The sequence below is a fragment of the Heterocephalus glaber genome, unplaced genomic scaffold (genome assembly GCF_053883595.1).
Source record: "Heterocephalus glaber isolate CG9 unplaced genomic scaffold, H.glaber_assembly_v1.0 deba00000594, whole genome shotgun sequence".
NCBI lineage: Eukaryota > Metazoa > Chordata > Mammalia > Rodentia > Bathyergidae > Heterocephalus > Heterocephalus glaber.
In genome coordinates, this window is record NW_028258151.1 from 24293338 (window position 1) to 24354285 (window position 60948).

The 60948-nt window shown below is 42.5% G+C and overlaps 1 protein-coding gene across 1 annotated transcript; it reads left to right on the plus strand.

Moving 5' to 3' along the window:
- The first annotated feature begins 38829 nt into the window (after positions 1–38829).
- On the plus strand, positions 38830–41333 carry Fjx1 (four-jointed box kinase 1). Its single transcript, XM_004852035.4, has one exon. The coding sequence runs from the start codon at positions 39100–39102 to the stop codon at positions 40405–40407; it is 1308 nt and encodes a 435-aa protein (XP_004852092.1). The 5' UTR covers positions 38830–39099; the 3' UTR covers positions 40408–41333.
- Positions 41334–60948: the final 19615 nt, after the last annotated feature.

Consider the following 60948-nt stretch of genomic DNA (forward strand, 5'->3'; position numbering starts at 1 on the left):
ATCGCACTATGGTATGATAATATACAGAGGATGACTTCAATTCCTTTGCACTTACTTAAATATGTTCTATGTGTGAGTATGTGGTCTATTTTTGAGAATGACCCATGTGCAGCTGAGAAGAATGTGTATTCTGATTTTGTGGGGTGGAAGACTCTGTAAACATCTATGAAGTTCATTAGTTCAAGAGTTCAATTGAGTTCTAGTATTTCATTACTTATTTTTTGTCTAGTTGATCTATCTATTTGTGACAGTAGGGTATTGGGGTCCCCCACTACAATTGTATTAGTGCATATATGACTTTTCATGTCCATTAGTATTTGTTTTATATAGTTGGGCGCACTAGTGTTTGGTGCATAAATATTTATTATTGTCATCTCTTCCTCTTGGATTCTTCCCTTTACAAGGATGTAGTGTCCTTCTTCATCTCTCTTCATTAGTGTTGGTTTGAAATCTACTTGATCTGCAAAGAACATAGCTACTCCTGCTTTTTGGGGGATTCCCATCACATGGAGTATTGTTTTCCACCCTTTAACTTTCAGTCTATGAGTTTCCTTTTGAATGAAGTGTGTTTCCTGTATGCAGCATATTGTTGGATTTTGCTTCTTGACCCATTCTGCCAGTCTATTTCTTTTAATTGGTGAATTGAGACCATTAACATTGATGGTTATAACTGAAACGTATGGACTTGTCATTGTCATGACTTTTTCTTTTTGTTGGGTTCTCCCCCTTTCCATTTAATTTCTTGTCATGCCAGATGGGTTCATTCTGCTTTGCTTCCTGGGGTTGTGATCCTCAATGTCTGTTCCTAGGATATTGTGTAAAATTCTTTGGAATGCTGGCTTGGAATTCACGAAGTTCCTAACGTACTCTTTGTCATGAAAGTATCTTATTTCTCCATCCATTTTGAAAGATAGTTTTGCAGGGTACATCAATCTGGGTTGGAGGCTGTTTTCTTTCAGGGCTTGGTATATGTCACTCCAAGCTCTTCTTGCCTTGATGGTTTGTGTTGAGAAGTCTGCTGTGATTCTGATGGGCTTTCCTTTGTATGTGATTTGTTTCTTTTCTCTAACTACTTGTAGAACTTTGTTCTTCTGTTTTGTTTCTGGAATCTTAACAATTATATGCCTATGTGTAGATTTTTTTTGATCAAGGCTATTTGGAGTCCTATATGCCTCACTTATCTGTATGTCAAGCTCTTTTCCCCTGCTTGGGAAGTTTTCTGCCATTACTTCTATGAAGAGTTTTTTTATGTCATCTGCACTCTCTCCTCTTTCTTCATTGACTCCAATCAGTCTTATATTATTCTTCTTTGCATCGTCTAGCAGTTGCTGGATTGATTTCTCATGTTCCCTTATAATTTTGAAGGAATTTTTCTTTACCTGCTCATTAATTGCAATCTTATCTTCTATATCTGAAATTCTGTCCTCACATTGGTTCATTCTGCTGTGTAGACTTTCAATGGAGATTTTCATCTCCTAGAAATCTATTTGCATCTGTTTTATGGATTCCATTTGTTTCCTATGTTGGGATTCCATCATGTTCCTGAGCTCTTCTCTAGATTTATTAATCATGTGTTGCACTAGGAGCATAATTTCTCCTGTTATCTGAGAAATTATTTCTGATTTCATTTTTTCTAGATCCCCTTTTGTTGCCAGTTCAGTGGGTCCAGGTGGTTGAGTATCAGAGTGTTCCATCTCATTTCCCTTTGGGGTTGCTGTAGGTGATCTGGAAGTCTGGTTTTGAGACTTGTTTACATGTTTTCTCATTTCGGGTCATGGGGGTGCTATTGGCGCCCACGTGGATCACCTCCTCTGAGCTGGGAGAGGTGGGACAGGGACTGGGAGCAATGGTAGGGATGGTGGCCCAGAAGCCCCTTCCTCTGGGCTGGGAGTGGCAGGAGAGAAGGTGGCCCAGAAGCCCCTTCCTCTGGGCTTGGAGTCTTAATGCATTTTAAGAAGATAAGACCAAAAGACTTAAAAACCACTGATGTAGTTAGCGGACAACTATTTTTTTCACATGTATTATATGCCAAACAGTAGGCACTTTATTCCCACAGGTGGGACATAAAAGAGAAAAGAGAGGGTCTTTGTCCTTCTGGTCCTCACTCCTAGAGATGTAGAAATACCACTGCAGCAGTGGTAGATTTATTTGTCCCAGCACTCAAGTGAGTATGCACCAATGAGGCTACACAAGGGTGTCTCCAGGAACCCCGAGAAGGTGTATCTCTTCACTCAGATGCTGTGCCATTGTTTCTCTGAGACCTGCCCTGGCTCCCCAAGCTGAAGAAAATAGAATGACAAGGAATTGCTGTGGGAAACATGGCAGGAAATGGCATCCCAGGCCACGAAAAAGACATGTTCACATAACCCAAGGCAAGAGAGAGCTGCTATTCTCATAGAAAAATATGTACCTGTTTAACATGCTGCTGTGTGGTAAGTAGGAAGGCTAGTGTTCTTTAAAAACATAACAAAATAGGTCTGGGAGTTATAGCTTAGTTACTGAGTTAGATCCTCTGCCCTACGTATAAAAACAAAAACAAAATATGGAAAATCAACTGATGTTGCAAGACATTTCATTTTTTTCCTGCTGACAGATGATAATAATTAGCTTCCCCATGTCACAGAGGAAAAAAAAAAGCATCAATGACTCAGCAGAGATGACCCATCGAAAGAGAATTGGCCCTGTGAAATCTTAGGCTCTTCAAACTAAATCCACATGGTTCCTCAATTTGGAAAATCAATTTTTTTCCATGGTAAATAAATTTTAAACTTTTCTGATTCAAACAAATGCATATGTTATGGCCTAGAGTGCAAATTCATGTGTTATTTGGATACAAAGCAGAAAATTAAAAAAAGTTTTCCGTTTTCAACTGACTGCTTGGGCTCTGTGAGAACATTTATCATCTTCAGCATTTTGGTGGAGAGATTTGTCTGGTGCTGTTCAAAAGTGAGCCAATCGTGTCCTCCACAAAAGTCAGTAAAGCCCTGTGAAGGGCTATCTCCTTAGAGAGTAGTTTCATCTTCCCATTCTATATCATTATTCCAGTCTGCCCTCCAGTGGATTTTACATTTGTTTGGGCTTCATTTTTTTGTTTTGTGTGATGGGTGGCTTCTGAACTAGCCCCCAGATGTCCTTTCCTCTTAGTATTCATACCTTATGTGATCCCCTCACCTTGACAGTGAACTGTGCCTAATAACTTGCTTCTAATGAATAATATGGCAAAAGGCTGGGATTGTCAGATCCAAGGGTAGACTTCTATGGCATGAATGCTTATCCCCTCCCTGACATGGTTAGAAGTGGGAGGTGATGATGTTATGAGGAAGGAGCTCTTATGAAAGGGCTGGAGAGAGACCCCTTGTCCCTCCATCACGCAAAGACTCAGCAAGAAGGTGCTACCTATGAACAAGCAAACAGGACATGGACTCTTCCAGTGTCTTGATCTTGTACTTTCCAGCCTCCAGAACTGTAAGTAATAATTTTCTGTTGTTAAGAAACCACCTAGTTTATGGTATTTTTTATTGCACCCCAAAAAGACAAAGTTTTAAGACTCCCTTCAATCTTACCTCCTCTCTCCTTTGCTCTCTCACTTACTCCCTCTGATGAACTCCAAAGCCACCCACTGTGAGCTGCCCCATGGAGAATCTTGTATGACAGAAAACTGAGGGCAGCCTTCAGCCAAAGCCATGGAGAAACTGAGGCCCCCAGTGCTATAGTTAAGGAGACAAATCTCAGCAACAACCATGGGGGCATGGCCTTCCCCAGTTGAGTTTTGAGATGATAGCAGCCCAAGTCACATCTTGACTACAGTCTCTAAGGAACCTTCAACCAGAGGTCCTCAACCTCCTAACCCACAGAAAGTAGGAGACCAAAAAAGAACAGTTGCTGTTTTTAACCACTATATCTTTAATTCATGTGTTATAGAGCAATAGATAGTTAACTAATACATTTCTTGTTGTTATGTTACAAACAAATAAAATTATCTCATTTTAACTGATTAAAAAACTCAAAATAGAAATTGTATTTGATCCAACTCTACCTCTAATAGGTATCCTCTCAAATGGGTTTAAAACATCGTACTACAGTGATGCACATTTATGTTTATAGCAGCACAACTCATGATAACGAAATCTTGGAAGGAACCTATATGCCCAAAATACCAAACACAAGTTAAGAGAGGAAAGGTTTATTTAGCTGACAGTTTGTAGAGATTTTTAGTCATAATCGGCTGGCTCCAAGGCAGGGTGGCTTGGCAGAGGGGCATCACAGAGGAGAACGAGTTCATGGCAAGCAGAGAACAGCAAAAACAACAAGGGAGAAGACAAGTCTCTTTGTGTCCCTTATATTGTATCCAGGCTACCAGGATTAGGGCGGTGCCAAACCCATCAGTATACCGATTTAGTAATCACCCACCCTCAATCCCAGCATCACACACTAGATTCAGCCACCTCTGCAAAAGCACCACCTATGACCACATAAGGTTTTGAGGGAACATCTAGACCCAAACCATAACACCCACCAACAGATGAATGGATAAGAAAAATGTGGTATTTATACCCAATGGAGTACTATTCAGTCATATAGAAGGAAGAATTTGAGTCATGTTGTAGGAAAATGAGACAATAATGTTAAATGAAGTAAATCAGACACAAAATGTTAAATATCACATGGTTTCTCTTACAGGAGAAACTCAAATAGTTTAAAGAGCAAAATGAAAGATAATAGGAAACAGGGAAGTAGACTTTGTGGAGATGGGGAGGGGATTTGAGGATGGAGGGAGATGGGAGAGAGAGAAGGGGAAGTAAAAAGGATTAATTCTGTGTGTACCATTCTCTAAGATGAATGTGATTATATGCATCACACATTCTAATAAAAAAGTCATTTTCAAAAAAAGAAAGAAAAAGTGGCTGAGAGTGTTCTAGAAGATGTGGCAAATTGGCGTTGTGGAAATCCATTCCTCTGAAACAAATCTGCACACTCACTGTCTTTCTCCAAGGTATACTGTGAATCTAGTTTTTGACATGCTCTGTCCTATTACTTCCCACATGTGTAAAGCCAAGGAGGCTGTGTGTTGAAGTGCCTGCACTCTAAGGGCTGCTGCTATACACTTGAATTCTCCAATCTCTCCTCTTTTACTTTCAGAAATTCAATAATCATATTGCATGTCAAAGCTGACAGCCTCTGTTATGATGAGGAAGGCTCTAAGGCTCTGAACTCAAACGAGAGTTTTATGTCTGTTTTTCCTATTCAACTTCCTATCTTTCTGCTATTTACTCTTCCTGTCAGTACCAGTTATCTAGAGTAAGGACTAACAAATAGCATTTGCTTTATAACTGCTTTTATGTTAGGGTTTTCAATTTGGGGCTGGATCTAGGAAATAGAAGGCAACCCGAATGGAGGCCCTGGGGGAGCAGACACTGGATTCAAAATAGGATGGTTTTCAGAGTGAATCAGTTTCAGGGTAAACCTGGTTGCCATGAGGTTCCTCCACAATGCCCTTCCATCATGATGTTTCTGCCTCATCACAGAGCTAAAAGCAAAGGACCCAATCAACAGCCTAAAGCCTCTGAAACATTTCCTCCTGTAAACCAGGTATTCCGTCCCACCCATGGAAGGCTGAGTAATGCAGTGTCCCAGGTGGCCACACAGTCCAGGGAAATAAGCCTCTCAACCAAAGTTGGCTATGGCAGGGAAAGGCCTGCCTCAGTATTCCTTCTGTATTAGTCTCTGGCTGGGAGGGACCGTAGGGAGATGGCTGCAGCACAGACCCAGCAATAGGTTCCATAGCACAGCAGCCGGGACCCTTGTCAATTTTATCCCCTAGAACAGAAATGTGCAAGAACATCCTTGATGTGGTTTGATTGTTCTTTGCCTCCCACTCCACTCCAAAGATTCATCTGATGGGAGCTTTTCCCCAGTATTAGGAGGTGATACCGAATCTTTAAGAAGTGGGTCCTAGCAGGAAGTCCTTCAGTCATCGGAAACACTGCTCTAGGAAGGGAATACTGGTCTCCTGGACTAAGTTCTCACAAGAGCAAGATGTAATAAAAAACCCGAGCTTGGCCTGAGTCTATCTATGGCTTCCTGTTTAGAGACGTGATGCTTCTCCCACCATGATGTGCCATTTGTTTTGAAGCCCTCACCAGAGCCAGTACTATGCTATTTGGACTTTAACTTCCACAAGCTGTGAGCTAAATAAACCTCTTTTCTCCAAAAGTAGCCTACCTCGGATATTTCATTATAATAATATAAAACTGACTAATATAATACTCATGGAAATAGGATAGGAGAGGTATTCTGGAGTGATAATATCTCTTTATGAGTGAACACCATAGTATTTCTTTGTCATTCTTTACACAATCTTTACACAGTCACTAAATAAGCAGAACGGTGTTCTGTTTCATGATTTATGTGGCTCATTTTCTGTTAGTGCATTTTTATTCATGTATTCATTCATTTCTTCTTTTATTCACTGAACAATACTTTTGAGAACCTAACTCTTCTGGTCACTAGAGAATCAGTGGTAAATAAGACAGACACAGAAATATCTTGTTTTAGGGAAATGGACAATAAAAGTGTAAACAAAAAAATGAAAAAGAAAATATCTTAAGAAAGTATCTGTCATACCATAAGGAAAATAAAACAGGATGGTGCAATGAAGAATGACTGAGTAGAACAAGAACTCTATTATGTTCAATCATGTTTCCTGCTGCTTTTGTTTCTTGTCTCTCAGACTCTGCTTTGGAACATTGAGGTGGACTCACCTAACTTGACTCAAATTGTTTTCTCTCCTGGCATAAACATTGGCTTCGACTATATAGTCTACCCCTGTCTTCCCCTAATAATGTCATTGCAGGCAAGACATATTGCTGAAATACTATGAGCTTCCTGTATATCCCTCTATGCCCAAGGGAGAGGGTTGGTCTTGCAGTGATGAATAAACCTTTCTTTTGGGTTAGTAACACCTCTCATTTATCAGTCTATCATTGTTTTTTTCCCTTCAAAAAATAAAAGCTCAAATAAACAAGGATCAACCAAACCATGTGAGAATAGAACCTACCAATTCTTCCACAACCAGTTGTAGTGGTTGGAGTATTAACCACACAGCCAAATGAGGAGGAAGCATAAATAGCACAACTATTGGCCCCGAGAGTGGAAGACCTATATTTGGCTCTAGAACTGCCATTAACTAAATGTGTAATCTCAAATTCTTTCCTCTCTAGCGCCTGACAGTTAAAACGTTCAAAATACTGAATGAATAAAACAGAATTGTAAGCTATCCCTTTCTGTATCAGCTAGAGATAGATAAGAGGCTGTAACAAAGAGGCCCCATGATATTGTGTTTTAAAAGACAGAAAGATTTTTTTTTTCAATACTGGGGACAGAACCCAGGGCCTTCATACTGAACTACATCCTCAGGCTTTTTTTTTTTTTTTTCAGACAGGATTTCACTGAGTCACTAAATTGCCCAGGATGGGCTAGAACTTGCAAGCCTGCTGCTTCCATCTCTCAGAGTGCTGGAATTACAGTGTGCATCAATCACCTGGCTCAACAGAAGGGTTTATGTCTCTCTGACATAAGTGATAAGAAGGGGAGTTCTGTTCTATGAGGCTATCCTGCCACCCAGGTTCCTTCTATTTCCTTCCCTAGGTCCTTTTATAGGGTGGTGCTGCATGGCTGATGCCGCTTCAGTAGTGCCACCACCAAGAACCAGCCATGGGGAAGAGGCAAACAGAATAGAAAGCAGACAATTTCCTTTTCAGGCAGTGGTGTTGGAAGATGTACACGTCTATTCCCAGTACATTACCAAGAATCTAATCACATGGCTGCAACAAGCTCAAGGGAAGCTGGGAAATGTGGCCTCCATCTGATTAGCCATCTTCCCTGAGAGCACCTATGAAGCTGAGGGAATTCTATCCTAATAAAATGGAAAAGGAGAGAACAGATACACTTGGACATTCAGCAGTCTCTGCCATGCCTGTAACAAGATGTCAAATTCAAGTCCACGATTCTATTAAGGAAGGATTTTTATTGTCATGCTACCTTTTCATCTTATTTTGTTTTTTTATGCCCAGGATTTTTCACTGCTATCAACTTGAAATTCAGTATTGGCCTAAACCTCGTTATTTAGAACATGTGTTTCAATATGAGATCTGTGGCTCTAGAAATTCCCAGGAGTTTCAAAAAAAAATTTATGAGGATTTTTAAATTGAGGATTTTCCTTTTGACAGTAGTCTTAAAATTGAATTTTACCATCTTTTGCATCGTTCTCATGACTCCACAGAATCAGACCATACCATGGGATTCCAGTTGGCTTTGCTTGTTCAAGTGGGCACAGATGCAGGCTTTGCATAGAAATATTAGGTTTGCCCAACTAAGGCTAAATAAATTAATTGGGTACTTCACAAAGGGAGTCTCCATGGCAGTCAAAATAGAGAGCAATTGTAGGAAACTGGGTCATTACATGGCACCTGTAGCATAAGCACGCCAAACTTAGAACTGATGAGGCCAAAGTCAATGCCATGTTCTCATTTGAGAGGTAATCTAGTTTCGGCAAAACAACGTCATCCTTCCCATTAAATTAATGTTGCTAAATTGAATCACACTGGCTTTATTGTTTTGTCTGAATTTAACTTTAACTGAATTGAATTTAACTTGTTTTGGATTTTATACATAGATCACAGCCATAAGGTTGTCTGAAAGCACCATTAGAATCAAATAATTGAAGTAAACACAAGGAGGAAAGTGGAAATTGCTTTTCTTTCCTTTCAAAGAGACCCATATGATTAAAATTTAAGGAGCAAGGTTATTGTGAATATTTCTAAAGTCTTGGGAACAATGTGATCCTTCCTTACACTGATCCCTTCTTAGTCTATGAATCTAGCAGTTCCTAAGCATATTGCCCCAGTAGCACTGGCTTTAATCCTGTCCTAGCTCTCACTCCACTCCATGACTGAACACATGCTGCCAAATTCAGAATTTATGTAGACTTCTTTAATATTCTCAGCATTTCATGAACCAAAGGAATTGTGCTCAGGAGAGCAGGTGGGTTACTCTCTGACTGCTGCTGAGTTCTCACTTGGAAGTTGATTTTTGTTGCCTGGAAGAACTCAGAAATATAAGATTCCTTTCTTTACCTCCTGCCTAATCTGTGCCTGCAGTTTCGAGGGTAACTATGTGACAGGACAGTAAACATGCCACTCCACCCTGAGGCAATGGCATAGAAAATGACATATATAAGAGCTAAGTAGTAGTGCATACATCAGTCTATCTGGCGCTTAGAGATCCTTTGGGATGAGAGGTGTTATATAACTGTAAGTTATAGAGACGCTTAATCAACTATTCTCCCACTGACTTGTGTTCTGTCTGTGATTTACCGGCACCTCTGTTTACCTACAGGATAATGGTCCTGGTGGAAGAGAATATAAGGAAATAAATGACTTGGTGGGTGATTAACTGTCCTAGTGCAGCACAGGGTCCCATACCGAGATCATTATTTCTATTGTGTGACAAGAAAGAAAGAAGGAACAGTGAAGCAGTGTGCATAAATAACAGGAGAAAGATCTCCTCACTGTGCAGGAAATAGCCACTGTCCGATGCTTTTCAGACTACCTGGAGGAACCCAGACCGTAGTCTGAGACCTCATCTCTCTCCTGAGCCTTCAAAACTGACCCTCAATAATCCATGTGGCAGGAAGCCAAGACAGTTTAGGGGAGAGCTCCCATCCCATTCACTACCAAACATACAGCAAGCACAGTATTGCAACCTTGCCCTTTCTGGAGCTTAGCAACACAAGCTCCCTCTTGGGAGATAGTTCTCAGCCCCAAGAATGAGGCAGCAGGGAAGAGCATAAAGTTGGATTGAATACAAACTATGAAAAGGGAAAAGAAATATGAAGGAAAGTTCAAGACACAAGGGCATCGGCGCTCGGCATTTTATTTTAATTAACTAAATCATTTATCCCAGTTGTTCTTAATCCCACTACATATTAGAAACACTTCAGCTGGGAGACTTTAAATATAATGGCAATGCCCAGGTCTCATCCCACACCAATTAAATGAGAAGCTCTGGGAAAGAGGTCAGTACCTTTTTAAATCACTGACAAAATGGAAACTGAATTCCTGAGCCTTGGAGGTAGCTCTCTGGGAGACTTGAGACATTGATTTCACCAGGGAATCCCTCATCAGTGTAAAAAGAACCTCAGGAAAGAACAAGGCATAAGCTGCTGGTGGATTGTTCCAGCTCCAACATTACAGCTTCCAAAAGGGGGAAATAAATCACTGAAGAAGGACTGGGCCGATTTTAACTAGCCTGGGCTTTAATAGCCCATCAGCTGTGGTTTAAATGCTTTTTGATAGCACTGAGCATTTGACCTTAAGCAAAGCACTTAGATTCAACCTTGACATTTACCATAATTAAACAAAGAAGATTTTGCTCATTAAATATTATTTTTGTTTCTTGGACCATGAACTGAATTGTCAATGAGATTCCATTTCAGGCAACGCAGTGGCATGACCCTCAGCTCTTCACAGCTGTGAACAGCTACAAGCCCCAATCTGCCCTTCTCTGAAGGAGCAGGAGGATGGCATTTCCCACGGGCTTCCTTTGCTCTGTCATCTACTGAGAAATGTCACAGAAGCTGGCATCCTGCAAAGGGAGGATGTGTAGAATGCTACAGAGATAGACTGCCCTACCCAGTTCTCATGGATGGGAACTTTAACTCCCTGGAGACCTCACCAACTGAGATGGAGGAGTAGATCATTTTTGGCAATCTCTACCCAGTTCATGGTGAAACCCTTAACCTCCTCTTCAGCTCAGTGAGCCCTTGACAGTAATTTTATAAAGTATTACATCAATTCTCTTTCATAATTGATTGGACCTGCGGTAAGCCATTCACCTAAGTTGAGTTGAACAAAATTCTCTCAGGAATTGGAAATGGAATCGAGAAAAAGACAGTATGACTTTGTTTGGATGACCAGAGTCGGGCAATAGATATAGTCCAGCCACCAGGTGAAGTACAGGAAAAAAGCTTCCAGGGAAGAATAGAGTGAAGCAGATGAGATCAGACTCAAAGGCCCACGATGAATATAGCTTATGTCCTGTTCTATGATCTTAGTCCTTTTCCAAGCTCCATTTTGTTTCTGTTATTGGCTTCTAAATGAAGCTCCTGTATAATAAATCCCCCCTTGACTCAAAGTGAGTATCTCCTGATTTGTTTGTTTCTTTATTAAGATTTTACCTTTTTAGAGTAGTTTCAAGTTCACAGCAAAATTGAAAGGAAGGCAAAGAAATCCCCGCTATGTTCCCCGACCTCATACATGCAAGCCTGCCCCATTATCAGCATCTTCAAGAGTAATACATTTGCTACAATGAATACAGCAGCAGACTCCTCGTTATCACCAAGAGACCAGAGTCCAGTCTTCACTCTCATGGAATCATACTTTTCATGGGTGTGGACAAGTGTATAATAGTGAGTATTTTCACTGACCTAAGAGTCCTCTGTGCCCTGCCCTCTCTGCTAACCTCTGGCAACCACTAATCTTTTTCACAGTTTTCATAGTTTTGTCTTTTGCAGGATGTCATATAGCTGGAATCATATAGTAAGTAGCCTTTTCAGATTGGCTTTGTCATTTAGGAATAGGCATTTCAGTTTCCTCCACGTTGAAGTGGATTTTGCTACTTATAAATATGAATGACTAAGCATAGCAGTGGGAAAGCATTGTTTCTCTGCTCCCTTCACCATAATTTACCTTCCCTCTTCTCTCAATCAAGTATCAGAGGCCAAGTTGACAATCTAAAATCCAAGCCAAGATATAATCTTCAACTTTCTGGAAACTTCACCTGCTGAGATGGCATAGTGGATCCTCTTAGCTTACAATGAAACCTCACAAATCCCTTGTAACAGCTAACTTTATGTCTCTTGGTCTGGTTATAATGACCATATATTTGGTACATTATTTTAGGTATTTCTGTGAAGGTGTTTTTGGATTTGATAGATTTTGAGTAAAGCATATTACCCTCCATAACGTGGAAGGACCTCCTCCAATCAGAGGAGCTCTGGCCGGACTGGAGGAAATGATGGAGGATATGGCCAAATATCAAAGAGCCAGTATTATCATCAAAATCTTGGATGGACTGAATTCACATTCTATGGGCTAGGAGAATATTTATCAGGTACCTTAGGCTTTTCCCTGATGCCACAAAGGCTATGACACCGGAAGCTGAGTCTCAGGACTCTATAGAGACAAAGGGCTCTTCCTTTCTCTCTAGGGGATGTACAAGATTCCCCAGTACTTCACTGAAGCTGCCATTTTTGGAAAATAGTAGAGAACAATTTCTTGAAAAGAGAAAAATAAACCTGATAGGAAACGGAACTTCAGTATATTCAGGAGACTATTTCAAACTGGGAGGGACTGAATTCTCTTTCACTAGCATCTGTTTTGTCTATGTTTTTCCTCCTATTCTTGTAGGGGCTTCAGAGAGAAAAAAAAACAAGAGATCAATTATTAAACTAAAAGAAATTCTTTCTGGTTATGCATACCTGAGCTGTAGTGTATAAAGGTTGGCCCCTCTGAGGCTGTGACACAGATCACAAAGGGGAAAACTTTCTTGCTTCAATGCCTTCAAAGAAGACATGCTCTTCCCCATCCTGGTTGGGAAAGAGAAAGTCATAATAACCCCAAGGACACCAGTCACTTTCAATATCTGGCACTGTCCCTAAGGAACCATCACTGGGATAACAAGGCAGCCAGAAATACAAGGATTGATTTTTAGAAAAATAGCATGAATCCTTCTCTCCTTCTAATGCTACAGCAGAATGCAGAAAGAAGGTGGGTGAGGATCAGGGGTCCTAGCTTATAGGTAAAAGAGCTAAGCTGGGCAGTGGCTTTTCCCAGCTATGATAGATCAGCTGAGGTGTGTGCCCTTGCTTCTGTTTTTGTTCATTTTCTTACTTGTTACACTATGTCTTAGCTACTTTCTGGTTGCTGAGACACAATACCCAACACTCACAACTTAAAAAGAGGAGAGGTTAGTTTTGGCTCACATTTTAGCCATGTTTTGCCATGTTTAGCCACATTTGGCTTGGCTCAGTCCTTGTATGTTAGGCTAGCTCTAGGCAGAAGTGGCATAGTGTCCAGGAAGCAGAGACAGTCAAGTGAAGGGATGGGAAGGGAGATACAACCTTCCCAGTCACATCCACAGTGACCTGCCTCTTCTGACCAGGCCCCACTTCCTAACAGCAAGTCAACAATAAACCCCCATAAGCCAGTCAGTCACCTTCCATAGGTCCTGTCTATGATTGCATAAGGCTTTAGGATTTAACACCCTAGAACATTCTAGCAGCTGATGTTTTCAGAAGAGGACCAGCCTTACCAAGCCATTGAGAAGAAAGAGTGGAAGGTAGCCAATGGGAACCCAAATTATGACTCTCCAATGGGTATGACACAGCTTACAATCAGCCTGTGCATGAACATCTCTAGGATGAAAACCACATCTCCATCATCCTAGCTATTTCTGTTCTTGTTAGCTACTACACAGATTCATGGAAGGATTGAATCACATTCCTGCTTGCCAATTCTGCAAGTTAGGTTTCCATATGGCCATCATACAAAGCAATAGGCAGACATCCCTGTGGCCTCTGCTATAGTCTTTCTCTATCTTGTGTCTCAGGGAGCCTCTGTGGGCAGGCTTCTCGTTTCTTAATTCTCAGCTACCTTCACCAACCCTGGAACTGGCCCCTGGGAATTCTCTACATCTTCTTTCTCTGCTGAAATCTAGAGAGACTTGAGGTGGGCTGGCATGTGGCCATCTCAGCCATCTGTCCAAGTACAGTTCAGCTCAGCTTATTCTGTGATCATCTTATGCTACATCGACTTTCCATTCTCTTAGCCCTGTCACTAACCTATGACTTTTCAGACTAGACCTGTTATTTCTCTAAGAATTACCTGAAAGTGATATGTTAGTTCTAATATTGTCTCTTATCACACAGTTGCTAAAAACTCATCTCTCAAAACGTGGCTTTCTTCAACCAAATCTCTGTCATCCTATCTATGGCTGTTCTTGTTAACTACTCCACAGATTCATAACTTAACTACTTAACTACTGCAAAGATTGAGTCACAATTCTCCTTACCAATTCTGCAAGTTCATTTCCCATTTGCCCATTATTATTCATTTACAAAGTGCCAAGCCCAGGAGTCAGTATTTGAAGTGAGAAACGTTTGTCATCCATTCTTACAACAGTCATGAGACAAGTATTATGAGCCCCACTTTACAGAAGAGATGGAGGTAAAGAAAGACAAACGAATATTCCCAAGGTTTCAAAGTGAGCAATTTGCAAATCCAGGAATCAAAATCCCAGGCCTACATTTAACCAAAGCCTGTGCTAATTCTGCTGTAGTGTACTACTTCCTCCCTGAAAGCTGCCTGTGGCCACACACAATGCATTCTCTCTATGCTACTGCTCCTACTGCTGCAAAATAAGAGCTTCCATATAACTCTCTGATTTTCCTGTCTTTTGTGAAAAGAGAAGGACTTCTGGATTCAGTGCTAACTGAAAAACTCTCATCCATCAGCAGATACCCTTCATTTCTTTTCATGTCCCATTATCAATTGTGACAACAATAGTGAAAATGTGTCTATGCATATATATGTTCAATATATATGCTTTTGGGTTATCTATGAAAAAGATGAACTAGAGAGAATGGAAGTGTCTGAATGCCTATATGCCAGTTTGTTTTATATCCCACTGCTGTCTCAGGAGAACTGTCCGAAAATCTGTGATGATGTGAAAATGGCACAAACAGAATGTAAATGCAAAAGCAGCAAATCCTTTCCAGGATACTGTCAGCATTTTTAAAACAATCTAATTGCTGGACATTCTATAGTTAGCCCACAAGGATAGTGAAAGCTGTTTTCATTGTGCGTCCCAGGTCCTCATTTACAATGGTAGGATTTATACCTTCACTTTTAGAACAATGCTTGGATTTGTCCTTACTGAACTTTCTCTACCTTATCATTGATTATTTCTCTATCGCCTTCAAGTAGTTATTGCTAAGTTCTTGAGGTATTCATTAATCATGTTTTTCTTCCTTCCACTTTCTGAAACAATTGAGAAATACCTAATAGAATCAGACAGAGACCCTCATATAGCTCTCCTGCTGGGTTATATGAACTGCCGAATGGGGATCAACCCTGCATCCTGAATGAGTTTTCTGCTCCTTTCTCTGGATTACACTTGATCTCTCTTTTATGGTCATAGCAGCTGGACGATTTCCTGCCTCTCCCCTCCAAAACAGAGCTTGGTGAACCCACCCCATAGAAGAGGCAGGGACAGAAGGCAGAGTGCATATTAGCTTCAGACCATCTAGCCCAAGAAAAAGAGCTTAAGAAATGGTGAAAAAGCTCAGCTACAAATTCTCCCATCCCTGCAATGTGGGTTGCCATTCCTCCCACCAAGGATGCTGTTTCTCTACTCTTTATTAAATCAGCATTTCCCTTGTGACTTGCCTTGGCCAATAGAAAGCAATGTAATGATGTCATGCAATTTCTGCACCAAGACTTAATCAAGAGACCTTTGCATTCTCCTTTTCAGAGCCACCTCCCCCAATGAGGAAGCCCAAAGTAGCTACACCAGCAGAAAGGCCATGTTGACAGAAACCACAGTGCCCCAGCTAAAACCTTACCCAACCACTGGGCCTGTGAATGCTGTCATACAAGATCAGCCAACACCCACCAATATTGCCACTGACCACAAATGCATAAGTGAACCCAATCAACACTCCATGGGACCAAAATGAACAACCACAGCTGAGTCCAACCCACAAAACCTTGAGCAAATAAATTAGTGAATGAAAAGCCCATTCCCAGTAATGTTATCCAGCCTTACCAATTGGGTAAGTCTTCATGGTATAAGGATAGATGGAAAGAATGGCTCTCCTATAGCTTTCTATGAAATATGAGGCATGAAGTATCTCCATATCCAAGAGTTGTACATTCTGCTATTATCACGCATGCTAGAGCTTTCCATAAACTTAATGAAGGCATTGAAAATATTGCTAATCAGTCAAGGATCTAATGCAAAGTAGTTCTTGTTTCTATTCCTGCTATAGCAAATTGCCATAAACCTGGTAGCTTAAAACTAATTGATTATCTTATACTTATAGAGGTCAGCAGTACAAAACGGGTCTCATTGTGCTGAGATCAAGATGCCAACAGGGCCATATCCCTTGTGGAGACTCTAGGGGAAAATCCTTTTACTGAGTTTTCCAGCTGCTACAGGCTCCACATGTTCCTTGGCTTATGACCCATTTCCATCTTCAAAATCAGCAACGGCCGATTAAGTCTTTCTTAGTCACCCTGACTTTTCAATCTCACTCTTCTGCCTTTAAAGACCCTGTGGATTACCCAGAGTAGCCAGATAAACCAGGCTACTCTTCCTATTTTTAAATCAGCTGATTACAACCTTAAGTCCATCTGCAACCTGAATTTCTCTTTGCTCCATAACATAATCTATTCACAGCCTCCAGAGATTAGGACATGGACATCTTTAGGGGAACAGAGGCTTTGTTCTGTCTACCACAAGTACCAATCTCAGAAAGAGTAGCATCACAGTATTCAGTAAAGGTCAACACTCACTTCTTTACTTGGACCTCTGCTAATAATTTCTAAGTGTCCTAAAAGTAGAGATGCTAAGAAATCATTTTTTATGGTATGTTTTGGAGTTGAATGTGTAGGACAGAAAAAGAACCTTGTTGAAAACAAAATACATTCTATCTCTTGCTTCACTCTAATAGTCCTGTGAAGGCTAAGTTGACAGACCGCCTTACTTCCCTCTCAATCATGTTGCCAATAACAACATTAAAACGGTACTTGGGGCCTTCAGGCTGGACCTGTTAGAAAGGCGGACCTCGCCAAGCAAGAAGCAATCTGTCTCAGTCTGTCAGATGCTACAAGATTTCTGATGGCAATGATGAGGACAGCACTTGACTTTCCCTGTATCCATCACTCTCTTGAGTGGTGGGAAAGAAGTAACTCCTCACCAGGAGCCAGAAAAGAAGATGGATGCATTAAAGAATACAGAACATTTCTGCCTGCTTGGCTATTTTCTTCTTGTACTTGACTGCTAAAAAGGTGACTCAAAAGACAACAGTTTGTACCACAAATGTACATGGCCTCACCATATCCATTGAACCGTACAAGATATGAATGTGTATGGTGTTGGGGGTTAGTTGAGGACAAACACAAAAGAGACTAGAAGCAGACTTGAGAGGAGGTGACTTGTTACCATGTTAAACAGGATCATGAAAAAAGTGTCAAAGCCAAGGCAGGGTGCCAGAGGCACCACACTGGTTAAGGTGTAAATTTCGAGATCAGAGAGAGGAGAAAGTGTGAGATCCAGCTCTACCTATCTCTCTTGCTGGACACAAGTAGGATCTCAGGTAAGCTGTTTAGCTTGATTCCTCATCTGTAAAATGAAGATAATAATAAATACCTGTTCAGAGCATCCTGTGGCAGACTGTTACCTTGACTGTGCTCAGTGAATCCCAATTCCCATGTGCCCATGCTAATCCCCTCCACATTAATGCATGACTTGTCCATGTGATTTGCTTTGACCAATGGGAGAACATCAAATGAGACATCAGCAGAGGCTGATAAATGCTGGCGCACTGGGGCTTGCTCTCAAGCACTGCCACCACCGTCTAAGAAACCCAAGATGTCTTGGGGGAGGGCCCTGCCAGGATTCTGCAGGCGGCAGCCTCACTAATCATCAGATACATTCCGCTCACCTGGCAGTGGTTGTATTGGACCATTCTACCCTAATGTAGTGGTTTATGTTTTAGAAAAAGTTTAGACAACACATATCAATATGTGGAAGAAACTAAGGGCAAGAAGACCCATCCATCAGTAAATTGCTTTAGGAAAAGGATGGGGAAAGATGATATCACATGGGATCAGGAAGGATGGAGAGAATTCAGGAGGCCAAGATGAGGCTTAGTGGGAGGTAGAATTGACAGAATCTGGAAACTAATTGAATAGAGACAGAGGTTAAGGGGCAAGAAGCCCAGATAACACTGAGATTCAGAACCCAGACAACTCTGTGAACACCAGGATAGAAAACCCAACATAGGAAGCAGGCTTGTGTGGAAAGCTATGAGTCTTCACATCAGTTCTATGAAGGAGGTTGCCTAAATCCACCTAACTTCTCGGAACCATTGTCCTCTCTGAAAGTGATATTCCTATGGGCAAATCTAATGCAGAACCCAAGTCCCTCCATCATCTGATCTCTGCATCCTTCTCTTATCTCCCCTCTTTCCCTCTCCCTCTCCTCCCGTGTACTTACACATACAAATCTTCCTCCCAGGCCTCCAACCCAGCAGATTTGTTTGCTTCTCAGGGCCTTCACCCTTGATGATCCTTCTGGTTGGAAAATCTCCCCAGAGATCTTTATTTACATGGCTGGCCCTCTTCTCCATTGAGCTCTCTGCTCACTGTCACCCGCCATAGAGGATTTCTCTTGCTATCTTAGCTAAGACAGTTCTTCCCATTCCGCAGTCATCTATCTCAGGAACACCTAAGTCATCCGGTTTGTGTTTGCTTGGATTCCCTGTTACTACTGAGAGGGGGTCCTTGAGCACAGGGACTCTTTGCCTACGGCTGTCCCCCTCCAGGTACTAGACACTGCCTGGCACACAGCAGGCATGTGTATTTACTGAAGTATATATACTTACTGACTGGCGGGGATGGTAGAACTAGCACTCAGACTAAGCCAACCAACTATCCCCCCACAGGCACTGAGGGGCTAGCCAGGATTTAGGACTTCTGGTGATAACACCAGGAAAGTGTCAGGGACACCGGGAGAATTGATCAACCTAATTAAAACCCAGGTTCTAAACCTTTTTTCCACTGCTTCTTCCTCTTCCCTTCCCCTGGCATTCCAGGATATCTTCTTGAAGTCAAAGATTTTGTGCTTTACAGCAATGCCTGACAAAAAGGAGGCAAGCAAAATACTTGTTTGGTGAATGAACGAGTGAATGGCCTAATTCCCATGAGCAGAAGCCAAAAGGAATCTCCATGTATCAGCTTACTAGTGTGAACTATGCAACCTATGAACTATGACCAGCAACATCTTACTCTGAGTCCAACCAGACATCGCACTATCTTAAGTTCTGAGCTATAATAAAGGCCCCAGGCAGTGGGGTGTTGGTGCTTTTTCTTTTTCTGTTGATGCTGGATCTCAGCTATAAGTCAAAGGCCTCTATTGAAAGGGTTCAGATGGGCTTACAAAGCAAGGAAGAAGAAAACTCTGAGAAACAGAAAACTGGCTCAGATAACATTAGACATGTTTTTCTCTTTGGGAATTTATTTTCCTTCTCTTCAGCATTTGATGATAACCCCTGCAGTCCTGCACAAAAGGATGATAAAGGGAGTGAAAGCAAAGAGGGAGGTCAGGATGATCTCCTCTTAGCTGCAGTGAGGAGCTGCCACTGTGGGAGGAGAGAAATGTGCATGCACATAAGATGTGGGAGCAAGCTTAAGGATTAATTGAGGAGGAGCAGGGAGTAAAAAGACCGGTCTGGTTGTCAGGTTCTGAGCCAGGAGAAAAGGGAGAGAACCCCTTTATGGAGCACACAAAAATATATGGACAAGGTCTCTGATTCTCTGCAGGTAGAGAAAGGATGGCTTTAGAACCCTCCTCTAAATTGGATCCTAGTAAGCTGAGTTTGGATCCTAGTGCTGCCATTAACATACATATGTGTGACTTTGGGCAGATTCTTTAGCACCACTAAGCCTCAGTTTCTTTATCTGTAGACTGAGATTGCTATGAGAATTAGAGATTGGTCCAAAATACTTGTCACAAGTAGGCACTGGTAAATGGCAGCTATCACAACAATCAGATATTAGAAATTTATATCCAAAGGAAAGGAGGTTGGGCCAAGGATGGTAGGTGATTCTGTCTCTGAATGATGAACAACCATTAACCCAACTGTGCTTTATGAGCTGCCTCTGGCATCCTTGCAGATGGGATAATGAAGCTGAGGGCTTGGGATGCTCTTTACATAAATGGACCAAACCCTCCCTTACTCTCTAGTGCTAATTCGTGACTTCTATTTAGATTTAATAGATTTGGATTTAACAAGATAGTTATTATGCTTGAGGTAAATACTGACTGGCCAGAAATACAATGTTTACTGCAAATTAAGAACAAGAGAGATTGCCTGGGTTAGAACTCGGGTAGATCTTAAGCACAGCTTTTAATAATTAATTTGCCATTTTGATAATACACAATAACTGGCTATTAAGCCAAGAGTCCTACATTTATTAAACGCTAACTTAGTGGCAAACAAACAAAACCTGAGTCAATAATTGCTTCACCAGTTATTAAAAGCTCCTGTCCCTGAGGATTTCTGTGGGAGGCAGACCACATGGTCAGGGCAGTGGAATTAGGAGTAGGTAGGGGGAACTGAAGTGCATGCAGGAGGCTATTCAAGGTCTAAGCCTTGGACCAAAGAAACTACTTGGACTCCCAACCTACACTGCACCACCCCCGTAGCAGATACCAATAACATTTGCTTTTTTGCTTGAGCTTTCTGGAAGTTCTTTATTACCCAAAGATAGAGGTAGAAAAGATATGTGGAAAGTGGTGATCCCAGTATTAGAATCTTTCACACCAAGAATAATGGAGAATTGATCCAAGATAATGGAGAATTGAAGAATAGAGTCTGTGTTGTAGTTGCCTACATAATACAAATGTTAACAGTATGGGTTGGGGAAAGGAAACAATTAGGATGCTATTGATTATACATAAAAGGAACCCCAACTCTGAATAGTGTACACATTAAAAAAATTAATTCTCACCCAACATGAAATTCAGAAATATATAGGTTTCTCAGTTGGGATTGTACTCAGCTGCATATAAAAGAAAACACAAATAGTAGTGGTTTATATAAGATAGAGGTTTATATTTCTCACACATAAGTCCATAGATAAATAGCCAAAAAGCTGGTATGGCAGCTCCACAGTAACCAAGAACTTACAATTTCTGCACTGCTATCTTTAGTAGAGGGCTTCCAACCTCAACTTAGTTCATGCATATAGCTGCCATAGATCTAGCCATTATGCTCTTATTCTAAGAAGTAGGAAGGTTGAAAACAGGGGGTAAGGCAAAGGACCGTGTAATATTTCACCTCCTACTCACATTGATGAGGGAGTCTGGAAAATGTAATCTTGTATCTGGATGCATTGCTACACTCAACAATATTGCTTTTCTGTTACTAAAGAATAGAATGCACAGTAGAAGACCACTAGCAGTTTCTGCTCCTGGAGGCTTCCAGGATATGTTATCCAGTGACTCAACCCCACCATCAAAGACCAAGATTCCCTCTATCCCTATTGTTCCATCTTGGGCACCAACCTCATCCTCAGATTTGATAGCAAATGGCTGGGTGGCTGTTCCAAATGCCCCACCCAGGTGCGAAAGTGTCCAGAGGAAGATGAAGGAAATGATTACTACATCTCTCCTTAGAAGAAAGAGAGACCTCAGAATCCCACCAGCAGACTTGTCATGATCAGAATTAGATCAAGGTTGGGAGAAAACCTCCCCACTGCAGGTGTCTCTTTGCTAAAACATGTAGTCTTACCAGGGGAAGAATGAGAAAGCTGACCAAATTTAGGTTCCACTAGGAAGGAAGAAGAAAGATGGGAGAGGTAGATGCTGGATTCAAAGACCAACCCCACCATGATTTAGCTGCAAACATTGAGAGCTGGACTGCCAATCTGGGCTTTTCCTCCCTAACAAATGTAACAATCGCTTCCTTGTAAGGTGTGTGGGGCTGGACTGAGATAATGTTTGTAAGCTCTGTGTGGGTGTAACATTTCATTCTGTGTCTATGAACTGCTCCATGCTCTGGGTACACAACCATGCCCTAGGTCCTTATTTCTCAAATAAAATGCAAGTTCTCATGCACCAGATTGGAGAGAAGAGCAGTTATTACACTCTGGAGACATTCTTTCCTCGGGGCCTTCTATAGTCCCAACAGGAGGTTCACCAAACTGCCACTTTCAAACAGGGAGAAGCCCCAAATACTTTTGGTCATTTGACTCCTGCTTCCTTTGCTGCTACTGCTTCTTACTACTTTGTAACAATTCAAAGAAAAAAACTTATTTTGACAGTGATTAAGAATGCCCTCCACCAGCCATGCACCCCAGGGCTCTACAGAAGTGAACTTGTTCAATGCTTTCAGAGCCACTGTGGGTGGGTGGTCCATCACATGTCTAGAGCTGTCATGCTCAAGGCAGCATGAATCTCTGCTCATGCCAGCATTCCCCTGGGAGGGCATCACTTGGGCTGACTTGCCCTCTCAGAGCCTAGAAAAGCACTAGAGGCCCCCTGTCTGAAACTCCGGTACCTAAGTTATCTCAGGCACCCTCATAATCATTTTCCTCTACAGCCCCCAATCCATAGCTGCTCTACAGTAGACCCAGCAGCCCTTCTGAACTCAGTCCATCTTCACTGTCCTGCTTCTCAGTTTAGGAACTCCTCTACCCATCCCCCCTTGGTTATCGTCCTATTTCAACTCCATCCACTCCCCACACACCCACAAGTAGGATTCATTCCCCAATTAGAACCTGATAGTTCCCTAATATACCTTCCATCCTTCCCCATTATACAGCTGCCATATAGGGTGGTGGGAGTACCTGGGAACCACCACTCCTTTAAATGTGATTGGTCCAGGAATCCTAAGCCAATCAGCCAATCAAGAATGACTGAGGGGCTCAGGGTTTAGCATAGTGGTAGTGTTCTTGCTTAGCCTGCTCCAGGGCCTGGATTTGATCTCCAGCACTGGGGGAGAAACTTTTCTTTGAGTCAGTGAAACTCAAAGGGAGATTTTTCAAGGAACTTCTAGGAGAACAATAAGCTTTCTCTATCTTCTGCATGCTGTGGAGGTAGAGCCTAGAAGCGAGGCCATTGCTGTATGAAGAGCAGAACTGAAAGTTCAAAAAGAAATCAGCATTTGGTAACATCAGTCTGTCACATCAAGGCAACCCAGAAGAATTTTCAATTTCTTGTGCCTTAAATCTGTCTCCTTTCTTGCTTAAGTCATTTAGAGATGAGTTTCTCACAGAACAAAAGGAGATCCCAGTACACACACATACACACACCAAAAAAAAGACTAATTAGGCTTTTAAAAGAGGTCAGCCTGCACATGGAAGCAAAAAGCCTGATGAAGGAACACATTCATTTATCCATTCATCACCACCCGGCCATGCACCGAGAACTAGAATTCTAGCGCATTTAGGTCCCTACCTCACTCAGAACCAGTATCTAAGCCCCATCTTCATGCAGGCAGTGCCCCTTCACAAGCCTGAAGTCAATCCAAGGGACACCCTGGCCCTGGTTTGCAATGATGCCTCTCTTCCTTTCCATCTCCATGGCCATAACCCCAGCCCTTTTTAATTTTTTATTTTGAAACAAGGATTTGCAAAATAGCTAGGTTGCCCAGGCTGGGCTTGAATGTACACTCCTGCCTCAACTTCCCAGAGTGGTGGATTACAGGCATGTGCCACTATGCCTGGCTTGGGGCAGCTTCTTAATGGTCATCTGTCTAATTTTTCTTTTGATAATCTGCTGCCATGAAACATGAATCATTCAAACATCAGGCATTCCCTTGATCATCCCAGACTGCTCAAAAATACATGCTGAGGATAATGAATTTAAACACTCCAAGAATACATAAATTTTTTTAAAACTAAAAGAAGAAAGTCCTTTTTCCTCAAGTTTCCTTTCCCCAAGGTAACCTACTATTAACATTTAAGTACTCATCCTCCTGGACATTTTTCTAGGCAGACACATATTTGTACTTTTCTTTTGCAATAATACATGGTATAGCTTTATGCAAGTAACTATGGTACAAGAGGGACTTCCCTGAAATCACATAAAGAACCATCCCTACACGATTCCTAAGGGTCACATTCACTCAAAATAATGAAAATTTAAATTCAACTGCCCGGCTGGGGGAGTATTCTGAAGCTCATGACTCCAATTTTTGTTGCTGTTGTATTTCTCTTGTTTCATTCTCTACTGGTTTAATTAGTGCCTGGTATTGTCTGAAGCAATGCCATTTTTATTCCAGCTATAGCCAGAAGCTGTTAGCACAAAATTTGCAATATTTTTAATTCCAATAAAACTATTCAGTCTAACGTTCCTGTTTCAGCAACTTTAGAGGGCAAAACCCCCACTGTCTGAAGCTTCGAAGAAGAAAAACAATCTTCCATGGGTGTCTTGGAAAGAGGCTTCCTCTCTGGAAGTGCTAGGTATGAACTTCTGAGGGCTCAGGGTGGCTTGGTCTCCCAATCAAGCACCAAAGAACAGACTCAGGCAGCAACAGTTACACGCCAGTAACCCCAGCTACTCAGAAAGCTGAAGCAGGAAGATCTCAAGTCTGAGGCCAGCCTAGTCAATTTAGAGACATGCTGGTGGATGTACCTCAGCGGTAGAGCAGCCTTGGGTTTGAGCCCCAGTATCAAAAAAAAAGAATAGACTCAAAGGCTTGCCTTAGATATATGCTATTTTAACTGGTTTTGGAAACGAAATATTCTATCCTACTTCCCAATTTGTTGTAGTTAAGACAGGCTTCTCAACAGTCCTGTGACCCATCCCGGAGCAGCCAGTGATACATAGCAAAGTTTCAAGGTCTTGGGACCTTGTGAGCTGGCTTGCTGACACGGAGCAGGGGTTTAAGACAAGGTGACCTAGAGACACTGGCCCAGGTGTGAATCTGGCTCTACCATTGAACAAGTGGGCCAACTTGAGCAATTTGCACAAACTCTCTGAACCTTGGTTTGTTCATGTGTGTTCATAAAACCTGCCTAAAAGGGTTTCTGAGGGTCTGGGCGCTCTGTGACCTGCAGCGAGACTCAGATAGTGTCATTAATAGTCCAGCCCTGAGTGTTAGGAGTGTGGCTTCTGTTCTCACATAAGCAATCTCTGGTCATTTCTCCAGCAACTTCATCTCAGTCCCCTAAAAAAACAAAAAAACAGTCACAAGGTTGGGGTGGGTGGCCATGAGGAGGACTTATTGACACTGGGAGGGACACTCATGGGCTGCCAGGAGAGGAGACAGCTGAGAAGTCTTCTGTGGCTAGATGTTGCCAGGAGGCATTACTGAGAACACAAGCATGCCTTGGCCCCTCCCAGGCTGGCCAGGAGCCTACTTCTCATTTTTTCCTCAACCTCTCAGCCTGGCTGTGTTCCTCTTTCCTGGGAAACACAGATGGTCAGCATAGAAAATGCAGGCTGGATTTGAGCTTGCCTCACATAAACCCTAAATCATGCTGCCCCAAGGCAGAGCAATGTTTCCCCTCCCCAACTCTCCCTCTGTGTCTCTGTCCTCTCTTTTCCTCTTCTCTTTTCTTCTCTCTTCCCTTCCTCTCCTCTCCATCAAACACAGGATGTTCCCTGGATATTGTGTACATTCTATTCCCTGTCCCCTGATCACCACAAAATAACAGCTGGTGCTAAAAAAATCAGGAGATGCCCTGTTACTTTCTTTTACTCTAATCAAAGCATCAAGCCCCCTAAGTGAGAGAAAGCACTGAGAAAATTTATAGAAATTTTGGATTTCAGCAAACTGTTGGAATCAAAAAGACAAGTATTGTTATTGTTGTGTGGGTGTGTTTGCCATCAGCTCAACATTTATCCAGCCCCAAGGTGGATGTATCACTCTGTGATGAATCACAAGCCATCTAAATAATAAATCCTGCTGCTTGGTTTTGATTTTTATTGGGTCCCTGTAAAAAATCCACAAAATACATAGTGTTAGGATCTTATAATATAGCTTTGCTGGTTTCATTCATTGTTAAAGTTTTTCATTATTTAAAAAGTAATGCAAGAGTATATTTTTTTAAAAAATCAAAAAACACAGAAGTGTTGGAGGATGCGTATGGAAGGGTGGTCCAGCACGGAACTGTTCCCTTATCTACTGTCTGCTCTGTTGTTTGACCAGTGCTGGACACCTCTGACTCCAAATGGAGCAATCAGACTCTCCTCCCAGAATGTAAAATCTTGAGATTTGCATGCAAAAATGTAACATTCCTTATTACTCTTTGTGATAGTGCTATGTCACAATGTAAAAAATGCCTAGCAGATTTAGTAGAGAATAGTTCTGGATACATCTATGGATGACTGACATGCAGGCACCAAACTGAGAGGGGGAAGACCCACCCTGGATGTTGATGGCACCAACCAATAGGCTTGTAGCCTAGATAGAATAAAAAAGGAAAGAAGTCTTCTCTTTTGCTTCTTTGGAGGGGCTCTAGTCTTTGCCATTGCTTTGGATATTCATCTTCAGTTCTTCCCGCACAGACTCCTGAGCCTTCCAACATGGATTCACACCAGACTCTATAGTGAGCTCCAGGCCTTCAACCTTCTACTTGATCCTCCAACTCTCCAGCACACAGACAGTCATTTTGCATAATTCCACCCATGATTCTGCAGACAGCCATTGTAAGCCTACTTAGTAAATCCTTTATATATCATATATACATATATAAAATATAATATCTGTTGCTCTAGTGAACCCTAACTGAATACTCTTGTATTTGATCATAACTTTTAACTTGAGCCACTACACATATCCATTAATATGCACACACACACACACACACACACACACACAAACACACACACACACCATTCCCACAATGTCCTATGAAATATAGAATAAAAATGTACGCAGTTAAAAATTCAAAGTGTGTCCCCCATAGACATCATCTTGAGCAGTGATACTATAAGGTTAGTATGTGTCCTCCCTGACATTGTTCTATGCAGCTGGGTGTGTGGTTCTTAAGATTTATTAAAACTACTATACAAGGGCTGATCACAAGCTTTGTTATGTGTTTAAATAAAACTTTATTACACTAAAGGATACAATGCCATTAATCCACTTGAAAATAATCCCCTCACTTCAAACACAGCCCATCATTCTTGCCACTTGCTGAAGCAGTTCTGGGAGTTCTCTTTGTCTTTCCCAGGTGTAATCAAAAATACGATGAATGCTGCTGCTGAGTATCATCCAATGGAAAGCAGACTCATAAAACCATTAAGGTTTGTCCTCGTCTTCATGCACCTTATTCACCAGATCTGGCACTGTGTGACTTCTGGCTCTTCCCCAATGTCAAAATGAACAAGAAAGGTAAATGTTTTGAACCAATTCAGTACACTGAAGCAGCCATGACAATGCAACTAAAGACACTCATGAAAGAGGACTTCCCGAACTGCTTCAGAAAGAGGCAAGAATGACAGGCTAAGTGTGCTCTAAGCAAGGAGGAGTATCCTGAGAGGAATTAGTGACAATGTATCTTTTAGTAATCATTTTTAAATTTAATATTTAATATTAAATATTTATTTATAATGTAATATTATTTAAATATTTTAATATTTAAATTTAATATTTTGTGATCACACCTCACATGCCAGGCACTGTATTAAAACTTTTCACCTGCTGTATTTTATTTGCTCCATAATCTCATTTAATTCTTACAATACTTCTGAGGCAAGCATTGGTATTCCATTTTACAAATAAGAAAAACAAAATGGGGAGACTTCCATGTAGTCCACTACTCTCTAGGATCCTAAGGAGCCATGCAGATGTCTCCATCCCTAACCAAATGGCCTTCTGAAAGAGAAAGATGAGACAAAGTCAAGTACCATGCTTGTATCTGCTGGTTTTGTTTTACCCCGTGTGAGCAAGGGTATCAGACACGGGAGCAGAGAAGTAAAAGGAAGCTTTTTGTTTCTTATCATTTCCTCTTAGCCACATCAGAGTCAGTTAAAAAAAATTTTTAAGGAAAAAAAAAGCCAGAGGGCCAGGGATTTACCTTAGTGGCACCACGCCTGCCTCTCAAGAGCAAGGTCCTGAGTTCGATCCCCAGTACCCCCCTCAAAAGCCAGAAAACAAGTCAATGAGCAATGATTACCTTCTCTTTCTCTCTCTGTTTCCCCTTGATTAGCTCCTCTACTTGTTAACCAACAGAAACAGGCAGACACAGATTTCAAAATGATCTCTCACTCTCTTTTTGGTCATTTTTCTCTACTTTTTCCCTTCTATTACAGATGCTGATGGGTGAGATAGGAAGTATCATCGAAGCTGGGCATGGTGGCACAAACCTGTAATCTCAGCACTATGGGAGGCTGAGACAAAAGAATCAAAAATTTGAACTTAGCCTGAGCAGTTTATTATGACTCTATCTCAAAATTTAAAAAATAAAAAGGGCGGAGGATGTAGCTCAGTCCAAAGCCCCTGGGTTCCATCCTCAGTAATGAGAGAAAAAAACAGTACCACTGAATGGAAGAGAGATTCTGAACTATTCCAGTATTTTAGCAATTCTTGGGTTTTTCTTCCCTCGTTGCTGAAGTTTTAGTGGGCATTGTAATACACATGTAACACGTACATGTAGCCATATGGAAGACCTGAGCCAGTGACAGAAGCTGCAGGTTTTAATAATAGCCCTGTGCAAAGATGTCATATGGGTGGAAGTCAGGTGACGTGTGTTCAAGTTCCAGGTCTGTCAGAAACTAGCTGTGAATCTGGGGCTCATCAAACAACTCTAAAGCTTGGCTTTCTCTTTGAACAAACAGAAACAGCAACTCACCCTTGCCCTGCTACCCCTCCCTTGCAGACTGTTGTGAAAATTCAACACGACTGGCATAGGACATTGTGCTGCAAAGCCTCAAGGAGCTGTATAAGTACTTCACCACCATTATTCCTTAGCCTTTGTCCTGCTAGTCCTGATGCCCAGACTGCCTCTAAAATGTAGCCATTCTTTAAACTCAGGTGGTAAGAACTGCCCTCCAAATTTTCTTTCTTCTTTTTTACTTGAGTGAAACAAAAAGGAAGCAGAGATATTCAAGAGCAAATTAGGGTGCATGGTGCATAACAAACATGCCTGTTCTTATAGAGATGCCTTTTCCCTGCGGCAAGCTCAGAATTGCCTCCCACGAGGGGTAAAATCATCATTTTAATGTAAACAGACTTTAAAAGCAGCAAAGGGACATATAGAGGAGAAATGCCCACAGGTGTTCTCAGGCTACTGTCCTTACCCAGGTTAACCTCATCCTGAGACAGAGCTAGTGCCATCCCTAGTACCATTGGGCCAGCCCAGGCTGGGTTCAAACTTGAAAATTCTCCTGCCTCAGCCACCCAGAATGCTAGGATTACAGGGATCTGCTACTATGCATGGCCTCAACCACAGATAACCTACACATAAGTCATTAAGCCCAGTGAGCCTGCCATGCTGCAACTTCTTTCCCTGCAGCAGACCTGGGCATGATTCCTCAGCAGAGGTGAGGAGAGAGGCAGGAAGTATCTACTTCAACATGCTTGGGCTAGACAGCGTGCCAGTACCAAGGAGAAGGACAACTCCCATGTAGGAGGCCCTTTTGCTAATTCACCAGGGCACATCTCAGCCCCAGGAAGTTATAATACAGGTTGAGCATCTCTTACCCAAAATGCTTGGCACTACAAGTGTTTGAGATTTTTAAACTGTTTTATACTATGGAATATTTGCATATGCATACTGAGATATCCTGGGGATGGGACCCAAGTCTAAATTCACTCGTGTATCACACACATCTTATACACATAACCAGGAGGTAATTTTATGCAATATTTTTAGTGCACCTGTGTTTTAATTGCAACCCATCACAGGAGATCAAGCGGGGAATTTTCATGACTTGTTGGTGTTCAAAAAGTTCTGGAGTTTGAAGCATACCAGATTTTGGATTTCCAGATTAGGAATGCTCAACCTGGGTTGCAGTTAACATAACTTTGGTCATCTGCCAGATTATAGTTGGAGTTCTTCTTCTTTTATGTAACAGAAATCTCCTAGGCCAAATCCAGCTCTCATGATGATTCAGTTTCCCCATCAATAAAATGGGGCACTAAGAGGGATGTGTTCAAGATAAGCTGTATAAAAAAAAAAAGATAAGCTGTATAGACAGTGCTCAGCACACTGTATGCCATGTAGAGAGGACATTGGGGATGTTAAGCTGTGTCCACCAGAACACACTGATGTGCAATCGATGTGGTATCTTGAGAAATCTTGATAATCTGTTGAGCTGAGGTAGCAGCTGAGACCCTGGAGAACATGAGAATCCCTGTTGGACATGATGTAAGAGGGTGATGACACCTGTCCATCCATACAGGCGGAGGCAGATAGAGGAAGGAGACCACTAGATGAATAAAAGCCTTGCAGAGCAATGCATCTCTCCCAGGGTGCCCCTCAGAGCTTCCATGAAGTCATTAAAGTCATGATTTTTTGGGCCAAGTGAGGGGAAGGGGCTGGTTAAGGTGTGTGTGGGTCTTCACACCCATGTTAATGCATGCAGGAAGCAGGAAATGAACACAAAGAGATGAGCTTGACAACACTGCAGGGACTCTTAGAAACAGGAAGAAAGTCTCTGGACCTCATAGACCATAGAACAGAAATGTGGAGCAAGTATAACTGGATCTCAAAAGAGTAGGGAGGCTTCAACTGACCACTGGGTCACACCATCGCACTCATTATCATTATCAGGTGTTACTGAGTGTGTAAAGGGTGCAGAAAATTGGTTTTCGGGGATGAAACCTGGAGCCCAGGTTTCTGGACCAGAGCTGTATTAGTGAAGACCGCTTCTACCTCACTGTGGAAATACAAAGCTACCTCTTTTTTCTCCATCCCCACCAGCAAGTGTCTGTAAGTTCTCCTTTGCCTTTCCATGTTCTTGCCAGCTTCTTTTCAGTCCAACAGCGATGTCTTTCCTGGGTCCACAAGTCCCTCGGTCTCCCACATAGGCTGCTCACAATTCAGAGGCCACTCATCTGCACTGCAGTGAGCCCCCTGTTATAAATTACTTACCTGCTGGCCATCATTCTAATGGAAATGGATTTTAAAAAGCAGCAAAGGAACATATTTTCATTTGGAGTTAAAGCATCCATTTTTTATTTCCGTTTGAGCCTGATCTAAGAGAGATGGCAGAAGAATGGCTCCAAGGCTAATACAGTTAATGATTATGATGGAGATCCCAGGAGCAGCGATACTTCATTTGCAGCCACCTCTATGCCTGCCTTGCTACTTGCAGTACTTTTTCTTTTCATATCCACTTCCATTACCACCCACCACAGATGATGGGACCATTATGATAATGTCTCTGCTCTCGGCAGCCTCGATTGGTCTTGACACATTATCACCCTAAGAGCTCAGCCACATCGTACTAAGTCCTATTTATAATAACCCTTGGCAGGAGCCACCAAAATAAAACCTGCTACTTATGGGCCACCTTTCATTGGAGGAAATCAGAAAGCTTTACAAGCTTAATTAAACTTCAGCATCTATCTGCCTGATGAGAGATGTGGGGCCTGGGGAGACTGAGAAGGTACAGAGTCGCTAACTGTGCACTGGATAAAACTCTAGGCAGCAGTGAAAAACAAAATCAGCAAAGCCACCACCGAGAGTCACTTCTTTTGAGTGGGAAATGTTTGTTGAATGAATTTCTTCAGAATGGGTTGAGACAAACAATCATAGGTTATTTATCAAAAGAGGATTAAGCTACTCCAACACACTCAAGTGCTTTTAAGGATGAAGCAACTGAGTTCCAGAAGGATGCACTAATCTGCTTTTGGGTACCTGGCTGCTGAGCTCACATGCTATTCCCTCTGCTTCCCTGAATGTCCCTCCCTCTCAAACTCAGACCTACAAACCTCAACTTGCCTTTCAAGACTCATGTCAACATTCCCTGACAGAATTGCTCACTCCCTATTCTGTGCTTTCTATTTCCATAATAGCTGTAGTAGTTGATGAGATTTATTGAGCACTTACTAAGTGCTTAAGGTATATCTCATTCATACAGTAAGGAGGCAGGCTTGGTTATCACCTGCATTTCACAGATGAGTGACTTAACGGGCCCAGAGAGGTTAGGTAATTTTTCTCAAGATGGTACACTTCATAAGAGCAAGAGTACATATTCCACAGGCTAAGCCACACTGCCAGGTCGGAAGCCCAGGTGTGATGGAGGAGACTTTTCTACAAGTCTTCTTCCTTCTGTACTTTGTGAGCTCTGATGTAAGGGAGTATATCATTTGGAAACATTTTGATTGCAAACAAGAGAAATTCCAACTCACGTTGGGTTAAACTATAAGCAAAGATCAAAGGAAGGGTGTCTCCTGAGTTGATTAATTTGGAGGCATGACAACATCACCAGGACCTCTGGTTCTTTCTATCTTTCTGCTCTGCCATCCTAAAAAGTGTGGATTTAGTTTGCTTTTCTGACTGCTCCAATTCTAGATCTCCCACCCAGTAGGACATCTTTTCCAGGAACCTCCCACTGAACTTTATTGGCCAGAATCATGTCATAGGCTTATACCTTAACCAATCATTGGCAAGGAATTAAATGCTCCATGACTGGTTTAGCCCAATCAGGATCAAGCCTCCTTCAATCCCAGGCTCACAGGAGAAAGATGGAGAGCTGCCAAGAAGGAAGAAGGGTAAGTAGAGGATAAGGAGGAGACAACCAACTTCCCTAATGCAGGAATTTGAGGACAAGAGGAAATCTAATGCCTTGTCACTTCTTGTCCTGACCTTTACCTTTAAGAATTTGGACAAGAAATGTCTGTTGAACTAAATTATGGTAGAGAAGGATATTCATGTCCCTAGATGCCCCATCCAGAATTCTTACCAACATCTTCTGTAACGAGGACACAAATAAATGTTGGCAACAGCTCTATATTTAAGTAAATTAATTCACTAATACTTCGGCCTTTAGATTCTAGTCTTTAACACCAGTAACTGCATGAACCTTCTTCAAAAGCAGGTCCAAAAGAAAGCTACATGGAATAAAGTGAACCAAAAATGCGACTCTCACCATAATTGAAAGGGTTCATGTCAACCTTGACTTTCTTTCCAGAAACATAGTGTGTTCTTCAAAGCAAGACTTGTTCAGGTAGATAGGTTAATTGCATTCAAAGACTATTGCATTTGCTGGCCTCCTTCTAGCTCTCCATAGGCTTTAGCTGGAACCAGGCATGCGCAGTAGTCTCTTTCTGTAGTCACTTTCCATGGTTTCAGTTATAGCTGGCCAACTGCAGTTTGAAAATATTAAATGGAAAATTCCAGAAATAAACAATCCATAAGACTTGTGAACGATTCTAAGTATTGTGATGAAATCTCATGCCATTCCACTGAAACGTGAATCATCCCTTTAACCGACATATACATGTAATACATACTACCCACCTGATAGTAGCCATCGCAGTTAATCAGATCGAATATTGCAGTATCAGCGCTTATATTTAAGTAACTCTTATTTTACTCAATAATGGCCCCAAAGCTCAGGATCAAACCCAGGGGCAATCGACCAAGGAGACACATCCCCAGCCCTTTCTTGTTTTGTATTTTGAGACAGGGTTTGGCTAACTTACCTAGGTGGGGCTCGAATTTTTAACCCTTCTGCCTTGGCCTCCCTAAGTGTTGGAATTATAGGCATGCAGAACGGGGTATATAAAAAAGAAAGGTCTTTGGAAGAACCATATCATGGTCAACAGACATACCAAGAAAAGGAAAATGATCCCCAAGCAGAAAAATAATATACCATACTGGGAGAGAAAATGAAAAACAAGGAGTGTCTTAGTTAAGGCTGCTTTAACAGAGTATCATAGCCTCAGTAGCTTACACCACAAATATTTATTTCTCACACTTGTGGAGACCAGGAAATGCAAGACCAAGTTGTATGCAGATTTGGTGTCTCTTGAGGGCTCTCTTCCAGGTTCACATGGTGGAGAGAGGGCTAGAGAGATCACTGGGGTCCCTTTTATACCTGCACTAATCTAATTCATGAGGCATTCTCTCATAGCCTGATCACGTCCCAAAGGCCCCACCTCCTAACATCATTACACTGAGGGTCATAATTTCAACATATGAATTGGGAGGGAATGTAAACATTCAATCACTATCAGAAGGCACAAATAAGGAAACTAGCCCAAGGGTTAGAAAGCTGCACAAGGTCAAAGAGTAATGGCCAATGTAGGAGTCATAGGATATTCTTCTCTGACATCTCCTTTCCTTCTGTTCCTTTCCATAGAAGGGTGCATTTGGGGGCCTCTATCTTTGGGAGGAACTTGCAATTCAGATGACCTCAAAAAGATCAGGAGCGAAAAGGGTAGAATAGAGAGAGGAAGCAGAAGCAGGCTGCCTATGACTGTCTGGAGGCTCTGGGCTTTTAACAAGAGCTGCACTTGATTGTGTAGTTGATTCAGCTCCATACAGAAGAAAAGTTGCAAAGTTGTCAGGGAATATGGCAGCTGGGACATAAAGAAGGTGCGATGGGCTGGAACACCACACCTATTAGACTGCTCAAGACAAGGAGAGACTTGGTAGAGGATAGTAGGAAGAGGACCAGACCCCCAACTGGGCAAGGAAACAGTGAAATCAGAAAGGGAAGGCTGTAACAATGAACACTCAGGTGATCTTTCAAGTACTTTACACACGGGGACTTAGCTGTGTGTAAGCCTATCTCTTTGCCACTTTCTTACTGCTGAGACATGATACCCAACACCCACAACTGTAATGGGGAAAGCATTATTTTGGCTCACAGTTTGGAGGTTTCAGTCTGTAGTCTGCTAGCCCCAACACAGAGTGGCATATGGCAGAAGGGCGTGGCAGAGGAGAAACAGCTCATGGCATGGTAGCAGGCAGCAGAGAGCTCCAGGGAGGAGAAAGGGAGATGGACCCTTCCAGGCCACGCCCCCAGTGATCCACCTCGTCCAACCAGGCCTCACCTCCCAAATTACATTTAGCTATAAGCTCATCCCTGGACTAATCCACTGATGAGTATCACACACTCATGATCCAATCACCTCCCCAAAGCCCCACCTATGATTGCATGAGGCTGTGGGGGGGACATCTAGCTATAAACCAAAACAGCCTGTAATTTTGGCACTCTGGAAGGCTGAAGCAGGAAGACTGCAAGTTCAGGCCGAGCCTGGGCAATTTAGTGACTTAGTGAGGCCCTGTCTCAGAATAAAAAATTTAAAAAGGGCTGGAATGTGTAATTTGGTCAAAAACCTGGGTTTATTCCGCAGTAGTGGAAAAGAAGAAAGAAAGAAAGAGAGAGAGAGAGAAGAAGGAAGGAAAGAAAAATTTAATCACTGTGATAACCATCACCTTACGTTTGTCACTATCACTATTAAACATTAGATATTACGTATATTGTTGGTAATGCTAATAATACTATCATTGCTGCATTTTACAGATGAGTGCAGTGAGGCACAGAGGTTAACTCGCACTACTAATAAGTGGCAGGGCTAGGTCTTAAATCTAGATAATCTGGCCTAAGAGTTTACGCTCTTAACCATTTCACTTAGTAGCCACCCTAAAGAACATTTCAAAGTAAAATTTAATGTGAGTTGAATCTCCTTTGATTTAATGCAGTGATTTTTATTCTTGACATTGCTCCAGCTGTTTACAATTTAAAAGGTTCTTGAACCTCTGCCCTGTCACTTAGCTGCTGTTTGACTTCAGGCAGTTACTGACTATGCTTCAGTTTTCCCATCTGTAAAGTTGGGGTGACAATGATACTTGTTGGGGTGTTAATTGGGAGAAAACACATGCAGGGCTTAGCCCCACACTAAGCCCATAACGAGCATTCAATAAGTGTTTGCTGCCATTGTTGTTATGGTTACTATTCATATTTCATAAACTGCAAATAACCCTGTAAGTTAGGTAGGATTTATTAGCCTCATTTCTCAGGTTCAGAAATTGAAACTCAGAAGGCAGAAGCTAGCCCAAGGAACAAGCCAGAAAATGGAAATGCCGGGCTTAGAAAATCTTCCAACTTCCCGCCTCCTTTCAGCTCCCAATTCTCACTCCTACCTCCCTTCTTTTCCCCAGGGGGGCACTGGTCAGTGGGTAACTTTGAAGACAGTGGAGGACAGGTTCAGGGAGGAACTCTGAGGAGTATTAAGAGAGGCCTAAAGGCACAAATAGGTCCTGTTTAGGGATGAGTGAGCAGTTTCCCGAATCCCCAGAACAAATGCCAGGAGGAAAGACTGAAGGTGCAGCTATGATGTTCTGTCTAACCCAACAGCCACTGTGGCTTGGCCTGGGGTGGGAGAGGGGGGCCTTCAAGCTTGGAAGTAAAGGAGGGCTTTCATGCAATAGGGAAAGAGAAGAGGGTCCTCATGTGCTTGTCTGAAACGATCAAACACCTTTCTAAACTGCACTGCATTTTCACAGGGCCGCTAGGTGTATGTGTGCCTGTTCCTTTGGTTTTCTGAAATTCTGCATTTCGATGAACTTGTTTAAGTTTCTATTAGTGGCTCCTGTTCTGGTACATGGTGCATTCAGTCCTGAGACTAAAACACAGGGATGAGAAAATCAGTCATTTCAATAAGGAAATCAGTCCATCTTTTGAGATGGAAGATGGTAGCCAACTTTGTTAAGCTCCAGTTTCTACATCAGTAGCAGTAGTAGGATTAGGAGATACTGGGATGTGGGGGGTCTGGCACTGAAGCCACCTCCCCCAGACCCCAAACCGTGTGCTCTCCTCACAGTCTCTAAGCAAAGCCCCATCAGTATTTTTCCTTTTAATATTAATGAAAGTTCTTATTTTGTGTCCCTTGAAGAGCTTCATTTCATAGAATCCCAACGATTTGTGAAATTTTGTTGAACACCCACTAAGCGCCAGGCATTGTGCCCAAGAGGCCATAAAACAATGGATGGGAGTGACTTTGTGCTGGTAGGATCCCTGGTAGTTATTTATTCCTAGCTTTAACAGCCACAAAGCCAGGTGCACCGACTACTCTTAATTCCCCCACATTTCGCAGGACATGCTTGGGCCATAGTAGTCACTTAGTGTTCTCAGAGTTTACTTTCATTCATCTTCCAGGAAAAAGTGTACATTTTGTCTAATTAGATGACATTCTACTTACAGCCACAAGGTGGAGGTCTTGCTTATAGTTTGCCTAAACTGAAAGGGCCATATTTCCAAAAACAAATTGCTAGTAGAACTTAAACCAAGACAAAAATTAAATTCAATGTATTGAGCACTTATTTAGTGTAATATACAATGTCAGGTGGTAAGATATAAATTTGATAAGATACAGTACCTGCACACCAAGGAAAGATGGGGTCGGGGGCTTGCACAGGACAAGACTATAATACCTTTTAAATTAATATATTTTGATGCATCCATATAGGAGCCATTGTAATCCTTTCATCAGATAAGAGCTATGAAAAGACGTGCTATAGCTACCATGCGGTTCAGAACAGATTCAACAAAGACCTTACACTGCAGCCTCTACCCACCACACTGGCAGAAACACGTGAAAATATACAGGCTGGTCAGCGCAGAAAGGCCTCACACGGGTTCTTTTTTGATGCTGGTGCTCAGCAACAAACATCAGCGTGTCTGCCCTAGAACTCGAGAACGTTCATTCTTTGGCGAATAAAATACAAAACGCCAACTGATACCATAAGGTGATAACACCCAGGTACACCTGATGGGAGAGAAAAGGAGAGAAAAGAAATACGTGTAAGGAAACAAAATTTGAACTCTGGCTTTGTGGAGGTGGATTCGACCCTCATCCCGCCCCGAATCGGGTGTCTAACCTGGGAATTCTAGGTTTAGATCACAGATGCACTGCAGTCCCAGAGGAGAGGGCCAGTTGGCTTCCCACTTAGCTTCCCTGGTGAATGGAACCCAAGGGTGGCTGGAAGATGAGGTGGGGGTTTTGTTTTACTCTTCCATCACCTCCCACCATTACTTTTTCCTTTATCATTAAAGCAGGAGGTTAAATGCAGTACGGGGTTGTTGATCGTTTGCGTCTAATTGAAAATTGCAGTGTGGAAATAAAATGACTCAATGATAGTTTAAATTTTGAGGACGCTGACTATATATCCAGAACTTTCTCTTAGAGGAGAAAATTAAGTGATATTCAAGCAGTGGACCTGGGTTTGGTTTTTGGCTTCTCTGCTTGCTAACTGGAGAATGCTAAGAAAGCCCCATCCCTTATCAGTGCCTTAGTTTCCTCGTCGGAGAAAACAGTACCGTTTTTTCAGAGAAGTTGTCCTTGGTGTCCCTCTCCTTAGCACATCCCAGGCTACAGTGCTCTGAGCAACCTAAACCTCCTGTCACTTGAGCGTAAGTACTGGAACCCAGAGCCGTGGACTTCACTGCTCCAGACTAGAACCAGAGCCGTTCTCTTTGCTGAAGGAACCTATGAGCGATGAGCCATGTGCACCGCGAGGTTTCATTCCCGGAGTCCCTGGGGAAGGCAGGACGGCCAAGCTCAGAGAGCAGAGCCTGCAGTGACCCGTGAACGAGCTAGGAAAGAGGAGGTGTGGGTTCAAAGTTGTTGGCTACAGATGGTTCCTCACCCGGCTGGAGTCCAATCCTCTGGGGCTGGAAGAGGTTTCCGGGAATTTACAAAGGGCAGCGTAAGTCTCACCGGGGAAAGCAAAGGGACCCGCCCTGATCTCCTGATCTCCGCCTCGCAGAACCGGGAGCTTGTACTGTAGGTGGGGTCCGGGTGAAGTTTGCAGATTTGGAGCTGTCCAAACCGAAGGACTCTACTACCGCCCCACCCCAGCTAGGCCCGGGCTCGCGCCTCGCTCGCCCAGCCCCTGGCTCGGGCCAGCGCCTCCGACGACCCCGAGTGGGCGCCGCCAGCCGTGCTTCCTCCCGGCCCCTAAGTCCCCAAGCGTGTGTGGAGCCGCCTCTCCCTCCTAGAAGGATCCATCGCCGCTTTAAGAGGAAGAGGAGGGGGAGCGGGGGGCGGGGAGCGGCGGCGCGGAGGAGGGGGAGGGGGATGCCCCGCGCTCCCACGTGGTCTGGGCGCCTGTGAATCGCGCCCGCCGGAGGGTCTCACAGCGAAATACAAAAGCAGCTGGGAAGCGGCGGCGAGGCGAGTTCCCAGCGCCCGGCAGAGCGCCGGACAGAGCCCCGCAACGCTCCGCAGCCGCGATGGGACTCAGGCGCCCGAAACCCCGGAGCGAACAAGCTGCCGGGCCCTCCTCGCCTCCCGGACCCGGGCGCCCGCGCTCGGATTGAAGCGGCGGCCGCCGCGGGAGCATGAGGAAGAGGATGCGGGGCGCCGCCGCCACCGCGGGGCTCTGGCTGCTGGCGCTGGGCTCGCTGCTGGCGCTGTGGGTCGGGTTCTTGCCGCCGCGGACTGAACCGCCAGCCTCCCGGCCACCACCAGAAGACCGACGACTGCCCTGGCGTCCGGTCAGGAGTGGCCGCCCCGCGCCTCGCTTGCCGCTGCCCCCGCCCCTGGCGGCGTGGGATGCCCGCGGGGGCTCCCTGAAAACTTTTCGGGCGCTGCTCACCCTGGCGGCCGGCTCGGACGGCCCGCCCTGGCGGCCCCCGGCCGAACTCAGGCTGCACGTGCCACCCGAGCCAGCGGAGCGCGCGGCGGTGCGCGGGGGCGTTTTCTGGAGCCGCGGCCTGGAGGAGCAGGTGCCCCGGGGCTTCTCCGAGGCCCAGGCGGCGGCGTGGCTGGAGGCGGCGCGCGGCGCCCGGGTGGTGGCTTTGGAGCGCGGGGGCTGCGGGCGCAGCTCCAACCGGCTGGCCCGCTTCGCCGACGGCACCCGCGCCTGCGTGCGCTACGGCATCAATCCGGAGCAGATACAGGGAGAGGCCCTGTCCTACTACCTGGCGCGCCTGCTGGGCCTCCAGCGCCACGTGCCGCCGCTCGCCCTAGCCCGGGTGGAGGCTCGGGGCGCGCAGTGGGCACAGGTGCAGGAGGAGCTGCGCGCCGCGCACTGGACCGAGGGCAGTGTGGTGAGTCTGACGCGCTGGCTGCCTAACCTCACCGACGTGGTGGTGCCCGCGCCCTGGCGCTCGGAGGACGGCCGCCTGCGACCCCTGCGCGACGCCGGTGGCGAGCTGGCCAACCTCAGCCAGGCTGAGCTGGTGGACATGGTGCAATGGACCGACCTGATCCTCTTTGACTACCTGACAGCCAACTTCGACCGGCTCGTGAGCAACCTCTTCAGCCTACAGTGGGACCCGCGCGTTATGCAGCGCGCCACTAGCAACCTGCACCGCGGTCCCGGCGGGGCGCTGGTCTTTCTGGACAATGAGGCGGGCTTGGTGCATGGCTACCGGGTGGCAGGCATGTGGGACAAGTATAACGAGCCGCTGCTGCAGTCGGTATGCGTGTTCCGAGAGCGCACGGCAAGGCGCGTCCTGGAGATGCACCGCGGCCAGGACGCGGCGGCCCGGCTGCTGCGCCTCTACCGGCGCCACGAACCTCGCTTCCCTGAGCTGGCCGCTCTCGCCGACCCTCACGCTCAGCTGCTGCAGCGCCGCCTCGACTTCCTCGCCAAGCACATTTTGCACTGCAAGGCCAAATACGGCCGCCGGCCGGGGTCCTAACATCCTGGGAAGAGAGGGAGATTTGGACTGGGGTATGGATGACGGGGAAGGGCTGTCGCCTGTGCCAGTGACTGGGACCAGCTGGCCAACACCCAGCCAGTGGCCTCGGGCGCGAAAGTGTCTAAAACTTCTGCTTCACCCACCTGCCCTTTTCTTTTAATCCCACGCTGTTTCCTTTCAAAGTCTGGGAGGGCGAACTCACCGAGGCGAGAAGTGTTAACATTCCCTCCACCCAGTTTATAAAAGGATTATTTCCGGTGCGGGGCCAGGAGATAGGATCCGAAGAAACTGGCTGCAGGGCTTGGGCCCCAGCCGGGGTGGTCCCAGGGAGATATGCACTCCCTTCTTGGGACACCTCCTCCCATTCCCATTCCAAAAAAGGAAAACTTCCGTTTGAGCCAGTTGAGCTAAGGCTGCAATTTACTAAGCAGCGCTGGTGGCCCCAGAGCAGGGGAAAGTCCCCCTGGTTGCCTGGTGGAGTCCCCTTCCTGTATTCTCCCTTTGTTCCATCTCCCGATGATGAGATCATTATTCAGAGCTGGGGGACAGCCCCAGTAGTACGAAGAGAGCAAGACCTCCACTCTCCGGGAGCCCTACAGACCCTGATGGTTTGTCTGACTCATTCCTGCACCCTCCTCGTTTGGGCCTGAAGGCTATGAATTCAGGACTGTTTGTAGGCACTGAGTCAAATAATGAACTGCTTCTTCCCCGCTCCCAACTGACCAAAATTTTGACAATGATAATGTTCACTAGAAGGAAAAAAGAAATCAGTTCTGTGCACTTTACTTTGTTTTTATTTTAATTTTTTATTAAGAAAAACTTTTTATTTGACAGAATTTGCCTTCTATGTATATATGTGCATAAAGTGTGGTGTAAATATACTAAACAAACTTATATTTCAATAAAAGGGAGTTTAAAATTTAGAATTTAACTCGTGGTTTTATCTATTATGTGTCTGATGCCTCATCTGTTTGCAGAATAAGCTTTAGGTTTTCTCTTATGCAAATGTGGCTGTCCACCCCAGTACTAGGAATTGAATCTAGGGGACTTTTCACTGAGCTACATTCTCCGCCATTTATTTATTTTTTTATTTATTTAGAGGGTCTTGCTAAGTTGTTGCAGCTGGGCTTGAACTTGCTATTCTCCTGCCTCAGCCTCCCAGAGTGCTATGATTACAGATGTATGCCTCTACCACACCTGGCTTGGCTGTACTATTTTTTTTTCTTAGTACGGGGGATCAGACTCAGGACCTTGCACTTGCAAGGCAGGCACAGTGCCTCTGAGCTAAATCCCTGGCCCTTGGCTGTGCTTTTAAAACAGGCTGTAGCCCCATCCTGACTATGACTGTGGAACTTAGAGAATGGAACAAAGAGGAGAGCTGTCTTTCAGGTCATACTCAGATAAACCCTAGGGCTGGAAAATTGAGGTCAATCTAGGATGCAGGGGAAGGTGGTGGGAAAGTTCTATTTCCTGGCAAATAAAACTGATAGAAAAAATTTCACCGTCCTATATTCCTATATTAATCATTTGGCAAATATGATGGAACCAGATGTGTGGGTTAGAATGTGACAAATTGCCCCCCTTTTAAACTTAACTACAGTGATCACATGCTGCACATTATTTTCAGCCTTGTAATTCCCAGGCATGACAATGTGTAAAGAATAAGCTGAACACATTGCACACAGGTAGAGAAAGTCATAAATTAATTCTTCTCTTTACTCTCCTAGCATAAAATTCCATCCAGTTCAGGAGATGATAATCTCCCAACATCTGGACTCACTGAGCCCTCTGAAGAGGTTGTGGTGTTTTTCCAGGTATTAACTGCATGTTCCCCTCAGCAGCGCTTATAAAGCCAAAAAAAGTATACAGTATTTTTTACATGACATTTGAATCCTTCTTGAGGAACTGCAAACTTAGAAAATATTCTTGGATTTTGTTTTATAGCCCCATTGATCTATGTTGGCATCTTATTTGGTATCTGAGCCCAAGTGATTTTGCTATTATCTTCTTTTTATTATTAATGACCTTTAACTCAAAGCAATTTTTGGTTACAACTTAAAGTTTTTTATGTGACTTGCATTTGCAAATCTAGAGTTTTAAAGACTCATGAAAATACTAGATGTCAGTGGGTTCCCCTTCTCCCCCTGAACTACAATGTAGTTATGAGTGGCTATGCTAAGTCAAATCTTACCTGGAAAAAAAATACGGTCCGTAAACTCTTTGTGGTGTAAGCCAAATTTTTTTCACAGGGTAGCCACAGAATATACTATAGGGGTAAGTATATCTTTCTTTTCAAGACCTGTGATAATTACATCTTTCAAAAAAACATTTTTCCATTTCTGCTGATTAATAACTACAATTTTCTCCTTCGGTTAATGGAGGCTGTTCCAAGAAAAGGAAACCTATTTAGCAACATGCATCTTTACTCAACAAGTTCAGTGTTCATCTAGAGAAACAATGAGCTGAAATAAATTAGAAGTTTCACAGATTGCACAGGAAATGCACCTTGACTCTAATACAGTTTAGGCACTGTGGAGATTGGGCCGGCAGCATTCTCAGCATTCCTGCTATTCTTCAGTTCCAAGCCCAGACTTGACTATGGCTAACCGTGACCAAGAAACTGAGCATAATTTAAATGGCTCTTCTCAGATTCTTTGGTGAACCATATCTGCCTGTTGGAGAAATAAGTTTAATTACATGGTGGAGTTGTTAAGGGGACCAAGACTTAATTACAGAGAAGCATTTTTAACTGTTGCTATTACTTGCGGATAGTCAGTAGGCTGTGGCAGAGAAAGATCAATTAAAGTTTTGCCATGGTCAGTGAGTGCTACTGGGGACAAATCATTTTTCAAATGAAAAAAAAAAAATGCCTTTCAGGCTACAGCGTGATTTGGAAAGAGTAATGGGTGCCGCAGGCAGACTATTTTCTGAATTCTGCCCCTCACCTATTTACCATCAGCAAGTCATTTAACTTCGTTACCTCATCTGTGAAATGGAGATTCGATCACAGTACTACGGGATTTAAATGTTAACATCTAAGACATACAGGCACATAATAGTTACAACAGAAAAACCCCAAAACTCACTTCATATTCCTCTTTCCTTTCTTATACTCCAGTAAACGTCTACTAATGTTCTTCATCAAAGCCAAATCTAGCTGTTTCCAAGGTCAAGATTTTTTTTGACATGTAGTAATAAAGTATCAAAATTATTTTTTGAGGATTCTCTTCCAGCACTATGGAAGGGACTGGCTCATCAAGCCAAGGGCACAGGTTTGATCTCTTCATGGATTTTAATGGTTGATTTCAGGACTCAAGCAGACCCCATTCACCAGACAGCTATACTACAAATATATGTGGGAGATTTTAAAGAAAAGAAAAAATTAAATGGCTCATTGCAAATCCATCACCACTTCTGGAAAGCATCAAAAAGTGATGAATCTTTGCAGGAACAATCCTCTTCTTCATTCCTTCTGCCAAGAGAAAGTAGACAGTTGACCTCTTCTCCCTGGATTTGACTGTTGATTAATTCCCTCTGTCAATGACATAGTTCTAAATTCTACTAAGCATACTCACCCTTCTGTCTTCACACCAGAAAGAAAGAACAAATAATTTCAACACATCTCAACACTTCTCACCCTTCTGACTACAACTGCAGCTAGGAGAGTCCTCTGGAGCCTATAGGTTGATTATGTGGATTAAATGAGTAAATATTTATTATATTCTCAGAAAACTGCCTGGCACATAGTAAATGCAAAGTAAATGTGTGTTTATTGATGGGGTAAATCATTTCTCCTCTTAAGTCAAAACCAGAGGCACCTTGAATCCCAGGCAGGATCTTCTTTCATAATCCAACTCTATCACTGCAGTTACAGAACACTTTCTACATGCTTCTGTTTTGGCTCAGGAAGACCAGCTATAGTACATGAGTCTGGCAGGAATTACCCAGAGCCCACAGTTGTCAGCTGGTTGCCTTGTTTCTGAAAATGCCTTCTCTGGAAGTCGTCATGTGTACCTCCCTCTGTTTCACAGGGAGGCTATAATTCTGTGTCTCATGTGGTTCATCAGCTTCAGGGAGTGGTGAGCTATGGAATTTTGCAACCTCCTGGGCTCTCATGACTTATCCATGAGTCATGGATAATCCACCCCTGGGTATTTGCCTCTCTGCACACCTACCTTGATTCCAAAAGGTAGAAGGATGGTAGGGATGTTAGAAGAGAAAAGGGAATCCAGCTGATCCAGAAGCACGAGAAATGATCCATAGGGAAGCAGAATGTCACCTGCCAAGATGGTACAGAAATGCACAGGTCAAGGTTGATATATGGTGATGAGCTGAGTCTAACAGAAAGGATGCTGGGAATGAGGAGACCCAGGTTGCTTCTGACTCACTGTGTGATTTGAGAAAGTCATTCATTTCCCCTCTCTGACTCCAGTTGTCCTGTTAGAAAGGAAGATGTTTGATTAGATTGATAATTTTCTGATTTTTGATCAGAGCTCATAGTCTGACACATGCTTTGTACTGTGACCCAAAACATACACATGCACAACTGAAACAACAGTTTCAGAAAACAGTATGTACAATACTCTTTTTAAAATTTCATTTTACTCTATTCTACCTCCACCTTTACATCGGAATGCTAATTGTGACCCTAAATTGATTCCATAATTCATCAATGGGACACAGCCTACACTAACCAAAACACCAGCTCAGGTCATCATTAAGCTTCCTTCCAGCTGTCAGCTTCCTTCCATTTATAACCAGATTACTGCCTTCTAAATTTTTTTCCCCAAAAGGAATGCAAACAGGTTTCAATTTTGTCTTCAGTTCCTTTTTTTTTGTACCTGGGATCAAACTCAGTACCTTGCGCTCTGGAGGCAGGCACAGTGCCACTGAGCTAAATCCCCAGCCCAAGGCTTCAATTCTGTATGCTCTTAAAAACAAAAGACTGAAGTGCTTTGTTCAAAATGTGATTGGGAGAACCACTTAAAAAATCTTTCCTAAGGTCTTTCTATGAATACTTTAAATATCTCTTCAACGTGGGAAGTAACTTTCAGTTGTTCTAACCATGTGTGAGTAAATATGGTTTTGGAGTAAAAAATAATAATAAGTCTCTGCCTCTCTGCCTCACCAGGGCCCAAGGATGACTCAAGAGTACTGTTTCTTTTCTGTGTATTCATAAAGATCAGATGGAAGAGTCATAATTTTTTAATGTGACTGTTTTACCAGTTTCTCTTTCTGTGTCCTGCTGTGGGGGAAACTGCATTAATAAACTATGTCTCAATGCTGCCTAGCTGGAATTTTTTTCTCTGCAGGACTCCACCAAATATAGCAAAGGAATGCTTATTTTATTTATCTTTTCAACTTTATTTCTATTTTAGATATGTCTTCTTGACATTTTTGAAATTTTTTTAATGGTGCTGGTTTTTTGCTTTGTTTTTTTTCAGGGGAATAGAGAACTAAATGTTCATTGAGTAATAACAACAACAACAAAAAGAACTCTTTTTTCCCGCCTTCTTGGGTGCCATATATTATCTTTTATGGGTTTAATGGTTATTTTACACCCTATCCAGAAAAGTTGAGTCTTTTATGGAACTGATGTTTTCCCTGTACAAGCTCTCAGATTTTTACTTTGCTGAGAAATTTTGGATTAATAATAAAGAAGTGTCAGTTTCATTTAGATGACCCTACATCATGCATTTGTCTCTGCCTATTGTTTACATCTTTCTTGCAATGACTTTTTTTAATGTGCATTAAAGAATTTGTGTCCATCCCACAAATGGTCTGGAGAGTTACGGTTTTTAAAATGCTCATAGCCGTGATCCTTTGTTTATTAATTGCAGTAAAATAAATATAACATAAAATTTTAATAGTTGAAAATATACAATTAAGTGGCATTAAGTATAGTCACAATATTGTGTAACCCTACCACTATTTTCCAAACTTCTTTATCACTTCCCCAAAAAACTATGACCATTAAGCAGTAACTCCCCACCCTTCCCCTCCCCTAGCCTCCAGTCAACTCAAATCTACTTTCCATCTCTATAAAATTACCTATTGTAGAAATTTAATTTCACTGGACTCATACAATGTTTGCTTTTTTGTGTCCGGCTTTTTAAACTCCTATGGCATGGTCTTGGTCAAGGAGACAACATAATAGAAGTAAAGCAATAATGCTTGTGAGCTGGTAGAACCGAATTTGAGCCTCATTTCCATCCCTAAAGAGCCTTGGACCTTCAGACAAATTGAGAAACTCCTCATTACCCTCATCTGGAAAAGCAATGGAAAGATTACATGGTCTCTAGAGCCTCTCTTCAACTCTAGAAAAATGCTGTATGTACGGCAACTACACAGATGAAATCCATTCCTAATTTCCAGTTGGGGCTCCCTACCTGTAGATTCAATAACTTTTTATATACCTCCTAAGAATTCCCAGGCCATAAGCTAAGCACTGTGAGTTCAGTGGTGAGCCAGATAGGTAAGGACCCTACCTTTGTGGAGCTTAGGGTCCAGTCGGGAAGATGGAATAGTATCTAACAGAAGTGAGGTAGATACGTGCAATCTATGGTAAAGGAAGGTGTGATGAGATCTTTCAATGGGACTCTGTAAGTTCATCTTATAAAGGGAGGGAGGTCAAGGCTGACAAATTGGCCTGTGTTTGTCTCTGAATTTTTAAAACTATTGAAAATAAGGAGGGTACAAAAAAAGAGGAATTTTCACAGTAGTTCCCTGAAAAATCTGCTGAGGAGACTGCTGGAGCCATGATCTCTATACCTCGGAAAGTTGAAAGAACTATGCTAGTGGTTTATGTTTTTCTAGCAGGGATGCTATTTGCTTTCTGCAATGTCAACTACATTCAAATATTAATCATCCTGAAGTTGAGTGCTTGGTCAGGGTATAATGGGAATTAATATCTTGGGGAAATTAGTTCTGTCAATAATATTAATACCTACTTTTTGCTGGATATATACTAACGGACAAGTCTTTGTATTAGGCATTTTGTAGGGTTATAGGATTATCACTGATAGCTAGAAAACAGATATTTCTTTTACAGATGTGGACAATAAGGCTCAGAAGGGTTAAGCCAACTGGCCTTATGGCTAGAAGAGGTAGGACTGTGGCTTAGAGAGGGGTACATCTAGCACCAAGGAGAAGGTTATACATTTTCTCCCTTGTCTTCCTTCCTTCCTTCCTTCCTTCTTATTTTCCTTCCTTTTCCCTGTCCTTCCTTTCTTCCTTCCATCTCTGCTTTCTTTTTTTCCTCTTCTTTTTTAATGATTTCTAAATTTTATTTTACTTTTTTATTTGTTTTTCAGTACCAGGGCCTTTGCACTGAACTACATCCTCAGCTCTTTTTTATTTTTTTACTTTGAGACAGAATCTCACTAAATCACCAAGTTATCCAGGCTGAGATCAAACTTGTCTTCTTCCTGCCTCAGCCTCCCAGATGACTGGGATTACAGCCATACACTGCTATACTCAGCTTCCTTTTTTAAATATATATTACCTTTTCTAACTTTTTTTCAGATCTTCTTTTTGTCTTTGGTGTCCTCTAATTTCATCATGATGTGCTTATATGTGGGCTTCTATACAGGGAAATGATGTGTTTCTTAAATCTAAGGGCTCCTTTGTTTTTGTCAGCCTAGAAAATAAATTTTCAGTCATCATCTCTTCAGTTATTTTCTTCTTATTTTTTCTGTTCCCTCCTTCTGGAAATATGATTAGGCCTATGTCAAATCATCCTTCTGTCCTCCATGGCCTCTCTCAAGTGTGGTATTTTCTGTGTCTGAGTCTGAGTGGACCTTCAGACAAATTGAGTGGTATTTTCTTTTTTTTTTGGTACCGGGGATCGAACTCAGGACCTTGCTCTTGCCAGGCAGGCGGCAGATTGAGTGGTATTTTCTGTGTCTGTCCCCTCTGTGCTGTCCTCTGGATTCGCAGATCTATTTTCTACTTGATGAGTCTCTCAGCAACTGTGTAAGTTATTGCGTAAGCATTCCTGAAGTTTTGCTTTGTTTGAACTTAATAACTTTGGTTTTTATTTCAAAAAGTTCACTTGGTCCTTTTTCAAGACTTCTTGATCATTTTTTTGTATTGTCTTCTTTTCTCATGTTTCTCAAGGCCTTTTTGAATGCAGTCAATCATTCACAAGCATATATCTGATTACTGTAGTATCTGAAGTTCTGAGATAGTCTAATCTTGCTAACTTTCACACATTTCGAATCATCATATAAAATACAGAACACCCAATGGACTTTAAATTTCAGACATGCAATGAACAAAATTTTAGTACACACAAATTATATGTGATATTTGGGATATGCTTATACTAAAATTATTTATTTAATTACCTGGAATTCAAAGTGAACTTGGCATCCTGTTTGTTTTATTGTTTTATTTCTGAAATATAGTAACCTGACTCATGGAACCTGTATATTATGTAATTTGGGACTGTAAACTCATGGTCAGGCAGAAATTTATCTGTGAGGCTCCCATTTTGGATCGAAGCTACATCTTTCCCAGGACGTTTTCATTTCTTATGTCAGGCATCTCAGGGTTAAAGCCAGAGCTGGCTCTCTTTTATACTAATCATTTTGCCTGGAGGTTGAGGTCCTAGCAGGTAATATACATTTAAATAAAAAATATAGAAGAATGATAACAAAGGAGGAATCTTCCCAGAGACTTTCATTTTTCTCCAACCAGAGTCTAGGCCAAGACAATCCCCTCTCATCCTTCCTTGCTAGAGGGTAACTTTTTCCTTTGAGGTCCCTAGTTTTATGGAAGGCCTTAGAAAGTTCCAACCTTCCTTCTAGCTGGGGCACATGAAAGGCAATCTGATTACCAAGATCAGGCACATACACACACGAAAAATCAGGGCAGCCCCAGCTTCAGTTCAAACCTATCACTCTGCTTTTGGTTCTCTTTGTTTTGGGCCCCTAGGGATCTTCCTACATTTTTACGAGCTCAGCTGTGCATTCAAAAAGATGTTGGTTATATTTTATTAAACATTTATAGGTGTTTTAATGAGAAAAGGTTTTTGGGTCATGTCATTTGCCTTATTGCTAGAAACAAAGTCCACCTGAGCTCCTTCTAAACCCTGCTATCCAACCCTGCTTGCAATAAGCTGGCCCTTACTTGAGGATTAGATGCTCTATTTGGTTATTCAGAAATTTCCCCACAGTGGAGACATTTACTTTAATAGGATTTGACCTGAAGTAATCCATGAAACAAGTGACCCAGGAGTCAATAACAAATTTTGTTCTGTTTGCCAACTAGCAAGTTTGAGATGTAAGCCAGGAAAATGATTAAAAGGAAAAGATTGGGAACAAGAAGAAGGGAAAGAGAGTGTTTAAAGGATTCACATGTGGTAGAGTGGCAAAGGAGCAGCCTTTGCCTCTGGTGAACAGAGCCCTCGGATTGACCTTCAGTCCGCATCAGAGCCCACAAAATGATGCCACATTGCAGGGAAAAGAGCTATTGCCTCTGCGGGTTACATTTAGGATTAGAGAAAGGTCAAGTAACTCCAGGGAAAATTACTTTTCACTTACAGTCAGCTTTCTGCTTCTGTCACAGCTCCCAACTATGCAAAGTCCAGCCATCACCATTTGATCGTTTGCCCCTTGACACTGAAGACCATACTCTGCAAGCCTTTCAAAGAAAACAAACCCTTTGCCATTTTACATTGAAACTCAACCTTGCATTTCCAGAGGCAACCCATTTGGTTTCATCATTTATCAAGCCCATCTCTAATGACCTATTAGCAAAATCAAAAAATGCTAATGAAAGAAGAGGTTAAGAATCTTTGACTTCTCAAGGCATTGAGCTAATAAAAAAAGTCCAAAAGATGTTGCTGTGTGGTCCCCTTCCTCTCCATCTGTTTGTAGTTGAGGCTCCTCCAAATTATTCGTGTAATATAATATTTACAACCCACTTCCAAATAAAGTATGTGTCTTTTCTGACACTATGATCCTGGATGCTTGACTCATGCCATAAAAATTATTGCAATGATTCTGACTTAGCAATTTAGAAGTTGGTGCTCCATGTAAAATCCCTGTTGGGTTATTTTCAAGTGATTACGCATGGCCCAGGTATGTGCTACATGCACTAGTACAGTTATGTTGGCTATTGGATTACTTCCAGCTCAGTTGATAAATGTCCACTATCTGAGTCACCAATGTACTGCTTTCGCTTGAACTCTCTAGTCTTAAATAATCCCCCATACTGTCACATGACATAACAACTAACAGATTAACACCTGGCATAGCAGGAACTCTTTTCAACTAGTACCCCAGCAGTAAGACCAACAGTAATTTCTGGCTTCTCCTTAGGTGATTTGAACAGCATCCATTGGTGTAAGGTGAAACAATAGAGTTATCATTCTAAGCCCTATCTTTTGTTTTCCTGTTTCATTCAAAGCCTTAATGTATTGAGCAAATAGACAATAAGCCTATCTACTCATTGCCCAGATGTGTCCTGGCTGCTTTCTTTGGGTTAGGTACTTTGTTAGATGGTGAGGACAAGTCAGTTAACAGGAAAGACATGGTTTCTGATCTTCTGGAGTATACAGTCTGGTAGAGGAGACAGACATTAAGCAAATCATTGCTGTAATAAATGAGATGACAGGAAAATACATGGCCCTATAAGAGTGTTAATAGGGGACAACCTCACATTGGAGGTTGAAGGATGTGGCATTTAAACAAAGACCAGAACAATGAGCAAAAGTCAGCCAGCATAGCGGGGAAAAGAGGGAGTGGAGAGCATTTCAATCAGAAGGAATTGCAAATTTGAGAGCCTGAGAGCAGGAGCCTGCTGTTCAAAATGAAAGAGGCCTATATGATTGGAGAGTGTGGTCCAGAAGGAGAATTGCAGGATTTGAGGCTGCAGAGGAAAGCAGGTACCTCCTAAATGTCAAGTGCAGAGGGTGGGGCATATGTGCCTTTTGCCCTGTAGGAAGGCATCCTGCATGGCAATATAGGGCTGAGTTTTAGGGAGAGCCTTTCTGATTCATATCCTGGCCCTACCATTTACAGCTCTGTGACCTTGGGCAAGTTACTTATACTCTCTGACCCTCAGTTTCTTCATCTGATGTGGGAATAAAAACAAAACTATCTTTTACAAGTTAACACATATAAAGCACTTAAAACAATCCCTATAACACAGGAAGAACTCAGTAAATATTAGGAAGTGACCACTCAGACCTAAGACAAAAGTGGAAGCACAGACAGAAAAACTGGCTTCTTTTCCATCTATGTCCACTCAATCCAAAGGTGGTTATGTAGTAAAATACAAGTGGCAATCAAAATATAAGGTGAATGTTTAAATTTTTAAAAATTTCTTTCAGTAAAAGCCACTAATCCCCCTTGCTTCAAACACTCTTATCCCATTGTTCTTGCCCTTTTCTGAAGCAATTCTGGAAATCCTCTTTTGTGAGTGTCTTTATGAGCTGTGATAAAAAATACAGTGAGTGCTGTTGCTGAGTACCATCCAGTGGGAAGGCAGGCTCATCAAAACATTACAGTGTGTCCCTGTCCACCTTATTCACTAGGTCTGGCACTGTGTGGCTTCTGGCTCTTCCTCAAAGTCAAAATAACCATTAAGGATAAATGTTTTAAGTTGATTCAGGACATCAAGGCAGCCGTGACAGTGCCATTAAAGATTCTCACTCATGTTCTATGTTTAATAATTTCATTTAAAACATTGTGCTATGGCTGCATTAATAGTTCATGAGAAGCTTACTGACTGACTCCTCCTCCCATGACCCATTCTGTCAAAAGCAGATGCAATATGTCTTTGGGGGCTTTGCTATTGTTTCTTCCCTATACCAATATCTCATATTTCTCCCAAGAAAAGCTATAGAAAACTTCCGTTGCATCCAGATAGTGTCAAAGAAGTGAACCCATCATCTACAGAGCTAATAGAAAAAAAAAAAGAATGCGTGGGAAAGGATAAGACATCTGAAACTGATCATAGTGTGGACTAGAAGAAAAAAGAAATCCAAACTAGAAAAGGCATTCCCAGACCCAGCAGTGCTTCTGACAGGTTTACGAAGGATCTTTTCGGAAAGCTTAGTTGGTGCCCATAGAAATGTACAGGGGCCTGGGAGGAAACAAATTATCCTATGATGCCATCCCAAGATTATAGATCCCTGGGGATTCTGCGATGCTGTCATCAAAGTCAACATCACATTAATCACCCTGGCAAATGGGAGAAATCAGAGGTGAAAAGGGCCAATTAAGTTCTTAAGTCTTTCCCCAGAGACTGCCATGTGGAAACCGCTCTGTGAAATGCACACTCATGAACTCAGTAAACGTGGGGATAACTCAAGGTAAAGCTTGACATCTTCTCTTGAGGTCATTCTTTTCTGCAGTCTGGTGGGCCCTGGGGTTTTACTCCATCATATTTCCGTTAAAACCTGTACATGTGAGCTTAGGTTGATATGATCATCACTTTTGCAGAAAGGGACCACAGAACATTTCCCACCTCAGGGAGTAACAAGGTGGAGTGTTATAGTTATAGGCATTATAGTTATGGCCACCCAACATCCATTTCTTCAAGAACATCCAATTTGCCTTGGGAAATTATACAGTTGTAGTTAATTCTGTTGAGTCCTAAATCCACTTGTCCCTATGCAGCCTACGAGTATGTGATCTAAACTCAGCCAGTTGGATGTTCCTTCTTAAGACTTTGTCTCAACTATTCCAAATGGGGAGACATCTGGGAGGTGAGGGGAGGATAGGACCAAAAGTTTCTACAGCTGCTTGGGGCTTGACTGCTTCAAGCCACTTACCTCAAACTTCCTGCGAGCCGGTGAGTGCTCCTATTTCCTGCCATTAAATTCCTATTTTACTTACATTTGCCAGAGTTAGTTTTTGCTGCTTACAGTTAAAGATTTTTGACTGAAGAAGCCATTCAAAAGGAGAAGAGGTAGAAGGTAAAGACTGTCCTATGACAGCAGATGTTTTACCTACTGCATTGAGTGAAGACTTCGGGGTCAGGAGAGGGGGAAGTTCTGCCTTTCCCCATCTACTTGATGGAGTAGTTGCCACTGACCTGGCCCTGGCTCACAGCCCTGTTCTCACCTAGCCTTGGAGCTATGGAAAGGCAGCCTTAGTGGTATACAGAGTTCTGTTGCACCCAGCAATGTGTTGGTGAATGAAGCAATTGTCTTTGGGTAAGGAGAGATAAGAAGGCTGATTTGTAATGTTTGCTAATTTCTATGGTGTAAACAGTCCCAGTGTGGCCAATTTCAAACTGCCAATGTGCAGTTACTAAAGGCAGAGTTGGGAAGAGATGCACATAATCAGCTCCCCTGAGCCAGTATTAGCCAGCTCCAACATACCTCGGGCTCTACGCCTCTATCTAGGACAGGTACACAGGAAAAACTCTAACTAATAGTGATGGCTGGCCCTTATCAGACACTTTACCTTGTGTCGGGTATCATACAACATAGTTTGCATGTATTATTTCATGTAATCTAATCATGACCTTTGTGGCAGACACAATTCTTATCTTTCCTGATTTTATAGATCAGGAAATAGAGGAACAAAGAAAATAAGAAATTGTTCAAAATATTAAGGCACGGAAGTTGAGGTGCTGTAATTTGATTTCTGGTAAATGACGGCAGGTGTGATTCATTTAACCACTACACAATGCTGACAGAATTGGATTATGAAAGTCTTCTGCCTCTTATAATAAGAGAGGTACATCAAACTCAAATCCTGACAGAAATGACAGTGGCAATGACTCCAACACCAATGTTTTTTATTTGAGCCCAAATTTTACTTTTTGTGTGCACATTCTGCTTATTTACATTCCATTGCCTTAGTTACTTTCTTGCCATTGAGACACAATACCTGATACCCACAAATTAAAGGAAGAAAGGTTTATTGTGGCTCACAGTTTGTAGAGGTTTCAATCCATAGTCAGCTGGCTCCAAGGTGGGTGAGGTGGCAGAGAGGTCTGGCAGAGGAGAAACAACTCCTGGCAACGGAAAACACACACACACACACACACACACAGACACACACACACAGACAGTGACAGAGACAGAGAGTGAGAAGAGAGTGGACAGAGAGAGGACGGAGGCAGATACACCTTTCCAGACCACGACCCAGCTAGCAGCAGTCTATAGTCCGCTAGCCCTAATGCAGGGTGGCATATGGCAAAAGGACATGGCAGAGAAGAAAGAGCTAATAGCATGGAAGCAGGAAGCAAAGAAAGAGATCTAGGAAGGAGGGAGGGAGATATATGCTCTTTCCAGGCCACGCCCCCAGTGACCACCTCCTCCCAACTTCACCTCCCAACATCACATTTAGCTATAAACTCATCAATGGACTAATCCAGTGATAAGTATCACACCCCCATGATCCACCACCTCCCAAAAGCCCTACCTATAGGTGCATGAGGCTTTAGGGGGTTATCTAGATATAAACTGTAATGCCTATGCAACCATCATGTGGTTGAAGGGTAGCGTGAAACAGTAACATCTAGCAATTATTGAGTACCTACTACATTTTATCTCATTCTCATAACAATTTTGAGAAAAGAATTGTTCTGTCCATTTTGGAGATCGGGAGACTAAGGTTCATTGAAAGCTGATCTAAGCAAGGTAGATTTTTTTTTTTAAATCCTTTTTATTTCATTGATGGAAAACTGGGCACAGAAAGAGGTGTGGTGGTGCACACTTCTAATCCCAGCCTCTAAGAGGCTAAGGTAGGAGAATCACAAATTCAAGTTCAGCCTGGGGAACTTAGCAATTTAGCAAGACCCTGTCTCAAAATAAAAAACTGAGAAAAGGCTGGTGATATAGCTCAGGGCTATGGCACCAAAAGAGAAAAAAAGAAGGAGAAGGAAAAGAAAGAAAAAGAAACTTTAACTTGCTCCATGGGACACAGTTAATTAGGGCTGATGCAAACCCCTGTCTATGCCCATACCAAAGCCCATGATTGTCACACCACACCCAGTGACTTCTGCTACTAAGCAGCTGCTGACACCTCAGCCAAAAAGATTTTCTGAGAAAGCCCTGCTTGGCAACTCTGGCAGATGACTCCACCGAGTGACCATTGAAGGACCCACTGCAGTTGGAAGCTCAGAGGCTCTCTCATGACCTCCTCCATCTGCTCATGATCTACTAAGTCAACACCTTATTTTGAAAAGCTTACCTCTCTGCTAAGATCAGCAATAGGTAAAAAGTGGTATCAAAAGAATGAGTCTGGTTTTTGAAGTGTGGTTATTTCTGATCTGCAACTTCTCTCTGGGGATTGGGCTGGCTGGATGAGGTACATAACCAGACTGAAGGATTCTCCTCGCATGCCATGCTAGAGCTGGCTTTTACCAAATACATAGACGACACAACCTGACTGCCTTGACAGGTGTGATATGGATGAGATGCTCCCATTATTGGTGATAATGAGACTTTTCAGTGTCTGTCAATTACAGAACAATTGATGTCATCAAGTGACTGGCAGCTTCCCTGCTAACTTACTGCTCAGAGGCAGGGCTGCTGGAACATCACAGGCTTTGAAAGAGTCATTGATGCCAGTACTGGAAGGGTTAACACATTCTAGTGTGTCTGCCTTAGCTTAGAGAGGAGGAGGTGGGCTGGGGGTGGGATACTTGACACATTCCATAGCAAAACAGTGGATAAATGGTTTTAAACCATATTGCTCCCTATTCTGGCTTGCATACTAATATCTTTGGGATTACTTTCCTGTGCTCTGGCAATCTGTCACCTGTAGCTGGGGAAAGGAAGCAGGCGTCAGAGAGCCTAAATGACTGAGTAGCATACTCTTGTTTTATGGAGCTGCATTATAGATCCTTGACCTAATTAGGGGACTGATGGAAGGGCAATCCTGATGGAATGCCTGAGAATCCCCTTGGTACCTCTCAACTTCCTTTCTACTCCAAATGATACACTCAAAAGACACTAAGGCTCAAAAACTTAAACATAAAATGACCCTCTGATGTGCACTCTCACATCTGGATGCATACGTAAGAGAATTGAAATCATGGACTTGAACAGATACTTGCAACACCAATGCCCATAGCAGTATTATTCACAATAGCCAAAAGTATAGAAACAACTTAAGCATGTACCAATAGATGAATGGATAAAGCAAATATGGTAAATACATAACACAGAATATTATTCAGCTCTAAGGAGTGAATTTCTGACACATGCTATAATATGGGTGGGCCCTAAAGAACATTGTGCTAAATGAAAGAAGTCAGACATGAAAAGACAAGTATAGGTTGAGTATCCCTTACCTGAAATGCTTGAGACCAGAAGTGAAAGTTGGATTTTGGTATATTTATATGCATAAATAATTAGATATCTTGAGGAGAGAACCTAAATCTAAAAACAAAGCCCACTTACATTTCGTATGTACCTATACACACAGCCTGAGTTCAACCCCATGTATTTTTCATAATTTAGAACAGAAAACAATTTTTCAGGTGATAGATTTTCCCACTTGTGACATCATGCTGGCCCTCAAAAAGTTTCAGATTTTGAAATATTTCAGATTTTAGATTCGGGGATTAGGGATGCTCAACCTACATTTTGTAATTCTATTTATATGAAGTCTCTACGTAGTCAAATTCATAGAGACAGAAAGTAGAATGGTGATTGCCAGGAGATGGAGGTGGAGGAAATGGAAAATTATTGATTAAGCAGTGCTGAGCTTCAGTTTGGGTTAATGGAAAAGTTCTGGAGGTGGATAGCAGTAATGGTTGCACAGCAATGTGAATGTACTTAATACTGTTGAACTGCACACTTAGTAAAATGGTAATTTTATGTTCTGTCTATTTTACAATTTAAAGATACCTAGCACAGTGTATGTATTCAGAGTCTTTACACAGCACGAGCCAAAAGAAAGACAGCATAGGTCTTCCTTGCCATAATCTATCAAGCATCCTACAAATGTTAGCTAAATATGCACATTTGCCTTGCCTTACTGATTCTTCAGGGAAATGTCATCAGCTTCTCTTGACAGAAGAGTAGATCCAAGTTCAAAGAAGTTAAGTAAGTTGGCCAGGTTCCACTGCAGTGGTAAAGGGAAGATTTAAACCTTGATCTGCCTGTTACGAAAACGCCTGAAAATGCACCCTTGTTAGGAGTGTTCATACGCCAAATAGTCAGCTGGAGCTGAGTTGACCTGCTCCCTGAAACATAGGACAGTTAAGCTCAGAAATGCATTAAAATTCATCAGTAGATGACAATTTATAACTCATAGATCTAAAATATAGAGTCTGTTCTGATAATAGCTAAATAAAGAGAAAGTTGGAGAATTCCCTACTAAAATGTAACTATATGTCTTATGTGCCTTTGCTTAGCTTATAAAAATAGAATCACAGAATTCAAAGCATTTCTGTTGTAATCAAGAGAACCATACCCCTCAAACACACAGACTACATTGTTAATAATCATAAACCACTGGTTATTTTTTAAACCCGGTTGAAATAACTTACCTATCCCTGGAGAGGTTTCTCTTGGTTTGAGAAAGGTCATAATATATCATAATTGTTTTTGTTTTTCTTATAGATTTGAAGTTCTTGAGAATTTCCAAGTATTGGTGCCATGCTCAATGTTTGTACTGGGATCTACATAGCAGTCTGAGCCAGGCAGTTCAGTATAGTGTTTAAAATCATGCACTCTGGGGTCTTACCTGCTGGGCACAAATCTCAGCTCAACCACTTACTGGTTACATGACCTTGAGCAAGTCCCTTCACTTTTCTGTACCTTGGTTTCTTTATCTGTGATACAGAGACAACAATAGCACAAAATTCAGTGGATTATTATGTGACAACTGCACTAATGAGCCATGCTTCTCATGGTACCTGGCTTACGATAAACATACAATAAATATCAGCCATTGTACTAATTTCCTTGAATACTGATGAATTTCATTTCCCAAATTCCAGTGATATGGAAAAGGTCTGACTGAGATCACTTATCTTCAGAAGTGCACCCACTACTATTTCAAGGGAGGGAGAGGCAGGAACTGGGAGGTGAGGAAAGGTGGCTTTGTACCAAGTGTAAGTATCACACATTCTCCTCTGGTACCAATTACTGTGATAAATTGAAGGTGACAAGTTATTTTATGACATAAATGCAAATCAGCATTCACTTCACTGTTATTTTCCAATGCCCTGGCACTTTAATGGTCCCCATAAGTTTGCTTCACTTGCAGCAAGTATCGGTATGTTCACATTCAGCCAGAGAATTTATTTTTAGGTGGGGAGTGCAATGAACTGAGCCCAGTGGATGACTTAGAAAAATGATCACACTCCTATCCACAAATTATTCACAAAGCTAGTTAGCATTTGAGCCTTTGTTGGTGAAATAACACAATAAATAGAGCTTGGAAAGGGGCTCATTTCCACCTGTCAGACTTGACTCCTTGAATATTAGGCAGTCACACATTCGTGGTACTTGTCTGTTTATGTGTGTTTATTAGACAAACAAAAAGCTATCCCAAAATGTAACGTGCACTGTAAATAACAGGGAGTGGAGACCTTCTACCTCTCAGCAAAATGCTGCCAAGAAAGGAATGTGGCTTCCTATCTGTTGCATCAATAAAGCTGCTGCTGTGTGCCTGAAACTTTAATGCCTGTGATTTCAACATGAAAGGAGACAAAAAGGAGAGACCACAGTATTTGCTTACTTTTTACCACTAAAGTTGATATCTTGTCCTTGAAGTTCCACCAGGCTGTCACTTTTTTTTTTATGTTGATAGGTAGAGAAAACAAAAAATAAAGCAAGAAAAAAAAGCGGACAAAAAAACCTAAAGAGTCAGGCAGCAATTGTCACTGTAAACAGGACTTTGCCTCCCCATCTGCCACTCTTATACATGTTGGCATTAATAGACAGTGGAAGCTGTTAAATACACTGCCTAATTAATTTAAAATACAACTTCAGAGAGACAACCCCTAATTGCTAAAAGTGCTTTTATTAGGGCATAAAGATTATCACAGAATTAAGTCATTAAGAGTCATAATAAGGAAACTCGTTCACAAAATGAAACTCAATCCCCAATGTCATCCTGCTCTTCCCAAGGAGTTCGTGGCTGCATCCATTAACTTATTTATTGACAAATATTTAGTGAGTGCCTACCACCCCATTTCTGCTAGGGAGCCACCAAAAGAAAAGTCCTACATTCTAAGACAGGTGGCTTGTTTTTAAAAATATGTCAGCTTCAGTCCTGGAATTGCTGTTTGCACGTGTGTATAAGTATGTGTGTGTGTGCACGCACGCGGGCATGTGTGTGTGTGTGTCTTGCATTCCAAGTTGCAATCAGCATGCAAGAACAGGGAAGCCTGAAGGAAACAGGCAATGGGAAACATTTTTATGCACATCACAGAACAAGGAGACTTTCTATCAACACCTTTCCTTAAGTGCATTGCATTAGGCATTCATCTGACAAGTTGCCATTTGGAGACTCTGTTTTAGCCCTCCCCCACCCTCCAACTTGAAACCTGACATTGGTTCACATCAAATGTTTAATTTCCCATTGTTTGAAGTAAAATGGTACGTAAAATGTGTTGCCATGGATGCAAAATTCTATACTGCACAGAGAAGTTGCTGAAGCCAGTTACTTTGGATCTACCTAGGTAACTAGGTACTACATAAGGCACAGGAAAAGGGACCCACCCAAAAAATGTTTCCAGTGCAAAGTTATTCTATCCCAACTGAGGGCTATACATTCACAAACTCCAAACACTCCCTTCCGCCTAGAGAGAATGTGTTTGCTCCACTCTTTCCTCATTGGCTGTCATTTTCTACGTGGAATAGTTCCAGCTTCCTTCTCTAGAAGCTTCTCTGAAAAAGTTCCTGAGCAACTCTGGTGTGATTCTCGGGGATTTGCGGGGTGGAAGCAAGGAAGCTTTTTTGTTGTATACAACAGCTAAGGCAGGACAATATTTGCTAAAGCCCAATACACATTCAAGTCCACTAACAGGTCTATACCCAACAGAAGTGTGTTTATATTTTCACAAAAGACATGCACTACAATCTTTACAAGAGCTCTATCCTTAATAGCCCTAAACCGGAAACTGCCCACATGTCCAACATTACAATGGAATTATACAGAGCAATGAGGATGAAGGGACAATTTATACAACATAGACAAATCCTCACAGGTAAGGCTGAGGAGAAGAGGCCAGCCCAGAAGGGAATATTATATGATTCTGTTTATCCTCAGTATAAAAGTAGGCTACACTGATCCCGCTGATAGTACTCAGGCTATTGACTGCCTGTAGGGAGACAGGAAGGGATCTAACCAGCAGCGGATAAGCAAAGATTCTGTGGAGTTCTAGCAATGCTCCATTTTTATTCATTTACAAACTTATTTGATTAGGTGGCGGTCTTTACTGTTCCGTTTGTGTGAAATATTTCACAATTTTTAAAAAGTTTAAAACAACACGTTTAGGCAAGCAAAAGCAACTCTCTAAGCTCTGTTAGACTCTGCAGTTTCCTCACAGTCGCTATGGGCAGAGGCCTGAGGCAAACCAAGATGGTCAACACAAGGCAGGGGCAAGGCAGGC

Excerpts from the sequence above, each read along its gene's own strand:
- Fjx1 (XM_004852035.4), top strand. The coding sequence starts at position 39,100 with ATGAGGAAGAGGATGCGGGGCGCCGCCGCCACCGCGGGGCTCTGGCTG.